Source organism: Dipodomys ordii, unplaced genomic scaffold, assembly GCF_000151885.1.
Source record: "Dipodomys ordii isolate 6190 unplaced genomic scaffold, Dord_2.0 Scaffold33, whole genome shotgun sequence".
NCBI lineage: Eukaryota > Metazoa > Chordata > Mammalia > Rodentia > Heteromyidae > Dipodomys > Dipodomys ordii.
In genome coordinates this window covers 1,054,824-1,126,912 of record NW_012267249.1, presented here as the reverse complement: position 1 = coordinate 1,126,912, position 72,089 = coordinate 1,054,824, and positions in this window count along the sequence as shown.

The following is a 72,089-nucleotide window of genomic DNA, read 5'->3' as shown; positions in this document are numbered from 1 at the left end:
GCCATGGGGGTCTTTTCACAGGCCACAGATTGGACTGTTCATTCCTTTCTCTTACCCAACCCTTCTTACCACAGTCAGTATTTGTCACTGATGCTATGTGTGCCACGGGGTCTCTGTTCTACCTGGAAACCTCAAGAATTCTCTTTCTTCTTTCTCTTCTTCCTGTCACTATTGGCATGGCCACTGTAGGCTTCTTATTTTCTAAGCATTCTCTTCCATCTTTTCCCTTTCTGAGACAATCCAGTGAATAAAGACAGGTATATGTTTGTCCTTCAGCACTGGAGCCCCTGAAGTATGGGAACACAAGGCCTCCATCTCCTGTGTTTCCTTTAGATAACAAGGATACTCTTAGAATTCTTTTGTTGGAGAATGAACCAAGGAACAAGAAGATATCACTGTTAAATTTTCATTGGTCCAGCCATCTGTCCATCCATTTTTACTAGCTATCTTCTCATCCATCTTCCCATCTATTTCTCATCCATCCATCCATCCATCCATCCATCCATCCATCCATCCATCCATCCATCCTCCCATCCATCTTCCCATCCACTCAGTCATCCACTCATCTCTTCATCCATTCATTCATCCATCCTCCACCCACACCTTATACTCATCTGCTCTGAGCAGGAGTAAACAGTTTTTAAGGATGACATTTCTTTTACAAGTGCTCCCTTTGAGAATGGGCTCATTAAATGGATGTAATACTGTTTCCCTTCCCTAGGACTAAAAGCAAATTATAACAATGAAGTGATTTTTTTTTCGGTTGTGGGGCTTGAACTCTGGGCCTGTGCATGTTCCCTGAGCTATTCAGCTCAAGGCTAGCGCTCTACCACTTGAGCACAGTGCCACTTCCCATTTTCTGGTGATTAATCAGAGAATAGAGTCTCACGGACTTTCCTGGCTGGCTGGCTTTGAACCTCGATCCTCAGATCTCAGTCTCCTGAATAGCTAGGTTTATAGGCATGAGCCACCAGCACCCAGCTGATGCCTTTTTATTAACCTGTTAAAACAGGACAAAAAGATAATGCCACAACAGACAATGTGCACTGAACCAGATCCTCTCCTTTGCTGGTGGCACAAATGCTGATTCAATAAACTGATCATCCTTCTAACTCAGATATTGTGTTGACATTGAAAGGAAAGAATCCTAAATGCTGGGAAGAAAAGATCAAGTACCAAGATGTTCATTGTGGTGTTTACACTTAGAGTGGTGAAATGCTCATCAATAGCGTATGTGGCTAAGTAAATAACAGCATACCTCCATCGAGTAATAGACTGTTTTCAACATGACAGTTATTTAGATTGTGTATGAAGACAGTGTTTAGGATGAGGTGTTAGGCTGAAAAAGGAACAATTGTGGGTTCCAATGAGGTAAAAACCAGGACTTAGTGAAACACAATACTAATAGTGCTTGTGTTGGGATGAATGAATCATGGCTTATTTTTTAATTTCTATTTTCCATTTTTTCCCATAGCACAGTTAAATTATTTTTATGGTGAAAATGATGTCTTTTATTTTTTTTAAAAAGTTAATGAATAATTCTATAATGTAGCCTTCTTACCAGCCAAAGGTGACCATATCAGAAGATGATGATGTTTTCCAGGCTTTAGGTCATTGTAGGTAGTGCAGGGCTTGGACAGCACCTGCCCTGGGGTCAGAGGGTGGTGGACACTTGTTGGTGTTGAGTTGTCTGATTACATGACCCCAGATGTGTCACACTAGGAGGTGACCAGGAGGAGGCCCTTGGACCTCCTTTTCTGTTTTTATAGAAATATATACATTGCTGTGTCTCCCACCAGCTGAGCAGCTAGTTCAGAAGTCAGTGGGAAAAAGAAAATGGAATAAAGAGACTTCTTGTAGTGAAACCCTCCATTTAAAATTTTTTATGTTTCTGGCAGTGGGGCTCAAACCCAAGGCCTGGCTCATGCTATGCAAGCTTCCTACTGCTGAGCTAAGCATTTTAAAGGAAAACAAAACCCAAAGCAAGAGCTGGGGAGATACAGGAAGCCTGTGATTGGTGGGTTGGAACATTTCTGTTGTCTGCCCAGTTCATGGAGAATTCCTCTGGGGCTTCTTGCTACCTTCAAAGCCACCTAGAGCTGTGTGTTTCTGGCTTTCCTCAGTTCTCAGTTTGCTTGTCCTCAGCTTGAAGAGCTCTTTGGAAAGTTAGGAACAGGTGCAGGCAATGAGTTTCAGAAGGCTGCCTCAGGTTTTAGCCTGGTTTGAGACTGCTATCACTTTCCTCAGGGAGCTAAGGCCCATGGGCCCCTCTGGTTCAGATCCTATTTTATCTACTTACAAGTTGTGACTAACGTATGTGGGTGAATTCCTTCATCTTTCAGAGCCTTCTCTGTAAAATAGAAGAGGACAGTGTCAAAGACATCCTTGATGTTGTCATTATTGCCATTTGCTGACCATCACTTTTCCCACTGATTTACACAGGCTTTTCTTTCTTACCGAGGTGAGCTTTTTTATTAACTATATTGCAAAAGCAGAAAGAAATGATGGCAGCAGGCACATTTCTGAGCCTCAGCCTCTGTAGGACTTCTTTTTCCTGAATCTCAACAGTTTATCTAGGACTTTTGTTTTTTGTTGACACCCTGTGAGCTTGTCTGCTTGTGGAGGATATTTTCTTATTTATTTATTCTTTTTAATTTTTTTATCAATCAATCCTGGGGCTTGAACTCAGGGCCTAGGTGCTGTCCCTGAACCATTTTGTGCACAAGGTTTATGCTGTATCACTTGAGCCACAGCACCACTTCTGGTTTTCTCTGAGTTGTTTATTGGAGATAACAGTCTCATGGACTTTCCTACCTGTGCTGGCTTAGAATCATGATCCTCAGTTCTTAGCCTCTTGAGTAGTTAGGATTATAGGTGTGAACCACCTGTAATCCTTTGGGGTTTGTTTCTCATTTATATAATTTGTTGTTGTTGTTGTTGGTTGTGGGGCCTGAGCTCTGGGCCTGGGCACTGTCCCTCAGCTCTTCAGCTCAAGGCTAGTGCTCTATCACTTGAGCCACAGCGCCACTTCTGGCTTTTTCTGCTTATGTGGTGCTGAGGAATTGAACCCAGGACCTCAGGCATGCAAGGCAAGCACTCTACCATTGAGCCACCTTCCTACCCCCATATTTAATGTCTCTCTCTCTCTCTCTTTTTTTGGTCAGTTGTGGGACTTGAACTCTAGGCCTGGGCGCTGTCAGCTCAAGGCAAGCGCACTACCGCTTGAGCCATAGCACCATTTCCAGTTTCCTAGTGGTTTTTATTGGAGATAAGAGTCTCACAGACTTTCCTGCCCTGGCTGGCTTTGAACCGCAATCCTCAGATCTCAGCCTCCTGAGTACCTAGGATTATAGGTGTGAGCCACCGGCGCCTGGCTGTATTTAATGTTTTTAAACCAGGAATGGTTGATTCTCTGGTGTTGCACTTTTCTGTCAGGCATTCAAAACCATTACATACAAGAACACTGTGTTTGTACTAAAATGCTGATAGACCATGTTAAACTTTATAACTTATATCTTTTTTTTGGGGGGGGGGTGTTGGAGGTGGCCCTGGAGTTTGAATTCAGAATCTTGTGCTTGCTGGGTAAGTGCTCTGCCTCTTCTTTGTTTTCTGGATAGGGTCTTGCACTTTTGCCTCGGCTGACTTTGGATCTCAGTCCTCCTACTTCTGTCTTTTGAGCAACTGAGATTTACAGATATATAAAACCACTTGGGTCTGGACGGGCCTTAAACCACAATCCTCCTATCTCTACTTCCCAGGAATCTGTATTACTTTTGAGGTAGTATTATTGTGGCCATCCATTTCATAGTTGAAGAAAGGGAGGCTTAGGGCAAGTTAGTAACTTACCTAATGTCACATTGCCAGTCAGAGGCAGAGGAAGGATGCAACCTAAGCTATGCTTTGGGAGTCCTTCCTGTCCTGCTGTGGTGGTGAGGCTATTCCTAGAGACTGTAAAAAGCACACTGCACCCTCTATGTGCAAGGCAGACACAGAAGTGTGTACATTACAACACACACAGTAGCACAGGCATTATAATCTACCACACCATACATACGAGAAGTACAGGTGTGATAATGTATCTCAATCCACATGACAGGAAGTACAGGTGTAGGCTGGTCAGTGACTCACACCTGTAGTCCTAGCTATTCGGGAGGCTGAGATCTGAGGCTCACAGTTTGAAGCCAACCCAGGCAGGTAAGTCCATATCTCCAAAAGTCTTATCTCCCATTAACAACAACAACAAAAATTCATTCGATTAGTAGCTCAAATGGTAAGAGTGCCAGCCGTGAGTAAAAAGCCAAGTGAGAGCATGAGGTCCTGAGGTCAAGCCCCAGTACTAGCATTAAAAAAGAGCACAAGTGTGATATGTGTCACAGCTCACAAGAGAGTTATACCTATAATATTTATCACAACATACACAGCAGGAAGTACAGGTGTGAGAATGTATCCCAACATGTACCATCGAAGGACAGCTGTGGTTATAAGTTCATGTTCACTTATTAGCTTATTCACTTTACATCCTACAAATAACCTTAGGCAAACCATGGGATGTTTCCAAGACTCATTTATTTACTTTTCTTATAAACCAAGGAAATCAGATGAGATTGTGATGGTAATTAAATCTGGTAATATGCATATAGCCCTAAATACTGCCAGGCACATAGTCAACACTGACTAAACACAAAGACAATGCAAACTCCATGCTATTGAAACCATCTCTCTGTGCAGATCTTTACTAGTGCCTTGTGTCTGGGCTTGGTACCTAGCACACACAGTGCTCTGTTGTCAATGCCAAATGAGTAGAGGCTGGAGGGTCTGGTTGTCAAGGCCACCATGTGTCCAGTGCACCTCCTTCCTGGGACATTAGCTGTCAGGGAACCTTACAAAAAACTAGGCTAGTGAACCATTTGATGGATAGGTCTGGACAGCCCATAGATGCCTGGTCCTGAGTGGCTCAATCTAGAGGCAGTTTGGGACTGTCACATTAGCATCCCAACACAGCTTCTACCTGAGGTTTCATCATTGTCATGTGAGCCAAATCCATCTCCGAAGTTCTGTGCGGCCTAATTGGAGTTGCTTGTCAAAAAATTTATAGGCATGAGTCAAAGGGAAGACCCTTATCAAATTAGGTTTGCATAGGACTGGACAGACCACTGGGGCTGGGGCCTCCCAGTGGCCCTGTCTTGGGCCTCCTACCCCACCTTTCCCTAATAGGAGGCCCCAAGTAGTTAGAATTCAATTAAACTCTGGGGAAGGGAATCTTCTAGGCAGTGCTGGGGCAGGCCCATGTCTGGGCTGAACAGAACAACCGATTTAAGCTAAATCAACGCCTACTTAAGTGAGCCGTAATAAGCATTCTGGGGGCAACGCCAGCCTGGGGGCGTCATTTATCACTGGGTAATAGAAAACCATAATGAATAATAACTTGGGCCCAGCAGCCGGAGCGTGCATACATTACGGGTTCGAGCTGCTGCTGTCCACTGAGCCGGGAGGGTGGGTCTGAGGCCAGGGTGCTGGGGTTTGCATATTGAATTCTGCTGCTGTGCAGGAAGGCCTTTGTTGTACAGGAAAGCCATTAATCTCACACCCGCTTTGCCAGTCTGCACTTGGCGTGGCGAACACACAGTCTATTTGCTTGTATTGCACCAAGATGGAGCAAGATGCCCTGAGGAGGAAGCCTTGCTCTGGAGAGGCTGGCTTCCGCCTCCACCGTGGCCATGTATGAAGACACAGGGTGAGGTGGCTCTCATCTGAGGCCAGTTCCCAGTCCTCATCCTCTCAAGGCATTGTCAAGCAACAAAGCTGGGACATGTGCAATACCCAGAGTTCTATGCTGAGCAATGGTGGGCTTGTGGGTAGCCTGGGTGGGCGTATGAAGTTCCTTCTCTGGCACTCTTGCATTTGCTACCCACTGCTGCATTTGAGATGGAGGCTAAATGTTTGCCCCATCTTATAGACAAGAAAACTGAAAATCAGGGGTTTAAGTAGCTGGTACAGGCAACTTGGAATGGGGGAGAGGAGGAGGAGGTCCTTGCATCTGAATCCAGCTTTTCCTTTTGATTCTTTTCTTCTTCTTTTAAAATAATACTGGGACTTGAACTCAGGGCTTTGCACTTGCTAAGCAGTTGCTCTACCACTTGAGCCACAACCCTAACACCTTTTTCTCTTGTTAGTTTTGAGTCTAGCTTTTTCCCTCTGGTTGGCCTAGACTGTGATCCTCCTGTTTCTACTTTCTTGTGTAGTTAGGATGTTAAGACTGTGCCATTACATCCAGCCTTTTCTGTTGATATAGGATCTTGTTAACTTTTTGCCTGAGCTGGTCTGGAACCATGATCCTCCCAATCTCAGCCTCCCATAAGCTAGGATGACAGGTATGAGCCACCAAGTCCTCAAAGCCAGAATCCTTTTCATCACCTTGCCTTCAGGAAGACAAGGTAATGTCTGTTCTCTCTACCACATCCCTTCTAGACTCTGGGTCCTGGAGAGTTACTAATTATTCCTTCCCAGTATGTCTTGGCTGATTACTCTGTCCTTCAGGATGTCTCCTGTGCCTTCCATAACACATCTCCTGCCAGCTCATTCCATCTCTGTGGGGAAAATCACTACTTTTCAGTGCTGTGGCTGGGACAATGTGTCAACCTTGGCTCAACTAAGATTCTTCTGATTGGCTTGGGGTATGAGAAGGCCACCTGGATAATGAATAACAAACCCAACCAAAACAAACCAGTGTCTTCCTGACTCAGACCCCACTATGAACCCATTCCCCATCTTCCTCTTGTGTTTCTGGAACACTTCATTTTGCTTCTACCTTCTGTGGCTCCTGAGGAGCCTCTGGATTTCTCCAGACCCATATTCTGACCTTGGAATGGGGTCAGGAGTGGATCCCAGTTCAGTACCGACCTCTTCCCCAGCACTGGCTTCTTGGTGCTGGTTCTTTGAAGTCTGTCCTTAGTCCCTCTTGGCTGGGGTGGCTTCTGTTTTGTTCCTCCAGAGTAGCTCTAAAGTGAGAAAAAGCTGCCATCTGGCATACTCACTAATTCACAACCATGTTTGTGTGCACCTGGAGAATCCATGGAACATGCCGTGAATATCAGATAGACGCTTTCCTTGTGGCATCCTCTCCTTGCTCACATGCACATTTCAGCTGCAGAATGCCTAGGTCTTGTGTTCTCTGCTTCCTGAATAATCCACAGCTCCACCACCCCATCCTGTTCTTGGCTGGTTCTTGACCATCAACTTGGCTCCTCAGGATCCATAATGAGTCCATGGTAGTCTGGTGCAAAGCATGAGAGCTACGAGCTCTCTTGGATCTGATTTGTCTCCCTTCTGTCCTTAGACCAAGATGGCCTGCACATGCCATGACCAAGGCTGAATTGATGTAGACTGGCATGGTAAGATTGATCAATGTCAGGAAAATACCCCAACAGTGTTCCTCATAAACCACAGTGAATGATCTTAAAGGTCAACTCACTTTAACCAGCCAAAATGGATAAGCCCAAACAGTGCCATAAGAAATGCAAACCAAGAGATGTAGCCTAACCCTCATTTTAGTTCTCAACGCTTTGCTTTCACCTACTGTCCCCTCATTCATTTCCAACCATTCCAGACTTCTTATGAAAGTTCCTTTCACTCCTTAATCCCTGGTCACTCCATGTACTAGATCCTGTGGGCACAACACTTCTTCAGAATGAAATCATCTGTGAGGTGGTAGTGATGGGGACTCCCCCCCTCAATGATCCTGTAATGGGCTGTAAGGAGTAGAGTTGGCTGGTGACTGATATTGAAAGGGGTTCTCATTCACCTGGGCTGTGCTTGACCAGCCATTGAACACTGCAGGGTGCTGGACCATTGTTATTTCACCAGGAATCTAATGAGAAGTCTGTGCCCTCGTTCCTCTATCAGCCTGGCCAAGGCCATTCTCAGAGCTGCACTGTGACCCAAGGTTCTTCCTGGCCTGTCTGGCCTCAATTTCCTTCTTTTCACAGATTGCAATGACAGATTGAAGGATTCCCTGTCTACTGCTCCTTCCTCTCCCATGTCTGTCACTTCCCCACAGTAAATACCTTGCACTTTCAATTCTCACTCAGCCTCTGCATCCAGGGGAGGCCTGAGTTGACCCCTATATGCAGAGACAAACAAGCCTCCATGTGTTCATGCATCTTGTACACATTTATGGGGGGTAAAGTGTTCAGAGTGGGAGGTTTGGTGGAAGGTCATCTTGGCAGTGTCTTGCTGACCCCTGTGCTGTCTAGCATTGGGATTTTCCAGCTAAGTGAGGGAGGGGCAGTGGGACTGCTTCTGCCTGTGAGCACAGCAGTGGCCTATTTTGACAAGGGCAGAACTGACTGGCTAAGAGGTCTTGCTTTGGCCTGCCTTGACCAGCTTCCCTCTCTACATGGCCCCCACCAAGGCCACCATCCATTGCTGATCTTAGGGATGTTGCCTGCATGCTGTTTGGTGAGCACTGGACCTTAGACGGGGCCCTTAGCCACAGCCTGCTGTCTCAGTGAATGTGTGTTCTTCTGTTGTTCGGTGTGTCCTGTAAGTGTGAGATTTTTATAATCTGTGTATTAAAAACACAATCCTTTTAACTTTTTTGATCAGTTTTGTTATATCATGTCTTTTCCCATTCTTTTACTTTTAACCCATGTGTCCTTATAGATAAAGTGGGTTTCTTGTAGGTAGCATGCAGGTGGGCCAACTTTAAAAAAAAAGGTGGGGGGCTTTCTGAGCTTACGAGTGACTTACACCTGTAATCACAGCTATTTGGGAGGCAGAGATCAAGAGGATTGTGGTCCAAGGCCAGACAAAAAGTTAGCAAGACTCCATCTCAGCCTGTAAACTAGGAGGGTTGAGGTTAGCTCCAGGCAAAAAGTGAAACTCTATCTGAAAAAAAAAAATAACCTGTAAGCAAAAAGGGCTCAAGCAGTGGAGTGCCCACCTAGCAAGTACAAGACATGAGCACAAACCCCAGTACAAAACAAAACAAAAACCCATACAAAACAAAATGCACATTTGTGGATTTTATCACTTTAGTGGTAATTATCAAAATCCTTTAAAATTTAAATTCTATGCTGAAACAAGGACACAGGATGACCCATTGCAACAAGGATACCCACAGGACAGTGTATTGGAAATGAACTTTACAACTTTGGGGGAGGGGGGATAAGGGGGAGTGAGGAGTGTGGGAGATGAGGGAGGGAAAGGATAATGGGACAACAACAAGGAAGGGAAGGGGTAACAATGATCTACAAGTAATGTACTCATTGCCTTACTCATGTAACTGTAACCCCTCTGTACAGCATCTTTACAATAAAATAAAAATATTATAAAAATAATAGATAAATTCTATTATCTTTCTGTTTATTTTCTATTTGTTCTATCTTCCCTTTTTCCTTGTCTTTGGTTTTTAGTGAGGACAGTTTCCTTACTTTCCCCATTGTAGGCCATTGCCCTCAAATACATGCAGACGTCTGTAACACACGCAGACATCTATAACATGCACACACATACACAACACACACACACACACACACACACCACCTCCCCAAATAGCAGCTGTCCTGCCAGGTAGGCCTCACTTCTGATAGAAAAATAGGGGGGCACAGTGGGTACTGCTGAGGGGCTTGCATCACCAGGCTGAGGCATTATGCCTGGTAGAACCAAGATGGCTGTGCAAAGCCTTCAGGTCCTCCTGGTCTTCTTCAAGAGGCTCCTGTGACACCAGCAGGGCTCACACCCAGCAGGGGAGCAACAGGAGCAGTCACGGGTGCTCCCTGGTGCTCACTGTGCACCAAGCACTGTGCCAGGACCTCTGTGGACTGTGTTGCTTTAATCTTCATAGCAGTCCATTTTGTGGATGAAGAAACTGAGGCTGAGCAAAGTTAAAGCCGTTTTCTGCAGTCACACAACAAGGAAGTATCAGAGGTTAGGATTCAAACCTGGGTCCTTGTGTGCCATACTTCCTGGAGGCCGTGGCAGGTGTGTGCTTCCCTTGTCTTTCCAGTTGGAGCTGCTCCTCCATTCATCGGCCCCAGTGGCCTCCTCTCTGAGCCTCTCCTCTACATTCCAGGTTTCCTGGCCTTATTCGGTCTCCTAATGATTTTCTTCTGGGGACTGGCCTGCTCCAGGACCGCTGTCCCAAACAGTGCCTACTCTTGCCATTACTCTGTTTGGGGGCAGGCCTAATAGGCTCAATAGAGAAACAAATCTACTCCCTACTTCCTGTTCTGCAAGAGGCCCTTTATAGGTCCCATTTCTCATTCCCCCACCTCTGCTCCCCCATACATAGGCATGCCATCTCCCCATTGAACAGACATGTCCTATAAGGTGTATGGCTCAAATAGTGAACATGTCCATCCCACAGGCCCACCCCAGGTGCAGGTAAACCACTCTTTTTCACACACATGTGGCATACACTCCATCTTCATGTGAATAAGCACATTGTACACACAGGGGCACCATTCGTCATACATGGGAGCCGTCTGGACCCATGCACACAAAACTGCATGCATATACTATGCATTTAGCAGAGGTTGTCTGCAGGGCCGCAGGAGGAAAGTTTGTGCAGCTCATGAGGAATTGGCACCACCATTGACTAGTCATGCCTGCCAGTTGGCAGCCTCGGAGAGTCGATAGTGTACATTCCAGTTCCAGTTCAAGGGCAAGAGAAGACAATGCCCTGGCTTAAAGACAAAACAAGGGCACGGTTGGTGGCAGTGTGAGTATCAGATATTTGCAGGTCTGTATCTCTTTCAAGACAGATCCTCTTTGCTTTTATACAATTTGTCACTGGGTACCAACAGTGGGAGACTCTTCCACAAATACCCGGTTTTCTAGGATTTTCTGGAGGAAAGCCAGCAGGGGGATTATAATAAAGATTCATCTCTCTCCCTCTCTCTCTCTCTCTCTCTGTCTCTCTCTCTCTCTCTGTCTCTCTCTCTCATCTTTCTAAAATGGAGATATAATCACTGTGTCTCAGGGTACTTAAGAATGTATACATAAAAAACCACCATCATCTATGAAGCACCAAAGAACTCATTTCGTTTGTAGATTGCATTGTTGGCCCCAAATTTTACCTCTCTATTTCTCCCTTTCTCCATAGAACGTAGAGGTTCTTCTCACTAAGGCAAAGTCTCTTTCTCTGCCCTCAGTGTTCAACTTGATTACACGACCCACTTTGGCCAGTGGAAGGGACAGAAACCACAGAGATGCAGCTTGAGCTAGGTCTCAAGAGGTATGTCATACTTCCATTTGTCCTCTTGTGCCTCTGCCATTGCCTTGAGGAGAATGTGTCCCAGTGAGCCCACTGGGCTTCTCTTTCTCAAAGCAAATGAAAAAATGTGGAGTGGATTTGGACCCAGAAACATGAGCCCAATGAGTCAACTTATGACTAAAGTAAATGAGGTTGCTTGTTACACAGCAGTAGCTGACTGAGGCACTTACGAAGGTCTTTTCTGGTTGCGATGGTTTGGATAAGTGACCTCCATCATTTCCTGTATTAAAGCCTTGATCCCCAGGATGGCACTGGTAGGAGGTGGTAGGACCTCTGGGAGATGGGACCCAGTGGGAGGCCCTTAAGTCATTGGTGGCTTACCTGAAGGAGGTAATGGGACTCTGGCCTGTCCTCTTGTTCTCTGCCTTCTGGCTGATGTTGTTGTATTTCTCTGCCACACAGCCCTTGCCATGATATGCTACTCTTGCAAGATGGCCAGAGCCTCAGGCTATCTGATATTTGACTAGAACCTCCAGAACCATGAGCCAAAATAAACTTGTTCTCACTTTCTCTTTTTTTTCCTCCTTCTCTTTCCCTCTCTGTATCCCTTCAGTCTTTCCCTCTCTTCCTGTCTCTCCCCTTCTCTCCCCCTCTCCGGTGGTACTGGGATTTGAACTGAGGGCCTCACATTCGTTCTGCGACTTGAGCCACATCCTCAGCCCACCCCCCATCCCCCTTTTCTTTGCTTTAGTTATTTAGGATTTCATGCTTTTTTCTCTGGAGCTGTCCTCACATGATGATCCTCCTACCTATACCTCCCACCTAGCGGGGGTTACAGGCATGTACCATTATGCAAGTTATTCTCTCTATAAGTTAATTGCCTCAGGTATTTTGTTAGAGTGGCAGAAAGCCAATGGATGGACTGGCAAACGCAGCAAGATGTTTTTCTCTCTTGCTCTGGGATGGATTGTTTCATTGTGGAGTGGGTAAGGTACAGTATGCCACGGGGGAAGAAGCGTAACAGATTTCCCTGCTCCATCTCAGGAAGGAGAGCCGGGGTTCCTGGACACGTCCGACATTGTAGACCCCAAAGAATGGGTGTGAAATGCTCATGCATGTTTGGCTCTGTGGAAGCCCACAGACTCACCACAGAGGAAACCTCAGCTGCTTTGGCACTGTTTTGTCTCTCCATGCTGTGTCATCCTGGACCTGCAATCCCTTTCTGGGGCCCCTGTTGCTTAGTTCCACTGTACAGCCCTTCTGTGCACCCCACTTTGGTCTTTTATTCTCTCCAGGAAGAGCAGAGGATGTCTGGGAGGGCAGTTGTCCAATTAGCTGTTGAGAGAATGGGCTTTGCCTCAGCCTTGGAGCAGGACAGGTCTGTGGCAGACAACTCAAGGGCAAAGAGGACCCGAAAGAGTCCAGGAGAATATGCAAAACTGTGCATTAAATAGGCAGAGGCTCTGCTTTCTGAGGCCTTTGCAGTCCTTTGCTCTGAAGTTCAAGCAGAAAATGTGAGAATTGATATGCTAAATGGATGCAAAGAAAGAAATCCTTTCAGCTGGTCCCGTGGTCTGAGACTCTTCTTCCAGATGAAGGAAAGGAAGGCAATGTATGCTCTAAAATGACTGTGTCTGGTATTTCTCAGCAGCAGAAGCTGTTTGACCTTGACATTGGTGGTTAACAGGAAGAATCTAGGGCCTGAGTGGGGTGGAACATGTGGCAGATGGCAGTTACTTGTGGGCAGAGCAGGACTGGGAGTGGATGTACTCCTTGGTCTCCTCTTTTGCTTAGATTTTCAGGACCAACCTGGCTCAAGACTGATGCAGGGATCCCCACCCTAATGATTCAGTTTTCTGTGCACTAGCATGTGTCCTCAGTGGTAGAGCGATAGCCTTGAACAAAAGAGCCAAGCAAGAGTGTAAGGTTCTAGTGGAGGGCTGAGGGGGGAAGAATGTAAGGTCCTGAGTTCAAGCCCCCATACCAATTCACACACACACACACAAACCACACACACACACACACACACACACACAAACATACACACACACCCCCACCCCCCCCCACACACACTTTCTGTGCTTTTAGTAGTTGTCACCTATCTTCTTGCTGGCAACGACCAAACTCCAAGTATATAATGTTTTTCTCATGCAATGACATTGCTCTCCTTGCATTTCAAAGGTCACATACATTTCGAAGTTCAAAGGACAGGACAGGGCAGTCTATCTTGGGTGTGGCTCAGTCGCCACAGTCCTGTCACTGCTGATAAGATGTGGAGGCTGGCTGAGTTGCTCTCTCCAGACCACCAGGCATGGGTGGACAGACCACTCTTCTCCAGGCCTTCCATGCAGCAAATCCCCTCCTCTCATGAATCTGCACATCCTACATCCATCCAGAGGCCTGCCTCCCTTCTCCCACCTGGATTAATAATAGTATAGGATGATTGACAGCCAGGATTCATTCCCTTCCACACAAAATCCACTGCTTTACTTGAGGAGGTGGTATTCTTCCAGTATGTCTTTTCTCTTTCTTTTTCTTTTTTGTTAGTCATGGGGCTTGAACTTAGCACCTGGGCGCTGTCTCTGAGCTTTTTTTTTTTGCTCAAGGCCAGTGCTCTACCACTTCAAGTCGCAGTGCCACTTCCAGTTTTCTAGTGGCTAATTGGAGATAAGAGTCTCATGGACTTTCCTGCCCCAGCTGGCTTTGAACTGTGATCCTCAGATCTCAGCCTCTTGAGTAGCTAGGATTACAGAGTAACCCACTGGTGCCCAGCTTTCAGTGGTATTATTAAGGGTTGGGTTTCTCAGTGAGTTTTACAGGTATTAAATATAAAGCCCAGAGACTGCAAGCAGCCAACCTAATGTCACGCAGCTGGCTATTGTTGTTGGGATCATGAGATGAATATTTGTGTCCCTCTAAAATTCATATTCTAAGCACCAATGGGATGATAAGAGGAGGTAGGGCCTTTGGGGAATTCTAAGTTTAGACAAGATCATGAGAATTGGGACCCACATGATAGAATTAGTGCTCTTCTCAGAGGAACCAACTGGAAATCTCTCTCATTCTTTTTCTTCCTCTCTTCTCTTTCCCTTCCTCTCTCTTTCTTTTTCTCTCTCCCTCTCCTTCTCTTCTTCCCCTTCCTTTCCTCTTTTCCTCCTCTTTCTCTCCCTCTCTTTCTCTCTCTTCCTCTCTTTGTCTCTCTCCCTTTTTCTCCCTTTCTCTCCTCCCCCCAACTCCCCCATCTTTAAACCAGGAACTGAGTCTTTACCAGGCAAAATGAATCTCTGCTAGCATCTTGATCTTGCACTTCCTTCCCTCCAGAGTTACAAGAAACAAGTGCCTGTGGTTTTCAATTCCCAGTTGATGGCAGCCTGATCTAAGGCAGAAGCCAGGCCTCCTGACTCCCAGTCCCCCAGCCTCTCCTGCACCACAGAGCAGAGCAGAGCGAGCTTGTCATGATGAGCTTCAGGCATGGTTTCACTCACTCCTGTGGGATGCTCTCAGGGCAGAGAGCAATCATTGATGGCTAAGTCTTTGTTTAACCAAATACTTTTGGGAATGCCAGGCACAGGGGAATGAATGCCACTCTGTCCTGCTTTGCTGGGGTGGGGGGGGAAGTTGGGGAAAGGGTGGGATGGAGTGGGCTTGGCTGAAACTCAACCACCTTAGTGACACACACTGGAGGAATGTTTTCCTCTAAGAACACGAGTGGCCAGAGAGCAGGAGCAGCTCTCTTGCTATCCAACAACCAAAGTAATTAATATTCCATTAACAAGGCCATTACAACTCCTGAATAGAAATATACCTCATCTTAAGGTGCGAAGCCTACTTCTAAGTGAGGTGTAACAGCTGAATAAGCATACCTGCTGATTTATGTCCATAAAACTTAATTTATTACCAATGTCTTAATTGTGATGGTGCATACAGTCCCTGAGCCATTAGCAAAATCCTCTAAAAGCCGCTGACGAGAATAATCTGCCCAATAAATGGGATAAGCAGCACTTTTCCTGCTTCTGACTTGCTAATAAGTCTGGGCTGGTCTTTTAATGGAGTGGCTGAGTGAGCTGGATGGTGCAGCAGAGCCGGGAAAGCTGGCCTTCTCTGCTCTGGGACCAGCACTCCTGGCCCCCAGCTACATCTGTGGTGGCATTTGGAAATGAGACAAGCAAGGGAATGTGTGGGGGGCTCATCAAAGCATTGGCAGGATGGCACAGAGGAGGACTGGGAGCTGGACATGGAAGAGCAGTCAGTTGTTGGGCCAAAGAATAAGACTCTGACTTCCTGTATGGTCCTCTCTTCTCTTTGCCTTCCTCTGCCCCTCCTTTCCTTCCTCTTACCCTTTCTTCTTTCATCTTTCCTCCTAGCCCTGTCAAGAGCTGGGTTCTGTGTTCATCACACATAATTCGTTAATGTTTGGATGTCTTTCTGAACGTTAAGAGGTGGACCCTCCTTTTCTTCTCTCAGAGATCCAGGCATGCTGCTCCAACCCCTGGAACACCCAAACTCAGAAGAACAAAAGCCTAGGAGAGCCAACAACCAGGAGCTTTGAAGGGAATATTACACTGCAATATCTGGATAAATTGAAGTGGCCAAACGGAATCTTCTCTTTTTCTTGTAACTCTAATAGTCAAAAGAATTGCATCCCCCTTTCTTCCTGTAAATGCCACATGGGGAAGAAAGGTCTGAGAGGGTCCTCAGAATTAGGAAAAGCAATCCCCTTGGCCAGTGCCAAAGATGGACACCGAAAGGCTCCTCCCCTTTCCTCCATGGGAAGGACAAATGGAGAGGATGGTTTGAGTAGACACACTCCCCACACACCCCAGTGGCAAGTTCTTCTGTTCTGCATCACCCCTCCTTTCCTGCCTCTGTCCAGGAGGGGTCCTCCAGTGTGCCAAGCCTTTGGGTCACTGTCTACTCAAGACACTTGCTCCAGGTAGTCAAGTGTTTTCTCTTAAGCTAGTTGGAATTGGAATTCTATCTTTTGGTACAAGTCTTACTCTGTAGCCCTGGGTGGTCTGAAACTTACTCTAGCCCTGGGTGGCCTCCAGTGTGCAATTCCTTCCTGTGTCAGCCTCCTGAGTTGCTGGGATTACGGAGTTGTGCCACCATGCCTGGCTTCTTGAATCTTGGTTAATGTAATCTTGTCATGTATGGTTAATAGTTTCCTTAACAATGTGGGGAACAGAAAGCAAGAAAAGAAAGCAGCAACAGAAGGGACTGATAGTGGCTTTGAGGTACTTTCAAAATCCTGTTCTAATGGTTCTCAAATCAACGTCTTCAAGCTGCGTGGGTTTACATACAACAAGAGTGGGTTTATATGCAGTAAGACTCACCTGTTTTGAGAATGCAGGTTGAAACTGGCATGTTGAACTAACACTCCTATGTACAATTACTTAAAGGTAATTTTAAAAAAAAGTATATAAAAGAATTCAGGTTGATGTCTTCCGATAAATGTATAGACCTTATACAGTGGCCGCCTCAAGAAACTGAACATTTCCATCTTCCCACAGTGTCCGGAGTCTCCACACCAAATGGTGCTGATTTCTTCCACTGTGGGTTAGTTGGTTTGTTCTCGAATACCATATAAATGGAATTGTACAGGATGTATCCTTTTTTAGCTGGCTTCTTTTACTCTGCATAATTATTTTGAGATCTCTTCATGTTTCTGAGTGTATTAATAGTTCATTTTTTATGGCACTATATTACAGTCGCTCCTCTGTATCCGTGTTCTCAGTCTGTGGATTCAACCAATGTGTGCAGTAGAAAGTACTTGGGAAAAAAAAATCCTGTCTGTATTGAGCTTGTGCAGATTCCATTCATGTCACTAGTCTCTGAACAGTACAGTGTAGCCAAGCATCAGTGACTCATGCCTACAATCCTAGCTACTCAGGAGGCTGAGATCTGAGAATTGCACTTGGAAGCCAGCCTGGGCAGAAAAGTCTGCGAGACTTTTACCTTTAAGTAATCACCTCAAAAACCAGAAGTGGAGCTATGGTTCAGTGGTAGAGCACGAGTCTTGAGCAGGAAAGTCTAAGTGCCTAGGCCTTGAGTTCAGACTCTAGTACCAGGACACGCACACACATACACGCACGCATGCACGCACGCACGCACACACACACACACAGTATAACAGCATTTACCTTGTATGAGGTATTGTAAGTAATCTAGAGATGATTTGAAGTGTAAGAGGAATGAACCCATAGATTTGGGTATGCACACAGAGTCCTGGGCCCAATCCATCCCCTCTATCTACTCAATGCCAAGAGATGATGGTATTCTATCATCTGGATCCAAGCCTGATTTGCTAAGTTATTCACCTGTTGATGGACATTTGGGTTGTTTCCAATCTGGGGTGATTATGAATACAAATGTGAGGGGCATTTGTAACAAGTCTCTCTGTGTGTGTCTCTGAAGTGAATTATGGGAAGGAAGAAAAAGTTTAATCTTGAAGCCCTTAAAATATATTCCCATAAAGCCCCAATCAGTCACTCTTAAGGAAGCTGAACTCACATATCACTGTTCCCTGAGCCAGAGGAGGGAGTGAAATCTCCCCGTCAAGTATGGAAGCCAGGAAGACAAGAAAGGTCCATGGGGCAGAGTATAGGGAAATGAGGAGTTTTATTCAGTTTGTGTCTAATGCAGGGAAGTGCTTTCTCCCTCCACACACAGGACGCATGCACAGGCGAGCACAGTTTAGTCTTCTCAGCCAGGCCACACCAGGCCTTCCTGGACACAGAGGGGAGAGGGGGGAGGGGTAAAAGTCTCTAGCCATGGGGACAGCCCCTATTTTCTTGGATAACCACCTGTATATGAAACTATCAAGTGGCTTTCCAAAGTTGCTGTACCATTTTATATTCTCCTCAGTGGTGTACCAGAGTTCTATTTCTCTCATAACCTCAACATCTGACCATGGGATTGTCTAATTTTCATTGGCTGTCTGGTGGCATCTCCTTGTGGCTGATGATTAAAAATATTTTTCGTGTATGTATGTGTTTATTGACCTTATGTATATCTTCTTCTATGAAGTGTCTGTTCAAATTTTGTCCACTTAAAAATGAGTATTTTTTCTTTTTTTAAAAGAGTTTAGTACTTTCTAGCTTTTATTATTTTTTAATATATATTTTCATTGTAAAGATACTGTCCAGTGGGGTTACAGTTACGTGAGTAAGGTAATAAATACATTATCTATTGAGTATTGCTACCCCCTCCTTTGTTTTTCCCCTACCATCCCTGCCCTCCCCACCTCCCCAGCTCCTCCTCCCACCCCCCTCCTGCAAAGTTGTGAAGTTCTTTTTCAGCATAGTATCTTGTACATCTCATTGTTACAATGAGTCAACCTGTATCCTTATTTCAGCTTTTTGTTATTTCCCTTCCCCTCCCCAAATTAGAAAAATGTATATACAAGATGCAGGGCACCAGAATAAAATACAGTGAAAACAGGGGTTATACCATGGGTGAAGAACATACAAGAGAAACAACAACAAAGAAAATCAAAGATAAAATCTCTTGTGTCCCTATCTTGGTGTTCATTTTTTCTGTTTTTGGTGGTACTGGGATTTGAACTCAAGGTTTTGTACTTGCTAGGCAGATGCTCTACCACTGAGCCTTTCTAATTATTGAGTTGTAAGAGTTCTTTATGCATTCTGGCTATTAGTTCCTTAATATATATGAAATGAATATTTTCTCTACATTTGCCTTTTTGCTTTCTTTCTTTTTCATTTCTTTCTTTCTTTTTTTTTTTTGTCAGTTGTGGGGCTTGAACTCTGGGCCTGGGTGCTATCCCTCAGCTCTTCAGCTCAAGGCTAGCACTCAACCATTTTGAGTCACAGTACCACTTCCCATTTTCTGGTGGTTTATTCCAGATAAGAGTCTCATGGACTTTTCTGTCCAGGTTGGCCTTGAACCTCGATCCTCAGATCTCAGCCTCCTGAGTAGCTGGGATTATAAGCATGAGCCACTGGCTCCTGGTATGCTTTCTTGATGGAATATTAGAAGTGTTTTATCTTGATGATGTCTGATTTATCATCAATTATTTTCTTTTATAACAAGAGTTTTTTTTTCTGACAAAGATTTTTTTCTGTTGTTTCTTCTAGAAATTTCATGGGTTTATGTTTATATCTATGATAGGGATTGAGTTTCTTCTTCCTTCATATAAACATCCAGTCATTTTCTTTCACTATTCTTTCCCCTGTCGAATTATATTGGTGCCTATCCTGTTAAAAATTAATTGGATGCGCACGTGCACGTATGCGCGCGCGCGCACGCGCGCGCACACACACACACACACACACACGCACACACGCACACACGCACCTCCACAGGCACATTGACCACTTTCTGGACTTTCTAGTCTGTTCAGTTGTTTATGTGTTTTTTTCTTACACATTCTGTCTTGGTAACTTACTTTCTGTCATAAATCTTGAAATAAGATTATATAAAATCAATATCTTAAAAAAAATCAGATATCTTATAGCTATTTTAGATCCTTTGCATTTCCATTTAGTTTTAGGCTTAGTTTATCCATTTATACAGAAATATCTCTTTAGGATTTTGGTTGGAACTATATTGTTCCTACATCAATTTAGGGAGAATGGACAGCCTTACAATACAGAGTCTTCTATGAAGATGGTATGCCCTCCATTTATTTAAATCATATTATATTTCTTCCAGTAATATTTATAGTTTGCAGCAGAGAGGTCTTATCTCTTCTTAAATGAATTTTAAGTATTTGGTTTTAAAATTCAATACTATTGTAAGTTATATCATTTAAAATTTCTTGTTATTCGGTTTCTAAGCATTTAGAATGACAACTGATTTTTTGTCTATGGGTTTTTTTATTCTGTGATTTACTGACTTAAAGATTTTGCTCAAGCCGGGCACCGGTGGCTCACACCTATAATCCTAGCTACTGAAACTGAGGATCATGGTTCAAAGCCAGCCCCGGCAGGAAAGTCTGTGAGACTCTTATCTCCAATAAACCACTAAAGAAACCCGGAAGTGGTGTTGTGGCTCAAGCAGTAGAGCACTTGCCTTGAGCTGACAGCGCTCAGGCCCAGAGTTCAAGCCCCACGACTGACAAAAAAAAAAAAAAGATTTTGCTCAATTGAATGTTTTGTTTTGTTGTTTTGGTAGCTTCCTTAGAATTTTCTGCAATTACGTTATCTAAGAAAGAGACAATTTACTTCCTTTTAGCTTTTATACCTTCTGTTTCCAATCCACAGTTCCCCTTATTGTTCTGGCTAGGACATATATTCTGTTGTATAGAAATGGTATTAAGGCTGGTTGACTGGTTTCTGGTCTTAGAAGATCACTAAGGATGATTGCTTGTGATTATTTTCTGTTTACTCGATTTTTTTTTTTTTTGGGTCCGGTCGTGGGGCCTGAACTCTGGGCCTGGGTGCTGTCCTTCAGCATTTCAGCTCAAGGCTAGCGCTCTACCACTTGAGCCACAGCGCCACTTCCGGCTTTTTTTCTTTTTGCTTATATAGTGCTGAGGAATCGAACCCAGGGCCTCAGGCATGCAAGGCAAGCGCTCTACCACTGAGCCACCTTCCCAGCCCCATACTCGTTTGTCTTTATTTGTACTCTTTATTAGGTTGAGGAATTTCTTTAGTTTGGTAGTAATTTCTAAATAAATTTTAGTAGCTAAAATTCCATCATATTTTATATTGGTTTAGCTGTTTTTTGTTTGTTTGTTTTTAAATGTGAAAATGAATTATTAGTATACCAAGAAGTTTTGATGACAAAGGTTTAACATGTAAAAATTAAAACTGAAGAATTATTGGAAGAAAACATGGATTAAGATTTCATATCTTTTATAATTTAATTCTAAAAAGTAGAAACCACAAAGAAAAAGTTATTAGACAATATAAAATTTGTAGCCCAATATAGTGGCTCAAGTCTATAATCTTAGCTACTTGGGAAGCTGAGATCAGGAGGATTTCCAGCCTGGGCAAATATTTTCAAAGATCTCATCTCAACTAATATAAAACCTGGTTATGTGGCTGTCATCCTAGCTAGGTGGGAAGGGTAAATGGAGGATCACAGTGTAAGTAGGCCCTGGGATAAATGTGAGATCTATTAAAAAAATTACTAATGCAAAAAGAGTTAAGGGCATGGTTCAAGTGGTAGAGGGCCGAACAAGCACAAGGCTCTAAACTCACAAGGCTGTAGTACCACCAAAAGAAAAAAAAATATATATATGTATTGATATGTATTGACCCATTGCAACAATGAGATGTACAAGACACTGTCGAAAAACGAATTTTACAATTTAGGTGGGGGTGGGGGTAGGGGGTAGGTGAAGGGGTGGGAGGGGGGTATAGCTGAGGAGATGGGAGGGAAGGGATGGTAGGGGAAAAACAAAGGAGGAGGCAAAAATGCTGGATAAGAAATGTACTCATGGGCTGGGAAGGTGGCTAAGTGGTAGAGCTCTTGCCTTGCATGCATGAGGCCCTGGGTTCGATTCCTCAGCACCACATAAGCAAAAAGAAAAAAGCTGGAAGTGACGCTGTGGCTCAAGTGGTAGAGGGCTAGCCTTGAGCTGAAGAGCTGAGGGACAGTGCCCAGGCCCAGAGTTCAGGCCCCATGACCGGAACCAAAAAAAGAAATGTAGTCATTACCTTGCTCATGTAACTGTAACCCCTTTGTACAGTATTTTCACAATAAAAACTTAATTAAAATATATAATATAATGTAATGCAGTCTCAAGATGTCAGGAACAAATATTAAAAGCTAATCACCACTTATTTAAAGATACATGCAACAACATAGATGGTAAGTAAAAGACCCTCTCTCTCTCTCTCTCTCTCTCTCTCTCTCCCTCGTACCTGGGGCTTGAACTCAGGGCCTGGGCTCTGTCCCTGAGACTCTCTGTGCTCAAAGCTAGCACTCTGCCACTTGAACCACAGCACCACTTCTGGCTTTTTCTGTTTATGTGGTACTGAGGAATCGAAACCAGGGCTTCATGCATGCTAGGCAAGCACTCTACCACTAAGCCATGTTTCCAGCCCAAAGACTATCATTTCTAATATAAAAAGGTGAAAACGTTGAAGGGATGACACAGATCAAGATGCATTATGTACATCAACATCTTTGTTAAATGGCAAAAAAAACTGTCTGTGCATCAGTTGGGAAAAATAAGAGGTCTCTCCTAGAAAACAGATTAGGGATCTTTATAAAAGAAATATATCAATAAAAGTATGTAAAGAATCTCAACTTCAATAGTAATAATATAAATATAAAGTAAGCAATAACAAATGCTATTGAGTAGATTGGCAAAGCTTTACAAAGTTGACAGTATACATTATCAGAAGGATGCAGTTTTCATATTAGTGGGAGAACAATCCTATAAAGTAACATCATAATAGTATCATTAGTATATAACTATTGCCAATGGTTATCAAAAGCTTAAAAAATGTGTACATTCTTCACCCCATACTTTGATTTCTAGAAATTTATTCTAAACCAACAATTAAACAAGCCAGAAAAGACATTTATAAGATGTTTATTGCAAGTCATTACTAATATCAATTTTTTTTGTCAGTCATGAGACTACTCAGGTTCTGGATGCTGCCCCTGAGCTCTTTTCTTCAAGGCTAGCATTCTACTACTTAGAGTTACAGCACCACTTCTGGTTTTCTGGTGGTTAATTGGAGATAAAAGTCTTACAGCCTTTCTTGTCTGGGCTGACTTTGAACCTTGATCCTCAGATCTCAGCCTCCTGAGTAGCTAGGATTACAGGCGTGAGCAAGTCACCAGCATCCAGATCTAACATCAAAATTTTGATACAACCTATATATCCATCATTAGGGACCTAGTTAAGTAAATTGTACTATAGGCCTTTAATGAGCTACTGTGGTAGGATTAGTGCAATAATAGGCACACAGTAGGCACTCTGTTAACTTTGGACTCACTGAATTTTCAAAAAGGTTAGCTGTATTTAGATCAAAATGTTAATGATCCTTAATTAGATATAAGTCAGGTGATATTTACTCTCTTCATATCTGTAGCTTTTTTTTTGTTGTTGTTGTTGGTTTTGGGGCTTGAACTCTGGGCCTGGGCGCTGTCCCTCAGCAATTCAACTCAAGGCTAATGCTCTACTACTTGAGCCACAGTTCTACTTCTGGTTTTCTGAGTGGTTTATTGGAGATATGAGTCTCATGGATTTTCCTGCCTGGGCTGGCTTTGAACCGCAATTCTCAGATCTCAGCCTCCTGAGTAGCTACGATTACAGGTGTGAGTCACTGGCACCTGGCCACATCTGTAGTTTTAAAAAGCTTTAATAAGTGTATGTTACTTTTATCCTAGAAAGTAATAATAGATTTATTTATTTTTTAAGAAAATAAAAAGAATCAAAACATTTGAAATCGGACACTGGTGGTTTACACCTGTAATCCTTGCCACTCAGGAGTCTGAGATCCAAAGCCAGCCTGGACAGGAAAGGCTATAAGATTCATACCTCAATTAACTAGCAAAAAGCTGTAAGTGGCAATATGGTTTAAGTGATTGAGTACCAGCTTTGAGCAAAAAAGCTAAGGGACACTGTCCAGGCCCTGTTTAAATTCCAGTATTGATGCATGTGTGTGCGTGTACGTACACACACACACACACACACACACACAGAATCAATAGGATTTAATAATGGATTATAAGTGGAGCATGAGGGAAATCAAGGTGACCTGTATTCTAGCTTGGGCTCTGACTCCATTAGAGATAGAGAAAGGAAGAGGAAGAGGAGGAGAAGGAGAAGGAGGGGGATGGGGAAGGGAGAGGGGAAAAGGAAGGGAGAGGGAGAGGGAAAGGAAGACTAGGGAGTATACGTACCCTTGTGTTGATTCTTAAAATTTCTTTTTGTTGTGTTTGATGTGCCATTTGAGCATTCAGTTAGACAAAAGACAGCTCCACAGAAGGGGCCCGATTACAGTCCAATTATCATTAGTAAATTGAAAGTCAAAACATGGTAGTTTGAACTCAGGGCCTCATGCTCATTTGGTTTGCTTGACTGGTGCTCTACTACTCGAGCCATGCCTCTGATCAAGATTTTTGCTAGTTAAGGGAAGATGGACTTTTCTGCCCAGGATAGCTTTGAACCTCAATTCTCAATACTCAGCTTCATGAATTGTTAGGATTAGAGGCATGAGCCACTCGCACCTGGCATGTATCCAATTCTTACAAGACTTGTATGAGATGGTAAAAAAAAATAGGTGTCGTGGGGGAAAGATGAGAGGTGAAGGAACATACACTTTTACTAGGATCATCTTCATAGATGGAGACAATGGAGATAAAGGGAGGCTGTCAGGGACTCTAGGGAGGGGGAGAATGGCACGACTGTGGGGTCATAACAGGTGGGAAGCGTTGAGAAGCATGGTACCACAAAGTATTAGTTCTAGACAGATGTGCTGGCCTATGGAGGAGAGATGAACATAGCAGCTGTGGGAGTTGTAGCAGGGGGTCAGCCATTAGAGATGCCCCATGCTTGGTTTCCAAGCTTAATCATATATTATCATCCCACTGCCAGCAAGGCCTGAGTTTTAAGGTTCTCCAACTTGAAGTTGGCTTGATGCAAAGCAATCATGAAAGTTGCCAATGGACAATGTGGCGGAAATCAGCCCTGGTGTCAAGTTCACTCAACTCCTGTGTGCAAATAGATAATTACAAAGCATTGTTAGTAGCCGAATGGATGTGCTGATTCTTCAGCATCAGCTTCCACATGTTTAAGATGTGCAGAATACAGATTTCCGAAATAATGATTCTAATAAACACTGGTTATCTTAACTTTATTTTCAAGCCATAAAACACATCCTTTGATAAATTATTTCACCATCTATGCCCAAGTGCACCTCTCCACCCAAGCCTCTCCCTCCCTCTCTCTCCCCTCCCTCCTTTTCCCCTCCCCCCACCTGGCCAGCAGCAGCCCGAAACAGCCAGATCCATATATTATTCATTCCAATCAAATAAGACACAGTGGTGTCTCAGTAAACTTGCTTTTCATATCAGAATTGCTCTTATTGAGTAATACACACTGCAGACCCCAGCTTCCAGCACCAGGCCTGAAATGAGTAATTCTCTCATTGTAATAATGCGCCTCTGTCATCTTCTTATTATCAGCATGATAAAAGATGAAATATTCACAGATGCTGCCCTCCTAACCCGATCACAGCTTGATATTTGAGCTTTGGAAATGAGTTTTATAAGCTTTAATATACTCCTTGGCGGAGTGACCCCTGAAATTAAACATTATTACAGAGCGGATATTTAAAAAGCTGGGGCCGCAAATTACATCAAAATGAAAATATTAAGGAGTATTACGAATATACCAAGTGGGAACTCACGGCTCTGGAAGCTGTGAAGGCCCGAGAACTCCACACGCGGGTGTCAAAAACATCAGGAAAAAATAATAACAGCACAGACACCTTGACTTCGGTTATTTTATACTTGGGACTAAACGAAATTATTTGAATGGATTTTTTTTTCCCTTCCTGTAGGCTAGCTTTCCAAGAGGAGGGGGGGAAAAGTCCATTATTTTCAACTTTAGGTTCCTAACATGTTTCATGCTTGATTTAAAGAGGTACCTTCCTTTCTTCTCTCTTTTTTTCCCCCCTTTTTCCCCCTTCTTCCTGGTGCATGGATAAATAAAAGAAATACCTGAATATAATGAAACCAAGTGAGCAAACATGACCAGAAAGAACTCCTGGATTCAATTTCCCCTGTGATTGGCACCTTGATGGACAGGTTCCCAGCAACACCTGGGCTGCTGGAGACCCAGGAGTGGGAAGAGAGGGGTCCCAGACCTGACTTAGCAGGGTGGCAGTGTCCACACAGGGGCCTAGGATGCTCTGGACCCAGCAGTGTCTGCTCTGGAATCTCCCACAATTTCTGTTTGTCTCATAGAGGCTGGGTGTGGTGAGGGCTGGGCAGAAGAGCCACAGTACTCACTGTCTTGCTGGGTGGAAAGCTTCCTAAGGGAGGGACTGTGGCTGGCTTGTGCCCAACACTAACTGCAGGAGCAGGACAGGGACAGGTGGCCCTGAATATATATTTTTTCATGTATATATGTATGAATATGCATATTTACATATATGTATATATACATGTATATATAGATATGTATGTATGTGAATATATACACACACTCTGTGTGTGTGTGTGTGTGTGTGTGTGTGTGTGTGTGTGTGTGTGCTAGTACTGGAGTTTGAATTCAGGGCCTGAGTACTCTCCCTTAGATTTTTCACTCAAGGCTAGTACTCTCCCACTTGAGCAACAGCTCTACTTCTGGCTTTTTGGTGGTTAATTGGAAATACGAGTCTCAGGGGGATTTTTCTGCCCAAGATGACTTTGAATCATAATCCTCAGATCTCAACCTCCTGAATAGCTAGGATTAAAGGCATGAGCCATAAGTGTCCAGCTTCCTCTGTACTCTGATGGTACATATATAATATACTAATCAATTAAAAATACTTTCTCAGCTGGGCACTGGTGGCTTACGCCTGTACTCATAGCCACTCAGGAGACTGAGATCTGAGAATCACGGTTCAAAGCCAGCCCGGGGCAGGAAAGTCCGTGAGACTCTTATCTCTAATAAGCCACTAGAAAACCGGAAGTGGCACTGTGGCTCAAGCAGTAGAGTGCTCGCCTTGAGCTGAAGAGCATAAGGACAGTGTCCAAGCTCAGAGTTCAAGACCCATGGCCCACAAAAACAAAACAAAACAAACAAAAACTTTCTCTAGGCTGGGAATGTGGCTTAGTGGTAGAGTGCTTTCCTAGCATGAATGAAGCCCTGGGTTTGATTCCTCAGTACCACATAAACAGAAAAAGCCACAAGTGGTATTGTGGCTCAAGTGGTAGGGTGCCAGCCTTGAGCAAAAGAAGCTCAGGGACAGTGCCCAGGCCCTGAGTTCAAGCCCCAGGACTGGCTATATATATATCTCTTAGTGGCAGATCAATGTTTTTATGTACCTCATTGTTGTTGTCTTGAGACAAGAGTCTTGCTATGTAGTATAAGCTGGTCCCTAAATCCTGCTCAGCCTTCTAAGTGCTGAGATTGAAGGTATGCACCATCATGCCTGGCTATGCTCCATTAAAAAGAAAAATTTAAAAACCTCAAATGCATTTGGTGGAGGAGGGAGAAGAAGTCTGTACCATAAGTGGTTAAAAACGTGGCTTTGGGCCTAGGAATGTGGCTTGGTGGTAGAGTGCTAGCCTTGAGCAAAAGCAGCTCAAGGACAGCGCCCCGGCCCTGAGTTCAAGCCCTAGGACTGGCAAAAAACAAAAACAAAAACAAAAAAAAAATAAAAACATGGCGTTGGGGGTGGTTAGACAGCGTTTATATACTTATTTTATCTATTTCCAATTGTGAGGCTTTGGGCAAGTTACTTAATCTCTCTAAAGTCCAGTGTCCTTGTTAATAAAATGAGAGCAATGGTTTTGCCAGCTTCATATCAAGATGTACATTTTAAAATATTAAATATGATGTATAAGGATTAGCAGAGAAGAAAATGGTTGTTTTTTTGAAAATTATTGATTATGGAGAAATCTCAAAAAACTATAGATAAATTATTAGAATAAAAATGAGATGTTAGCAGGGCTGCTGGATACAAAATCAATCTACAAAAGTCAATTCAATGTTTTATACACCAATAAGAATCAGTTGGGAAATTTGCTTTAAAATAAACTATTCACATCAGTAACAGTATAACATGAGCTATAATATTTTTTCTTTTGTTGAATATAAAATTTTTTATTGAAATACATTATATAAAACCCAATTACATGTATCACATCCTTAACAAGTACCCTACATTGTAATAATTTATAGATATCAATTCTCCATACTAGCCTTTTAATTCAACACAATTCCAAATAGATTTAGAACTTGACCAGGTAAGTCTAACAATTATTATATGGTATAACAAAGGACCAAGGTCCCTGTACAAGAAGGAGAATAAGTCTGTGTGTGTGTCTGTGTGTGGGGGGGAACTTTTGTCTACCAGCTAGCAAGATTTGAGTCTGTAGTAATTAAGGCAATGATAGATGGCTAGGACATGGAACCAAAGAAAGCACCCAGAAACAAATCAAGTGTATGTGGGAGCTTAACTCTTGTTAGAATGGGCATTATAGATTAGTGGGGACATAGACAATGGATTAGTCATTTTGTGGTGCTAGGAACATTGATGATCCATACTGAAAAATATGAGAAAGAATTTGGTTCTTACCTCATAATCTACACTAATCCAAATTCCATGGGAACTAAATAATTAAAAGTGGAAGTGAGAAACTAGAACTTTTAAAACATAACATATCAGAATTGGCTGCATAATCTTGAGGCTGATAGATGCATTCTATAAAGAGAAAGATCAAAGCCAGGTGACGGTGGCTTACACTTGTAATCCAAGCTACTCTGGAGGGTGACACTTAGAAGATCATGGTTCAAAACCAGCCCAAGGAAAGAAAGTCTGAGAGACTCCATGTCTAACTGACCAACAGCAAAGGTCAGAGCTGGAGGTATAGCTCAAGTGTTCGAGCATCAGCCATGTGCAAAAAAAGTGAATGAGAGCATGGGATCCTGGGTCAAGCCCCAGTGCTGCAGCACAAAAAAAGAAAGAGAAAAACAGAGAAAAAAGGAAGGAAGGAATAAATTTGAGTGTACTGAAATGGAGACTATATTCCACTGGGTATGGTGACTCAAGCCTGTAATCCTAACTACTTGGGAGGCAGAGACTGTGGGCTCAAGGTTCAAGGCCAGCTTGGGCAAAAAAAAAAGAAAAAAAATAAAAGAATTTGCAAGAGTCCTTCTTCAACCAATGGGTGAGTATGGAGGTGCGTGCCTGGCATCCTGGTGTTGAGGGTAAGCACAAATAGGTGTACTTCAGTCCAAGCTGATCTGGGCATGAAGCAAGACACCATCTCTAAAAATAAGCAACCCCCCAAGGGCTGGCGGAGTGGCTCAAATAGTAGAGTACCTGTATAACAAATGCACACTTGGCCTCTCTACCGTGGCAGTATCTTAGTACCGGGATTTGTTCTGGGGAGGTTAACTCAGAACAGGCACACCTAGTGACCTGGCAGAAGCTCCCTGACCTTTCATGATCCTGTTTGGGAGTCTAGTAACCACTCCCTATTGGTCAAAGCACTCACAAGCCCTCTGAAAGATGAAGAATTTGTGGCCACTTATTAAAAAACCACCACGCCCTTGGGATGGGAAACTTGGTGAGGACAGTGTTGGTGCACATCTTCTCCATCGCTGTGTCTGTAGCACCTCATGGGGTATCTGGCAGTTAGTAGGTGGTGTTGTTGATTGACAAGAAATCATAATAACTAGAATTTATCTGTCATCTACCAAAAGCTCATGTGCAGAGCCTGTGGTCCCCAGCTGGTGGCCCTGTTGGGAGGTGATAGAACTGTGGATAAAGGGCCTACCTGGACAAAGTAGGTCACTGGAGACGTCTCTCTCTCTCTCTCTCTCTTTCTCTCTCTTTCTCTCTCTTTGCCAGTCCTGGGGCTTGAACTCAGGGCCTGGGTGCTGTCCTTAAAGCTCAAGGATGGCACTCTACTACTTGAGCCACTTTTCTGCTTTGGGCTTTTAGCTGTTTTTGAGATGAGTCTTACAGATTTTCCGGCCTAGGTTGACTTCAAACTTCCATTTTCAGAGCTCAGCCTTCTGAGTAGGTAGAATGAAAGGGGTAAGCTACTAGTGCAGGGCTGAATCTTTTCTTCCCTCCCTTCCTCTCTCCCTCTCTCCCTCCCTCCCTCCCTCCCTCTCTTCCTCCCTCTCTCTTTCTTTTTTGTCAGTCATGAGGCTTGAACTCACGACCTAGGTGCCGTCTCTGAGCTCTTGTACTCAAGGTTAACGCTCTACCACTTTGAGCCATGGCTCTACTTTTGGTTTTCTGGTGGTTAATTGGTGATAAGAGTCTCATGGCTTTTTCTTCCCAGGCTGGCTTTGAACTGCGAGCCTAATATCTCAGCCTCCTGAGTATCTAGGATTATAGGCATGAGCCACCAGCACCAGGCTAAATCTTTTCTTTATGTTGATTTTTCTCAGATATTATGTCAAAAATGACAGAAAGCTCATCCTCAGCCTTTTGGGGGGTAGGAGTAGGGGAGGGGACAGAGGTTTGCTGTGTAGTCCAGGCTACAAAGCCTCAGCCTCAGGCTTCCTGCGTCAGCCTCCCGCCTGTTGGGATGACAGAAGGCATCATGCCTGGCTCTCCCCAGATATTAGAAACTACCTATAGGGTACTTTCTCATGTCCTGTGGAACGTAGTCAAATGGAAATTTTAACTCCTGTGCTGGAGGTATTAGTTGAGCACAGATATAGGAGGGAGGCTGAGAAATTGGGTTCCAGGCATCCAGTTCAACTAAGGCTGTTCCACGCCTTCAGGTTTTATGTGCCGTGTCTTCGATCAGATTTCCTGGTGAAAATCCTCTATGATTGTGGTGACATTTGGAACCCCTGTGGCCCTGACCCTCAGCCACTGCTATCCCACTTTGCACTATGACTGGATGTACCATAGACTGATCCACTTAGATGGAGTTTTCACCTCCCTGTGACCCGGTTCAATGACATCATTCTGGTGATGCCAACTCATTCCCAGCCATTTAATTGGTGGTTGGATATGTCCTGGAGTGATCATCCTCTGGCTAACCCAACACACCAGCCTGTGCCTTCCTGTGCCTTCTCTTTGGGTGGTATTCAGAGGATAGTCCACACCCCCTCGACCCCGGGACCTACACATATACCAGTAACTCCAACAGGACAGGGTTCCACCCATGCCCCCTTGCCTTCCCATGCACACAGGTGGCAGTAAGAGCGACGAGGCTAACGTTTATTGAGTCCTTATGGTATGTCAAGCAGTTGTCTGTGCTTTTGTGTCTTTCCATCAGTTTCTAAGAGGGCTATTAAACTTTTGCATTGTCTCCTTGGATCTGTGTTCAAACCTAGCCAGTGTGGCTCCAGAGTCTCAACCATCCTCATGTATTCAACTATTTATTATATGCTGCTAAGGGCTGAAGGTTTGTGTCCCTCTCATATCTGTATTAGTACCTAATCTTCAATGTAATAGTTTTCAAATGCAGAGGCTGTGGGGTGGGCTCTACCCTTATTAATGAGCGTGGTGCTCTGGCGAATGAGTCCCAAGGAAACCCATCTCCCTTGTTTTGTTTTCCCTCCTGCCACAGGAAGATACATAGAAGTTGCTATCAATGAGGGACAGGCCCTTGATAGACAGCTTGGCTTTTGGACTTCCTGGGCTCCATAGTGATGGGGAATTTGTTAATTATTTCAGTTGCAGTTAGATTGTTATAGCGACTCAAATGGTCTAAGACATCACCTTACTATATTCAATTGTGAGGCATCAGCAATGAGCAAAAGGATGTTTGCCATGACTTAGCTCACAATGCAACAATCAAACTGAATGTACAGCCATGGTGAGGTGAGCTGGAGAGGAAAGGCATGGAGTGCTTGGAGAACCTACGATGGGGACCAGTGTAGGCTGGGAGAGGCTTTCTAGGAAGATGCTGAAGGTAAAGGAATGGGCATTGCTTAGCATGGAGGACCAAAGACAGGAAGAGACCTGGACAGTGCAGGGGCAGTACCTGCCTCCAGGGCAGGATTAGAGAGAAATGGTGACAGGACTGTTTCCACAACAGACTTCACATGGTGGCTACCCTAACCCACTCAAATGAGCTGATGGATGAACAGTGTCATATACACACCATTTTGAGACAAAAACCTACTTATTTAGTGTGCGGTTTTAAAAAAATAGACAAAACAGTAGCTGTGTGCTGATGGTTCACACCTGTAATCCTAGCTACTTAGGAGGCTGAGATCTGAGGACTGAAGTTCGAAGCCAGCCCAGAAAGGAAAGTACATGAGACTCTTATCTCCAATTAACCACCAAAAAAGTTGCTAGCTCCAGTGGCTGAGCATTAGCTTTGAGCAAAAAAAAAAAAAAAATGCTCACAGACAGCTCCTGGGCCCTGAGTTCAAGCTTCAAGATTGGAACAAAAAACTAACAACAAAAAAGACAAGGTAGCTATCTTACCTTTTGGATTTCCCTTTCTGAGCTCAGGAGAGCTATTTTCGGGACCTGGCTTTCTTCCTCTAAGATGGAGGAGGCTGTTTTTGGACCCTGGCTAAATTACTTTGTGGCACCTGACTTCCAGTTATCAATTCAGGAAGCCAAGAAAGTCAGCCAGGTCTCAAAGCATTATCCAGACAAGTAAGTTATACATTGGCCAGTCTCCAATTGTGACTGTAACTCTGTCTTTGGTCTTTCCTTCCTTTTGTGTTCCACTAGAAGTGATGTCTGTTTATCGTTGGTATATCTGTCCCAATATTTTCCATTTTTCGTTTTCTTTGTTAATGAAGACTCTTTTTCACACGCGTTATTTTTTTTTTGCTAGCTCATAAATTGGTGCTAGCAAAAAAAAATTAAAAAAGAGAGATTATCATAAGGAACTTGGAAATTTCAGAAGTCCAAAGATAGAAATGTGGTGGGGCCTTAGGAACAAACATCCAGAAGGTGGAACAGGAGGCAGGACCCCCTCACTACTGCAACTGACAGACAGGATGCACTCTGTTTCATTCCTTCAGTCATGGACAGAATAGACAGAGTGTAGGGAAGAGCAGGTCCTGCTTGGGAAGTAGGAAATAGGAAATAGATCATTATGCAAGAAGAAAGGGATGTCCTTCACCACAGAAATTTCCCCCACTAATCAAACATGGTTCAGTGAATGTCTGAACCAATAAGACCCCCCTCCCCCTGTCTCACCCATCAAGAGATGTAGGTGTCAGATTGGAGAGAGGTGGTGAAAGATTGCTTAAAGGAGCTCCTGAGACACAGGGAGATGGTTTTTCCTTCATCTTGACCAATTGAATTTGGGCTCAGCACAGCTTAATCAGGAGTAGGACACTCATACAGCTGTGTCCTGACCAATGACCAGGTCTTAATCAGAATTTTTGTCCTTTTGATACCAAATAGGAATACTGCCTTGGTCATGGGTCCATTTCCCACCCCACACCCCATGGCTACATTGGAAGCCTTTTTCTATTGGCTCACACATCCCAATGTTGCTACAGCAGACTGAGAAAATTCTGCTCATTGGTCCAACTGCATCTATCTTAGTACGTCAAAATATACCAGTGCCCTAAATGAACACCTGTTTGTCTGAGCACATGCCGATAGAGATAGACTTTTGTTTTCTTATCACAACTCTGAACAACTTGGATATACCTAATATAATTATTCCTTAGTGTCCACAGGTGATCTGATTTGGGACCCCATGAATATTGAAATCCTTGGATACTCTAGTTTCTTATATAAAATTGTGCAATGTTGCATTTAACCTATACACATCCTCCTGTATGTTTAAATCATCACTAGATTATAATACCTAATGCAATGTAAATGCTATGTAAATAGATGTTATACTGCATTGTTTAGGGAATAATGACAAGAAAAACGTTGGCACCTGTTCAGCACAGACATATTTTTTTTCAAATATTTTCATTGGTTGACACTGTAAATTCAGAACCTATAGTTACCAAGGATTGGTCATTTTGCCCTTCTTGTGTTTATTCTCCAGGTAGTTATGAACAGAATTTAAAGAAATCCTTGCTGGGCAGTTTGAGGTTCTTAAGTCCACATGGTAGTGCAGATATGGAAAATGCAACATTCTTTTAGCCTTGCTCAACAGGACTCAGATAATAGCCTGGAAGTTTCCTTGGATGGATTATTCCTATATTTCCTATATTTTTCAAGATTTCTCTTCAGGTATACTTTGTTATTGCAATTCCCTGTGATAGTTACAAATTTGTATATTAAACCATCCCTACTGTAATGACTATGTGTGTTTTTGTCCTGACTGGGACTAAATTCATCCATCCAGGCTGAAGAGATGTGGTTACATCACAAAAACACAAGATTTCAAAATAGGCTTTATCATTCCCATTTCCCAGATGAGGAATCGAGGTGGATGCAGCCGATGCAGTAGATGCCCTGCCCAGGTCTCCTGGCCCATAACACTTCAACCTTCCTGCACCGACTTCCACCTGCCAGCACCTGCATGTCTGTGACTGAGGCTTTTCCCAGCTGCCAATGCTTCTATCACTGGCAGAAGGACCAGATGAGTGGACATGCTTCCAGAGCAGCCCCAGCCCATGACTGCTGGAAGTGGCACTTGGAAACTCCAGTCTCTGCTCCTGGGGGATGGGATAATGCTGGGTGCACATCTACTCTGACCACCAGAATGTTCTTATTAGCACGAGGCCACTTTGCCCACTGCCATGGCTGATGCAATAGTGCACCCTTTCCTCTTGGCCTTCTCTGCTCTTCCTCCTCGCTTCCCTGTGTTTTCTTACCTCCCAGACAGACCATCTGCACTCCCATCATCTTCTCTGGGTTTATTTCTGGATCGGTGCCAAGCAAGGCACTGATTCCTAGGTCACACTGGGAAGCAATTGGAGGGCCTGGAAACCCAGCTCTCCTGCCCTGAAGACTAGATTCTCTGCATTACCCAGCTTGGCTGCTATGTTCTTAGTGAGTCCTGGGTCAAAGAAGAATTTGCATGTGACTTCATGATGATGTCTTAGCGAATTCTCAAACTATGACTCATCTCCCTTGGTTGAAGCTGTGTGAATGCCGCTGGTCATGACATGTTACAGTTGCTCATTCTTCCATGGTAGACTCAGCTCCTGGCTCACTAGGAGAGGGCCCAGGGCCCTGTTTAGAATGGCATGGAGCCTGTCATTGAAACTTCTTTATATCCTTGACATGGTAAGCACTTAGTAGCACTGGCTCGTCCACACCACAGTCCTATGCAACAGGATTCGGTTGTGTAATTCCTCCACTCTAGGGCACATGACTTGTTTATTAATATTTTGGGTGGTAAAAGACATCATTACACTGAATGCATGTAGCTGTTGTATGACATACCCTGATTTCAGAATGCTAATATGTGAAAAGATGCAGGATTATCTTCATTTTAACAAGGCCTCGGAGACCTGGAGAGGTTGGATAATATGTCTGAACTCACACGAAGAATGATGGAGCTGGGAGTCAGAAGCCCAGATGGGGTTGATCCGAAAAAAAATCACATGAGCCAGGCCTTTCTCTCCTCTAGCTCCTTGTCCCAGATGGGCACAGCTGTTCGCAGCATTCTCTTCTTCCCAACAGTTAAGTGTTGGTGCCCAGGGCACTAGCCTGGGGCTGCTGAACTGGGAAATCTGGCAGTTCTTGAGCCATGGCAAGGCAGAGCCTTGTATGGGCTGCTATGTTGGGGAGCAGACCCTATGACTGGAATAAGCCAGGCTGGTGAGGAGGTAGAAGATACCAGCTCCTGAATTGTCCTTATTTACCTTCTTTCAGGAGAGTTCTAGAACATTCTCCCTAATAAAAATCCAAAAATGAGCTGGGCGCTGGTGGCTCACGCCTGTAATCCTAGCTACTCAGGAGGTTGAGATCTGAGGATCGGGGTTCAAAGCCAGCCCGGGCAAGAGAGACCGTGAGACTCCTATCTCCAATAAAGCCAGAAAACCGGAAGTGGCGCTGTAGCTCAAGTGGTAGAGCGCTCGCCTTGAGTTGAAGAGCTGAGGGACAGCGCCCAGGCCCAGAGTTCAAGCCCCAGGACCGACCAAAAAAAAATCCAAAAATGTATATGTATACATATATACACATGTACATATATATACACATGTACATGTATATATTCACTGGTGACCTTTGGTCGTTCTTATGCTACTGCATTTTAGACAGAAGGCCCAACTCACCTCTGTCTTCCATCTGCCAAGTATCAAACCCAACTTAGAATCCTAGGATCTCTCTATCTCTATCTCAATCTCTATCTCTATTTCTATCTCTTGTTATCTCTATCCAGGATTTCTATATCTGCTCATTTGCCTGTAACTCTAGGTTGGAATAATCTGAACTAATAACAAATAAACAATAAAACCCAAACCACCTTGTTCTTCCCTGGTATGCCTGAGTCTCAGATCCTTAGCCCTTCACAATCCTGACAAGAACAGAAGTTTCACAGAGGCTTTTGTTTTCCCTTCTGGGTGTATCCTGTTTGACTATGATATTGACGACAACATCTGCTTTGTATTTTCACAGAATCTTCAGCAACAGCATGCATTTGAAGCATGAGTAAGTATTTGGTTTGGGGGCTGGGAAGATTTTTTTTTTTTACTTCTCTGCTATTGTCAGTCTCTTAGATACATGGTGACCCTGAATTGTCTAGATTGTTTGACTCTTTTGAGCAATCCTTGGGCAAGGTGAGAGTCTCACCTCTCCCTATTTCCCTTGCTTGATGGATGAATCCTTTTGAACAGGAGTTGACATTTCCATGCCATGTGTTTACTAGTACATGAACTTAGTATTCCTGAGTGCTGATGTATGTGTGTGTGTGTGTGTGTGTGTGTGTGTGTACATGTATGCCATGTATGAACTCAGGGCCTAGGTGCTATCCTTTAGCTTTTTTACTTGAGGATACTGTACTACTTGAGTCACACCTCTACTTCCAGCTTTTTGCTGGTTAATCGGAGATAAGCATCCCAGGGACTTTCCTGTCTGGGCTTGCTTTGAACCTCAGTCCTCAAATCTCAGCCTCTGGAGTAGCCAAAATTATAGGTATGAGCTACCAGTGCCTTGTCTGAACATTCCTATTCCCTGGACATTGTGCTAGGGACCAGGGAGCTCAAACAACTGATCCTTGGCGTCAGAAGGTAACAGGGAGAGGCGTGGAGAGGACAGTGGGGAGGAGATTCCCAAGTGTTCTACCACAGAGGCAAGTACAGAGGTGATAAGAGTCTCAATGAGTTGTGCCTGTCAGTCTGAGGGTTCCAGCAAGGCTTCCCCGTGATCTGACTGCAGCGTGGGACAGGTGGCTGTCAGGCTGGTGGAGACATTTCTTGTGGTGGCAGTGTGATGGGTGGGCTAGAGTGTCACCCTCTGAGCCCCTCTCCTCCTGGGAAGCATTTCCTCTTGTGTAGGAGTGCAATGGGGAGAAAGAACAGCTAAAAAGACATTTGGCAGGTAGAACTGGCTAACTAGGCAGAGCACCGTTGAAGAGAAAGAGGTCTCATCCTGGGATGAGTGACTCCAGTGATATGTTGCCATGGTTTATGGAGATGGTGGCAGGCAATGGGGCAGGCATGGAGGCTGGGGAGGGGATGAGGCTAGGGTGGGGATGAGGCTGGGGCTGTGTGGAAAGGGGATGAATTCAGATTTGAATATGCTGAAATAGATATATGCAGGGGCTCCTTGGGGGGCACATTGGATTTGGGCATACTCATACCTCTAGAGAGAGGATCAGAACCAGAGATGCTTGCATCTTACAATTGCCTTAGGAGTAGAATATGGTGGTTGGTGCAAGAAGAGCTCTTTCACTTGTTGTGGGCATCTTGGATCTCTTGTAGCAAGATTTTTTTTAATGGTGTGTGTGTGTGTGTGTGTGTGTGTGTGTGTGTGAATTCACCAATCTGTTCCCAGGGCAGAGAATCAACTCACAGTGTTAGGGCACCCAATATCAATCGCTTCCCTGGAGTGGTCCATCTTCTGCCCCATTTGGATGTGGCACGTGAGAGCTGGTGTTGAGGATTTTTGCTTCTTTGCAGTTCATTGATACATTCCTTGCATAGTCCTCTGGCCATCACCAAGCCAACAGGATTCTAATATTCCTCTCCCTGATCCAACCAAAGCTCTTTGTAAATTGGACTCAGCAGGAGTAAGTCCAGTGACCTCATAAATAGTGGAAATGATTGCAAATCAGAATTCATATATGTTCCCAACTCAGTGGGCATCCGGCTCCCCCACAAAGGAAGCAATCATTGCTTTCAAATTTCTGTTTGCCCTTTCACTCGGCTACGTTGGAAGAAAATGTAGGGAGAGAGTTTGCTCTCTAAGCTTGGAAGGTCTACTTCTGCCAGCCTGAAATGATACAGGCCCAATGTGTGGCTTTGTGTATATAGGTGGTCCCACTGAGGGGAGCATCAGAGGTGTGAGGCCCAGGCTGGGCTCACAGAAATGGTCTTCTGTGAAATGGGCACCTGGGAAAATATTTCACTTAACATTTTATAGCAGAGACTGCTAACGCTCCATCAATATCATTCTCCCTCTTTCCCTGGCATGTGGAGGTAGAACCCAGTGACCTATTTTGGCTAGTATACATGGCACACCTCTCTTCTAGGCTTGGCTGGCCCCCTCATGGGCTCTTCTGAGTTTTCTTTTCCTTCCTGTTACCTGGCTTTTGCAGTGATGCAGTGGGGGACTTTGAGTCCCTAAAAGATGACAGAGTAACTTGATGAACAGTGCTTGAGTCCTCAGGTGACTGTGTGGAGCAAATCCCCACCCAGGGACCTGCACTGAACTCTTATCATGAAGCAGATATAACCCTCCCTTCTGCGATGTCAGAGTTGTCTCATGTGAGACCTAGGTTGCCTTGTCTAATACTTTTTTTTTAAAACAACTCTGAATACTGTTTTGAGAACCCTCCTTTACTTCATCTTCTTTCTATATATCTTTTAAACATAGGACTCCAGTACTGAGATGGATTAAGGTCAGTGGAGTGGTTGAGAGAGAGCCTAGATGGTCTTGTCGGTTCTCATGCTGTCTGTAGCCTCTCAGGGAAAGTGAGGGCTGTTAGTCAGTACTGCCCAACCTCAGTTTCCTCACCTGTGCAATGGGCATATGTGATAGTCCATTTTCTATTGCCAACAGCGCGCCACCACAATCTGGGCATGCTTTAAAGGAAAGGGAATATTTTGATTGGTTGGGGTCCAAGGTCAAGGGGCTGCTTCTGGTCATTGCCTTCTTATTGGCAGAGTTCTGAGGATATCAGAGCTTAGGATATCATTCAGGAAAAGACAGAGGGAAAGGGTGCACTTGAGCATTTGTGTAGATATGTGTGACTTCTATCTCCTCCTCTTCCTCCCCTTTTTCTCCCCTTCTTTTTGATGTGTGTGTGTGTGTGTAGGAATTTGGTGAAGATAGGGTCTCATTATGTAGTCCAGGCTGACCTCGAACTCTCAGTCCTTCTACCTTAGTCACTAGAGTGCTGGGATTACAGGTGTGTGATATGACACCACACATGACTCTAAAAAAAGAAAGAAAGAAATATTCATTGGAGAAAGCTTAGGAAATACAAATATGGAAATAAAATAAAAGTTATTCATGACGTATCAACCCAGAACAGCTGCTGATAAAACACTGGCCCATTACTTTTGAGTCTTTTTACTGAACACGCACACATGCACACTTAAAAAGTAACAGGGAGATCATATTGTGAATGTTGTTTTGCAATCTGCATTTTCCCCTGAAAGTAATTGTGGCAAATGTTTTCCATATGAATATTCATCGCCCACATCATTTCAATGGCTGCAGCTCCTTCAATAATGGAGAATACTATGACTTATTTAATCCAACCCAATCCTTACCATTAATACTACATCTACCTTTAATTATGTCTTTGGCCTAATTCTTCCAGCAGACAAGTGCAACTTTCGACTCCTTTGAGATCTTTTTTTTTCTTTTTCTCCCTCCTGTGGTATTAGAACTCCAACCCAGGGCCTTGGGGATCATAGGTGAGCATTCTACCACAGAACCATACCACCAGCTTTAAAGTTCTTTTGAAAGGACAGCAGAAGGAACTTTCTCCATCTTGGATTTGTTATTGTCAAATACTTTGTATTTTGTTTTGTTAGCTGAAGATTCTTATACTCATTTTCTAAAGGTGGGGGCCCCAGAGTTGGTACTTAACCACAATTCTACGATCTCTGCCTCCTGCGGAGCCAAGATTACAAGCATGAGCCACCACGTCCAGACCTCGATGTCTTCTTAAAAAGACAATGATGGAGGCACTACCCTGAGGATCTTACCGCATCCTAACCATCTCTCTACCACTAAATACCACAGTCAGATTCATTTCTTGCTCTCCTAATGCCTCACACTGGGGGTTGAATTACAATCCATGGAAATCTAGAAGACATGTCAAATTGTATCCAAACCATAGCAGCATGTATCAATAGAAAGGGCCACTGTGAGGATTGTACAGCAGCATGGATGGAGACACTTGATAAACTATAAAGCTCCCTTTACCTATGGGTGATTCGCAGGAGGTAGGAGGATGTCAAAAACCTTCCCAAGTCAAGTTTTCACTCCTACTTGTCTTGCTTTCCTCCTCAAGTTCTGGCCACCCATATTCTTATAGTGGAGCATACAGCATGACTGCTGTACCCCAGATTCTATCATGGTGGATGGATGGAAATATTCTTCGGGTAGCAATTTTAGAAAGCCAGGTTTATTTTACTCATTACAAATGCTGCCCCTCCACCTCTTCTTTTAGTTGTGGCAGGATTTATGGAAAGGGAATTCACAGCAGTTAATAAGTCAATTAAATTTAGATTATTTTTTTTAAAAAAACACCTCCATTCTAAAACCTTCCAAGACAAAACCAAATTGAATCACTTCTTTCTGAATAAACAGTTTCTTTTCCTGTTTTATGGTTATTGTGTCCTAAAAGGACAGAGAGATTCACCCCATCTTGGAATTTCCATAATTTAAGAGCAATCGTTTGCCTTTTCTAATTTGTCCTAATGAGCTCACATTTTTTTTTCTTTATCAGTCCCATTTTCACTGGCAAAAGGTCATCATGGGAAATTGTCCATGTCTGCCGGGTATAAATTGTTTTCATAACAATTTCCATTTGCCTTGGAAAGCGTGCCAGTCTAGTAACATGGCCACGCTGTATCTGTGACACTTGCTTTGCTGGATTACCCTCCCAAAGAATAAACTGTGGAATTCGTAATGTAGGCTGCAAAACTCAGAAGATGTCTTCCTTCATTTAAAAAGTTCCTGCCTTCCAGAAACACATGGCTGTCTTGCCTTCTTGCTGTGGCTCACCCATGGCTCCAGAGCACATGATCCCATGGACACAAGAAGAGAAACTTCTGCCCTAGTGAGGAACTATAGTTGGGAGAGGGGTGTTTTCAGAGACCTGAGAGAGAAAGGGAGAAGTCAGCTGCTAAGTGAGAGACCAACAAGGCTCAAACTCCATGTACCAGCCTAAGTGTATAGATTCCCTTATCTTTTTCCTTCCCATTAGAAACATGGCCAGCAAATATCAGGAGAAGGGTGATGAGAATAAAAGAAAAGATCTTGCTGATCCCCTGGCTTCTTGCACACAGTAGCCTGGAGTAGGCAGAGTGGAAAAGCCTCAGTGTTAAATCAGGTTTAGTGGTTTGATTATCTAAGAAGCCCATTGTCTCAATGGCTGGCTTACAACCACTTGGGGACTTAAGGGGATCATAAGATTCTGGAACTTCTCCCTTGCTTAATGTCACAGTCTCCTTAATGACTCTCCTGCCTCTGGGTTTCCATTGTTTCTCTGCCACTGTTCCTCTGCTGTTCCTACTAGCTTTGGGCTTAGTCCTCTTGAATGTCAAGTCTGACAGGCCACATGCACACCTGTAGGCTTTCCATGGGCCAGAAGATGCACCTTCTGTTCAGTTGCAAGGTGTCATAGTGGTGGCTTTGGTGAGGGATTGATGATATGGTAGGTCAAGGTATGGTAGAGAGTTATGCACACTCAGGTGCTCCTGTGATATACAGTTTAGTTTGCCTTCAATAAGAGAAGCCGTTCACATTCTTACATGAAAGCCTCAAACTGGCAATGCTGAGGTATCATTAGATTTTCACTGAAGAAGTACAACTCAGCCATCAGTCAGTCAGTCATCCAATGTGTTTGATGGGAAATATGACTCTAGATTGGGTGATGCGTGAGTTGGAGAAATACTTACTGAACCAAGCTCCATTCTAGGGAGCTAGGAGTACAGTATACTGCCCTCCTGGAGTTTGGAATGTATTAAGTGAGAGAGAAACAAGAAATGATAGTGACATGCAAGTGTTCTCAGGCTAGAGGGAGTCTCAAATACTTTGGAAACTCACCACAGAGGCAAGGCTTAAAGCTGCACAATTTGGCTTTCTAGTATTCTGGGATTAATTCTAGAACCATAGACCAACATGGGAAGGAAACTAGTCCCAGAAGGCTCCAGAAGCCAAGAGAAATAGGAATGCACATCATTATTTGGTAAAGCACTTTTTAAAAAAAAATTAGGGCTTGAACTCAGGGTCTGGGCTCTGTCCCTTAGCTTTTTCACTCAAAGCTAGCATTCTACCAATTGAGCCACTGCCTTACTTCCAGCTTTTTAGTGGTTAATTGGAGATAAGAGTCTCATAGACTTTTCTGCTCCAGCTGGCTTTGAACTGTGATCCTTAGTTATCAGCCTCCTAAATAGCTAGGATTATAGGTATGAGCCACTGGCACCTGGCCCATCCCCCAGGTTTTGGTGGGCTTCATTGAACTGTTATATATACTATAATATATAATAATGTAACATATTATATGTTATAATATTATATACACATATATATGATGCACTGTAATAATACCTACCCTCTTTTGCCCTCTCCTTTCCCTACCTTCTTATTCACAGATTCCCTTCACCAAACAGTTCTCTTATAATCATGATATATTACATATTATTATTTTATAACTCTAGATTTCAAATTTGATTGAAACCATGCAACATTTGTCTTTCTGAGTTTAACTTGTCTCCTAACATGATGATCTCGAGTTCAATCCATTCTCCTGCAAATGATATAAGTTCATTTTTTATGGTCAAATAATACTCCATTATGTGCATGTATGTAAATAATACTCCATTGTATGTATGTATGTATGTATGTGTACACAGACCCACATATATTTATGGCTCTCTAGCTATATTTATGTATGTGTATGTTATATATATGTCTACCACATTTTCATTATCAGTTGATGGACACCTAGGCTAACTCTATTTCTTGGTTATCATAAATGGTGCTGCTATAATACATGGATGTGCATGTATCCCTCTTGTACATTGACTTACATTCCTTCTAATACATGCCCAAGAATGGAATGATGAGGCCATAACATAGTTCTATTTTTAGTTTCTTGAGGAACCTCCACAACAATTTCCATAGTGGCAGCACTGATTTACATTTTTTTTTTTGGGTCCGGTCGTGGGGCCTGAACTCTGGGCCTGGGCGCTGTCCCTCAGCTCTTCAGCTCAAGGCTAGCACACTACCACTTGAGCCATAGCACTACTTCCAGCATTTTTTTTTCTGCTTATGTGGTGCTGAGGAATCGAACCCAGGGCCTCAAGCATGCAAGGCAAGCACTCTACCACTGAGCCACCTTCCCAGCCCCTGATTTACATTCTTACCAACAGTGTGTGTCCCACATCCTCTCCAGTATTTGTTGTTGTCAGTTTTCTTGCTGATAATCATTCTGACTGGGATGAGGTGAAATTTCAGTGCTGGATGTGTATTTCCTTTATGATGTAGGATGTTAAACACATCTTCATGTGTTTCTTAGACATTTGTATTTATTCTTGTGAGAACTGTCTGCTAAGTTCATTTGCCCCTTTATAAATTGGATTCTTTGGGGGAGGGGTTGGTGGTTTTTTAATTAATTGGATTATTTGTTGTTTTGGTAGGTATTTTTGAGTTCTTTATATATTCTGGACATTAATCCTTTGGTGAATAGCTTGCAAAGATTTGCTCTGATTCTGTGGATGTCTCACAATTCCAGAAATTGTTTCCTTTGATGTGCAGGAACTCTTTTATTTGATGCAATCCCATTTGCCAGTTCTTGTTCTTATGTCCTTAGCAGTTGGAGTCCTATGAGAAAGTAATTGCCTATGTCTATATTTTCAATGTTTTGACTATGTTTTCTGAGAGTAATTTCAAAGTTTCAGATCTTACATTTAGGTCTCTAATCTACTTTGAATTGATTTTTTTCTTCCTATTGTATCACAAGCACTTTATTACATTGTTCAAAATGCTAAAATCACTTTAATGGCTACATAATATTTCACTCCATAAATTAGGCAAAAGCTAAGGAAATCTGGGGAAAAACATAGATGTAAGTTTATTGGTTGCTGATTGAGACAAATGTACTCTAGTCATGAAGCACTAAGGGAACTGAGTGCAGGGAATTCTGGACCTCTGCACTTCGTCTTTTACATAAATCTAAAGCAATGATAACTTTAAAGATTAATCCAAAGTTATTTAACCATTGAATTGATTTTTGGACAGGATGAGAGATAGATCTGGTTTCAATCTTCTACATGTGGATATTTAGTTTTCTCAGCATCATTTGTACAAGAGATTGCCTTTGCTCCAACATCTTTTGAAGGAACATTTTGTACTCTTTTTCTCAGTAATTCCTTATATACGAATCTGGTAAGGGAAAAAATCTGCTGTGCAAATAAAGATTTAGCACAAAGACTCTAATATGATATCACCAAAATAAAAAAAAAGAGTGAGAGAAGGGATTGGGAAATGTGTAGTTTTTGTTGTTGTTGTTGTTAGTCCTGGAGCTTGAACGTAGGGCCTAGGCACTGTCTCTGAGCTTTTTTTTTTTCCTCAAGGCTAGCACTCTACCATTTGAGCCATAGCTCCACTTCTGGTTTTTTGGTGGTTAATTGACCATAAAAGTTTCATGGACTTTCTTACCAGGGCTGGCTATGAACCAATCCTCAGATCTCAGCTTCCTGAGTAGCTGGGATTACAGGCATGAGTCATCAGTGCCCAGCTCTATAGTATGTTTATAGGGTAGAATATCATTTTTCATTAATTTTCTTCTTTGCATAGGAAATGCTTTAATGACTCAGGAAACACTTATGCTGCAAAACTGTACGTATATTAAGCCTTCTATTATGTACAAGATATATGCACAGAAAAATATTGGAAGGAAATGTGTGAAAAAATGTAGATAGTAATTGTGAGAGGAAGTACAGAGTTTACTAGGGATAATATTTTTGGAGATGTTTTCCTCCCATAATATGTAATTTTCCCACAGGGAAAATAATTTATTTGCTACTTTAAACATTTATTTATTTATTTTAATTAATTACTTTTGTTTATTTGGGGGGGGGCAGTGTTCCACTCTGTTGCTCAGGCTGGTCTCAAACTGGTGATTTTCCTGCATGAGCCTAGTTCTGGGATTACAGGAATACACTACCACATCCCTTCCTTTGAATTGCTTTAGTAATTATAGAACAACATCCTCCTTTAAAACCATTAATGGGGCATCAGAGGCTGCTTAACCTTGTTGTTTTTCCTACTCAACATCTGGCTTGATGTGCTAAATGAAGACAGCACATCAAGAAGAAGGCCTGAGAAGGATTAGATCAAGTTCTAGATTGATTTATGGTATGAACTTTGGTTATTTTCTCCCCCTTTCACCCCTTTCCTTATACAAAGAAGAAACTGCACAGAACAATATTTTCTGGTTCAAAAATGCTTGATAGAAATGTGCTGAATCACAGGCTAGCTTATCATCCCTTTTCATTTCTGGAGGTAAAAGCAACCTCAACAGCGACTTTGCAATTGGCCCTCATTTTAATTCTCAAGTTTCTTAGCATGAGAGCAACATTCAATATGGTTCTGAAATATCTCATGCAAAAAAAAAAGTGCCACAGTCATAGACTGAAATATTTATTTGAATATAAATGAACTCAGATTTGCCAAAATACGTTACCCATGTTGTCATGGACACAAACGCCTGCCTTTCTGATTTGCATTTCTTTTCTAATGGGTACAATATGTTTTAGCTCCTCATTGGTGCTGGAGCTCCCTTTGAGAAACTCGCCATTCTGTGAGCTTCTCCAAAATGTCAGCCAGCCGGGGGAACTTTGATGTCTTTTGATACTGTGTCACATGGCCAGCTGGAAGGCAGTCTGAACCCCTGAACTCAGGGCAGACACTCTGCTGGTTCCCAGCTCTCCTTGCCAGCCTTCTTTGGAGGTACATGCACTGGGTTTTGAAGATGCCAGAGCACCACCACCTTCTGCCTGTTCTGATCTTCTGTCCAGCCTAAGTTTCCCTCAACTTCCTGGAAATTCTCTTTGCTGTGCAGGGGTTGCTGTGGCACAGGCAGATCTGTCCCTACGAGCATCAGCTCCTTCTCCTACCTGGCCCCTTTTGACCCCAGGTTGTCATTGGTCCCTTCCTCCAAGCTCAAATCCTTGGGATCATATTCCACTAACTTCTCACTCCAAAAAAGACAATCCCCGAATCCTGCTGATTCTGCCTCCTGATGACCTCCAATCCTTTCACCCTGACCTCTTCCAACACATTTCCTACCTCACAGAGCAGTATCCCAACTTCCCGGGGCTGGTGGGACTCAATCCCATGATCGGCAGGAGTCACCAACACTCGGTCAATCAGGCTAGGAATCTTCATTAGCCGTGAAACGACTGTTGTCCACTATCGGGATGATGAAGAACAGCAGCCAACTCAAATAGCTCAGGGTATTAAAGGCAAGATGCACAGGGGCCACTCAGAGGTGGTCAGTGATAGTTTTGTAATCAGTAAAGAAGCAAGTTACAGAAGCAGAGCTAGCAGTTAGTAATTACAGATAGCAATTACAATTCCGGTAACCAAGGCAATAAATCATTAAGGCAAAGTTCACATCCCAGATTTTCCTTTGTTCAGTTCCTGGTTTGGGGGTTTAACTGATATTAACCAAACACATTCCAAATTTCTTACTTATCACACTCAAAATCAAACCACTTTCCAGGTTACCTGGCTCTTTCTGAATTTCACTGTTATTTACCGAATTCCAGTAACCTGGTGTTTAATCCTCTAATTTACCCAGGCCTTTATCTCTGGACTTTTTCCTTCTAATGACTAGCTTGGAGTTTTTCTCTACAAAGAAGTTCTGCCTTAAATGTTTTGCCCTATTTCTGCTAGCTACATTGAATTTTCCCTTTTCTTATTTTTCTTGGTTCTAACAACAGGGAGAAAGCTCTTGCTCAAATTCTAAAGGGAGTCTTGTCACTATTTTGCTTTAAACCCTTTTGTGGACTGACCCAGACATGAAGGCAGTCTACAATCGTGACTACAGTTTTTGAGGACTTGCTCTGTCTTGCCCCTGTCCCCTTTCTAGAAAGGCTCATTTCCAGCCGTCCACTTCTGTGCCTGTGTAGTCAATGCACTCGGCCACCTTGGTGTTTTCTACTGTGCTGAACATCTTCCTATTGTCAGGTCTTAGCATGTGCTGTTCCTTATCTGAGAAACCCTTTTCTCTGGTCCCAGGTCCTTGCATGTGCCGTTCCTGTTGTATGGTGAGAAAACAGAGAAGTCACATTTTGAAAGGTTGAATTTGGAGCCTTTATTGGAGTGCCAATGGTCTGCTGATGGACTCTTGTCACAAAGGTCTGCAGCCCAGTGAATACACCTAACACTGTCAGAAAAATAAGCCACGAGAGCTGGAGAGGAAAGAAAGAGTAGAAATACAATACCAACAAATCGGATCAGCGCCAATAGGGAGCTGAAGTGGTATTTCACATTGACCAGCAGTAGTGCCAGGAGACAGAGAGACATGAACACGGACGCAGGAGGCATGGTGACCCATGCCTGAGCTGTGTGTGGGCCTAAATAGGGTCAGGTCGGGGGTGGGGTGGGGGTAAGGTCACAGGGAGCCTGAGAGTTCACAACCCAAGACTGGCAGGTCCAGTAACCTGTTGTCTAAATCGCCAACCCTGCCTCTAGGAATTCAGGCCCGCCCATCACCTGAGAGATGAGACTTCCTTGCCTCTACCATGAAGACAAGATTGTTCCAGTAAAACCCAATACTCTATCATCCACCATGTGGCCAAAACAGCACTGGTTAGATGCAGCATCCCTACTTAATTCCTTGCCTGAGAAAACCTTTTCTCTGGCCCCAAGTGGGTCCTTCTGGCCAGTTCTCAGGTCTCCTGTGCAATGCTGCTAGTTCTGGGCAGCCTCCTATAACCTCCCCACTGGAGATCTATGCCCCAGGCAGATCGTACCCATCACCCCCTGAGCTTGCTCTTATTTGCCTATTGCAATTGGAATGAAATGCTGTTCCCTGTCAATCAGCAAGCTCAATGGTGGCCAAGAAAACATCTGTTCAGTCCACCACTGTGTCTCCAGCTCCTTCTGGAGGGATGGGGACAATCATTTATTTGGATGACAATGAATTCTTCAGATTTGATTATCAAAATACATTTCTAAGTGATAATTTTTAAAAGTCTGACCACATAAACCCCAGCTGCCAACTTTCCAGGTTTTCAGATTTTTAAAGTTATGACTTTTAAAATGCAGGGGCTTTGTGGATCTGGGTTCTCGGTTAGGACAGTAAGTGCCCTGCTTGAAAGACAAAGGAAGAGGATAGACTCACAGAGTGCTAGCAGCACAGGGTGGCAGAGATCAGCAGGGAGCCATTTATATTTCCCAGGGCCAGTTTCCAGGACAAGGACCACTTGGTATTGTAATCGCTCTCAAGTGGAAAGTGTTCATCAAGTACTCACCACGACAAAACTTAAGACTTGTTTCAAAATACCAATCTCTGGAAATCCTCTCTTGCAGAGACAAATGAACTCATTTGAGGAACTGGCCCAGCCAACATTCAACACAAGGAGGATGAGAGAATTAATTAAAGAGGAGGGGCAAGGCTGATCTCTGTGCCAGAAGCCTGGGAGCCTGGTTTGATAAGTCCCTGACAGCCTCCGAAGCTTGCTTGTGTGGAGCTGGGTTTCAGAAAGTGATTTCTCTGCATCAGACAATGGGGAGAGTGGGACAGACACACATCATGGCTGCATTCATGAATGCATGCAAAGCTAGCCTATGGGGCACCAGGTCAGAGCAGAAGGAAGCAGTCCTGAGTGGCCCAGCATGGCTAGCAGAGCGAGGCTGATTTTTTTCTTACCCCTTGCTCCATCTGTGCCCTGTTTTGCAGGGATGCTGTGATTGAGCTTTGGGTCCATGAGTTGACAGTTGAGCTGCCTGGAAACTAGGTAGACTTGGGTTTGAGTTTTGGTTCTGTCAGTTGTTGGCTTTATTTCTAACTGTGTGTGCGCACACACACGTGTGTGTGTGTGTGCGAGCGTGCATGCGCACATGCATGTGTGTATGTCTGTGTGCCAGTACTGAGCTTTAAACTCAAGGCCTCATGCTCCTGCTTTTTTTTTTTTTGCAAGTCTGGTGCTCTACCACTTGAGCCACAACTCTAGTTCAGCTTTTTTTTTAAACTGTTTCATCAGAGATAAGAGTCTCACAGACTTTTCTGCCCAGGGTGGCTCAGATCTCAGCCTCTTTGAGTAGCTAGGATTATTGGTGTGAGCCACCAGTGCCCAGCTATTCCTGATCTTTAATTGAGTAATTAGAGCCCACCTCCCCTGGCAGCCGTGGGAGTCTATGAGGCACATCATACTATGTGTTACTCAAGGGGTCTTAGCCCAAGGCAGTATTAGGAGGGTCCCTGTCTTGGAGGAACTCACAGCCAAGCTGTTTAACAACGTAGGTGTTAGTGTTAGTCAGGAGTGGTGAGGCCAACAAATTAGGAGAGGATTGCATTGAGAGTTTGTTATTCACAGTCTGCAGGAGTAGTGCAGATGCCTGGCGCCACCTGTGGCCTTTGGGGAAGCGTCAGTGTCTGCTGGGAGGCAGAAGCCAGGGGGAGGGGCAAGAGCCTTTGATGTGATTTCCTTGGGAAGAAGCAAGCAAGACCAGAGGTAGGCACAGGATTGGCTAACTGATTGTGTGTGAGTGTGTGTGTGTGTGTGTGTGTGTGTGTGTGTGTGTGCCTGCGCGCTGGTACTGGGGCTTGAATTCAGGACCTCACATTCTTTCTTACTTTGCTTTCTTATAACAGGTGTTCTACCACTTAAGCCACACTTTAAAAAAAAATTTTCTTTTGATCACTGGAGATGGAATCTCATGGACCTTTCTGCCCAGGCTGGTTTCAAATGTGCTCTTCTAGGTCTTAGCCTCCTGAGTAGCTAGGACTGGATATGATCCACCAGTTCCTAGTTACTGACTTTAAGTAACATACTTACTTTTATTCCCTGTTCTTATTCTGCTCAGAAGTGTAAAATGGATGTTTTTGTCTAAAATCAAGGTGTTGGTAGAGCCAGAGTCTTACTACAAGTTCTTCTGGGTTGAACATGATCTATAATTCCAGCTACTTGGAAGATGAAGCAAGAATATTGAGGTTTGAGGCTAGTTTGGGCCAAAAAGTCAGTGAGACCTTGTCTTGAAAACAAGCCAGTCATGGTGGCACATGCCTGTGATCTTAGCTACTCAGGAGATAAAGATAGAAGGATGAGCTGGATGCCATTGGCTCATGCATGTAATCCTAGCTATGCAGGAGTCTAAGATCTGAGGATTGTAGTTCAAAGCCAGTTGAGACAGAAAAGTCTATGAGACTCTTACCTCTAATTAACCACAAAAAGCAGGAACTAAAGCTGTAGTTCAAGTTAGAGAGAAGGCTAGCCTTGAGCACAAAAGCTCAGAGACAGTGCCCAGGCCCAAAGTTCAAGCTCTAGAACCCAGGAAAAGAAAGGGGGTAGAATGATCATAGTCTGTGGCCAACCTGAGCAAAAAGTGTGAAACTCTATCTAAAAAAGCATTAAGAGCCGGGCGCTGGTGGCTCATGTCCATAATCCTAACTAATCAGGAGGCTGAGATCTGAGGTTCAAGGTTCAAAGCCAGCTCAGTCAGGAAAGTCTTAAGACTCTTATCTCCAATAAACTACTCAGAAAAAGCCAGAAGAGGTTCGGTGCCTCAAGTGGTAGAGGGCTAGCCTTGAACAACAAAGCTGAGGGGCAGTGCCCAGGCTCTGAGTTCAAGCCTCAGGACCAGAAACAACAAAACAAAACAAAACAAAAACACTAAGAAAAGAGGCTGGACATGTGGTTTAAGGGGTGCAAGGTCCTAAATTCAATCCCCAGTACAGTACTAAAAAACAACAAAATGGTAGTCTGTTCTGAAAACACCCTAAAAGACACATCCACAAATAATATTTTACCAGTTTTCTTCCATCCCTTAGTCCAGACTGGTTGACACATAAAATTAACCACCACACTGCTGAAAAACCTAGTAGCTTAAAACAATAACTGCTTATAGTCTCACACTACTCTGTGGGCTCATTGGAGGGATCTGTTGATCTGGGAAAGACTGGACCGGGCCTGGGTCTGCTCACGTGTCATGGCCACTTTGTGAGTCAGCTGCTTTAGGACAGTGTGTGCAGAGATGAGACACTTTCTTCCCCATGTTCCTTATTATATTAAGCCTGGCTTGCTCTGGCAGCAGGATCAGGGAACTGAGGGACAAAGTGGACAGAGCAAATGCACAAGCCTTGGACTAGCCACATGGCTTTGCCTGCATCCTCAGCCACGCTGAGCCTGACACTGGGTTCAAGGAGCCAATAGGTGTCTTTACTTCCTATTTCAGAAGCCTGGGATCTAAGGAGGGGTGGAAAACTGGGCCAATTTTAGTACCTACCCTGCCTCATGGCTGGTTAAATGCCCTAATTCCTACAGTTTGGATTCTTCAGCTGAATATGAAAAAATAATAGAAATAAATAATCCCTTCTTGTAAGAGTTAAAGGAGTTGAAGTATGTGAAACAATACCAGCTGTGGTGTTTAATAGTGTGACAGCGGTTGCCATGTTCAGGAGGACAGCAAGTTACTGTTGTTGCAATTGTTATTCTAGTGAGGATACTTCTTTTTTTAATAGAAGGACTGACAGAAGACCTTTGTATCAATCTGTTTTCCATTGCTGTAACAACATGCCTGAGTCTGAGCAATGTAGAAAGAGGTAAAGAGCCTTTTTTAGTACATAGCTTTGGAGGCTGAAAGTCTAAGTCCAGGCAGCCCTTTAGGGTTCTGATGGGGGCTACTGCAGCTATATCCTATCGTGGTGAAAGGCATCATGGTTGGAGTATATGTGGAAGGGAGAGATAACAGGAAACAAGACAGGAGTTTGGGGTAGCTTTGCTCTTTTATGTATTTATTGCTGTTGGTTGTGGGACTTAAACTTGGGGCCTGGGTGCTGTCCCTGAGCTCTTCAGTCAAGGCTGAGCTTAAGCTTTGAGCAACAGCTCCACTCCTGGTGTTTCTGGTGATTAATTGGAGATAAGAGTCTCATGGACTTTCCTGCCTGGGCTGGCTTTGAACCGTGATTATCAGATCTTAGCCTCCTGAATAGCTAGGATTACAGATGTGAACTACAAGTAGTGCCCAGCTAGCTTTGCTCATCTATAGAAAGTCTCTTTTTCTTTCCCTCAAGAAGAACTCATTTAGACCATATCAATCTCCTCCAAAGATGGTGTCCCCTAATTACTTTGACACAGTTCCTAACACCACCACACTGGGGACCAAGCTTCCAACCCACGAGCCTCCAACTTACTCCAAGCCAAAGCAGCCATGGTTTGAGGAAGGGTTGCTGCCAGGGTCACCTTGCCTTAGTTGGGGAGGGGAAGAGGCCTGGGTAGCCCAGTTTTTCACATTAGAGAACACTCACTGCCCTTTAGTAAGTACATGATTATTGTTCCTGTGCTTAAATAGAAAAACTTCATTTAGGGGGAGCACAGGATTGGAATCCAGAGAACTTGGATATCTAAGCATTAGCTTGGACCAGTTCTTTTAGCTCTCCACCTCAATTCCTTTATCTGTGAATGGAGATAATCATATCTGTTTCACAAGTCTGTCCTTGCAGTTGAATCTGTTGATACCAGTTAAAGAAAAAAAATTTTTTTAAAGCATCTGTGGAAAGAGCTAGGCGAAAGAGGAGAATTTGTTAAAAATTACCCAATGGAATATAGTGCAACTTCCACAATATCTGGGAAGACTGTACCCCCAGGGCCCAGCCGATGAGGAACTGGGAGGAAGGGGCAACCTGCACACTAGGAGGATAAAATACTTGTCCTGCTTGCTCTGGGATGTGCCTGTCCCCCAAGCACCTGATCTTGAAAGACTACCATAGACCATTGAAGACTCACTAAAAGGAAGGGGGGGCGAGAAGGGAAAGGGTAGCCAAATATTAGTTGTAAGCAGAGCTTTCATTTTTGTCACTTGTACCTGTGAGCTGCAAAGCCAGTCTCGGGATGAAGGAGCTTCAGAAGGACGATGGGCGTCTTTTTGCTCTCCAGTTATCTGTGAGCAGGAAGCTTAACCTGTGCAATTTGTCAGCAGTTATCCAAGCTGAAAAGTTTCATAAAAAGGGACAAGTTCCAAATGTTCAACCTTCTAAGATTTTTTTTTTTTTTAGAAAGAATGACTCACAGGTCATTGGCATCCTTGGAACATAGTGGCTTCTGGTTTATTGCTATTAAGTAGGATTTAGCTCTATTTTATTAAGGCAGTTTTTACAATCATGTGAGAGGTTAATGCATTTCGCACATAATCCACACCTCACTCACTAAATGCTGAACCCATTAAAGACAAGCCAGAGAGGGCAGGATTTCAAGACAGAGTGACTTATTACTAGAGGTGTGCAATGAGTTACTGAAAGTATCTGAGGTTTTTTTTTTAAATCCCCCACCCCTCTTCAAAATTTTAAACTTATTCTTAAGTAAGGGAACATCAGAGCTGTCCTGAAAAAAATACTTCTTTTTAATTTTTTATTTCATTATTGATTGTCTTTTAGTAGTTGTACAAAGAGGTTTCAGTTCAACATGCCAGTTTGTGAGTACAGTGCATCTTGAGCAGTATCATCCAGAATACTTCCTTAGGGATATTTTGTTGCTAGGAGTGGCTCTGCTGGGGATCTGTACACAGATACCTAGGCTATTAAAACAGGGACACTTAAATTCTTTAAGAATCTCTCACCCCCTGACCATGGAGGATTACTTGTATTACAGCTCTACTTCTTCCAATCTGAACAATAGCTCTGCCAAGAACACTGCATTATTAGGCAGTAATAGATTTCTTTCCCACCATACTTTCCTCAAAGACATAGATTGGAGTTTTGAGCAATATACACACTCCCATTCTTTGTAGTAATAGAACTTTTAGCTGATGGAAAGGCCACCCAGAAGAAAGATTACATTTTCTAGCTGTCTTTGAAACAAGATCCGATCCCTATGATTGCACTCTGGTTAAGTAGAATGGGGAGGCCATCCCAGGAAGTGGTCCTTAAAAGGGAGAGCTTGTGATCTTTCTCCACTTTTTTTTTTTGTCGGTCATGGGGCTTGAACTCTGGGCCTGGAGGCTGTCCCTCAGCTCTTCAGCTCAAGGCTAGTGCTCTACCAATAGAGCCACAGTACTACTTCCGGCTTTTTCTGCTCATGTGGTGCTGAGAAATCGAACCCAGGGCCTCATGTACGTGAGGCAAGCACTCTACCACTGAGCCAGCTTCCCAGCCCTCTTTCTCCACTTTCTGATGTCTGGTTGGAATATGGACTTGCTGGCTGGAGCTGAAGTACCCATGTCTATTCTGGTCTATAAAACAGGGACTCCAGGCCAAGGAAGGTGGAGCAATAAGATGGACTGATCCAGATCCCAGGAACTTGTGCATCGTATTTTAGTCCTATCAACAACTCTGGATTACTTCTGCTTGGAAGAGAAATAATCTTCTATCTTGTTTAAAGATTTGTTATTTTAGATTTACTGTCACATGCAGTTGAATCTACTTCTAATCTCTTAAATTTTGTTGACTGTTTTTCAGTTATGTCAAGGGAAGTCCCAGTGATGTACCAGTCACTGGTAAATTATCCAAAGTAAACCAATTCAAAGTGTCATCAGAATGAATGGAGGAAAAGCTGGTCACTGGTGGCTCACGCCTGTAATATTGGCTACTTAGGAGGCTGAGAGCTGAGGATCATGGTTCAAAGTCATTCTAGGCAAGGAAGTCCACAGGACTCTTATCTCCAATGAACCATCAAAAAGCCGAAAGTAGAGCTGTGGCTCAAGTGGTATAGCAACAGACTGAGCACAAACGCTAAGGGACAGCAGCGAGGCCCTGAGTTCAAGCTCCAGAACTGGCATACATAAAAAAGAAACAAAAACAAAACAGTTAACCAACCAAACAAAAAACAACCTACAAAAACCAGAACAGTAAAGAGTTGCTGGTGTGAAAAGACTTAGCAATGGAGGGGGGAGGGTAATGAACATTCAGCACAAATTACATAGAGCAAAGGAAATAGTTTCAGAAAGTAGGGGAGAATATTAAAAAGTCCTCTATGTTGTATTTTTAGTGAGAGTTGAGATGCTGTTACGTTGATTAAAAAAGATCAATCTGAAAACAGTAAAGAGTTCTTCAAACGAAAAGGCATGATTTCCAAATTAAAGCCCCTTAGAGGTTGTGCATAGCAGATAGGCACTTCAGAAAACCAATCTGATTAAGTAGAAAACTAGCTGAGAAGTTCTTCCCAAAAACTCAAGGAAAATTATGAGAATGAACAGGCTTTCTGAGGGAAAAGGGAAAGAACTTTCAAAATGGGGAAATAAAGCAATAATAAGGAGAGAGGGTCAAATGCTTCTTAATTTAATGGAAATCTTAGAAAGAGGAGATTCTATAGAGATGAAATTACAATCAGAGAAATAGTAGAAGAAAATGTCCTTGAGAAAAATAAATACGCTTTCAACTAAAAATATCCACCAGTACTTGCTAAGAGGCATTGAAGTTCGAATTTTAAGAGATTACCCTTCCGTTAACAGACAGAAAAATCAGTAAGAAAAGAAAATCAGACTATTGTATAACTAATGTTCAAATCATACTCAGAGTAGAAAATATTTACAAAATTCAGAGGAAAAAATAATTGCAACTATCATTTTCTTTTCAGCCATGCCTTTCTTTTTCCTCTATCATTTTCCCTATAAACTAAATTATTAAAATAGCAACAGCTTTTGTTGCCTACTATTTACAAGTGTCTGGTCAAAGTGCATTTATTAGTTAGGTTATTTCAATACAACAATCCTAGAAAGTAGAAACTATTATCCTCTCTACAGGAGGAAATTGGGGTGCAGAGAGATTAACTCTCCTGAGCCACACAATATATGTAGATAGTGTAGAGATAGAGGTGTAGCGCAAGTGGTAAAGCACTTGCTTAGCATGCCCAAGGGTCTGGGTTCAATCCCCAGGACCAGAACAGATAGAAAATGAACTTCATATCATGTTACACTGCCTCCAAAAATATGGGGAAAGACATTAACAGTCTCCTGGTAGGGGAAGCAGGTGTCAATCACCACCCTGCCCCCACCACCCATGTACATGTAAAACTGCAACTGTCAGTGGTGCCATGATGGCTGCTGTAGAATGTATAGGCCTGGGATCCAGCCTGCCACTCACTGAACAGTTGATGGAGTGAGGGACATAGGTAATAAATTTGCACTGACCCATTGTAACAAGGAGACGGATAAAACACTATGTTGAAAATGAACTTTACAACTTGGGGGAGGGGGGGGAGAAGTTGGGAAAGGATAGTAAGGGAAAAACAAAACAAAGGAGGGGGTAACAATGCTGGATAGGAAATGTACTCATTACCTTACTTGTGTAATTGTAACCCCTCTATACAGTATCTTTACAATAAAAAATTTTAAAAAAGAATAATCAGAGAGAGTCAGATTTAGCAAAGCGCTGGTGGCTCCTGTATGTAATTCTAACTACTCAGGAGGCTGAGATCTGAGGACTAAGGTTCAAAACCAGCCTGGGCAAGGAAGCCTGTGAGACTCTTATCTTTAGTTAGCCAGCATAAACCAGAAGTGGAGCTGTGGCTCAAGTGGTAGAGCACTACTCTTGAGCAGAAAAGCTCAGGGACAGTGCCCAATCCCTGAGTTCAAGCCCCACTACTGGCAAAAATAAAGAAAAGAAATTCAGATTTGGAAGGATCCATGCCTACCACACAGTGAGTCGCCTTCAGCATACAAGTGTTCACTTCTCAAGTCCACCATGGGGCCTTACTACCTCCTTCAGAACCCCGTAATGTCTTCACTGGATACCTTAGTCCCAAAGTCGCAGACTCAAACTTGGAGAGGTTATCCTTGAAGGGGAGACAGGAAATGATTCTGAAGTCTTGTCCGGCTTACATTAAGGTGGAAGGAACCATGTTCTTGTGTCCCCTTCTTAGGGACAGATGTCCCTGTGAAGGGTAGCTCATGCTTATGATGGAATTGCCAAGACCAAGTGAAGCTTTGCCAGGGCTGGTTCTGCAGCCCTGGGCAACTGCACTATCCTCTAGTACTCTGTGGGTCTTTCTCAGTCCTCAGTTCCTTTGTTCATTCATTCATTCCTTCATTAATTTTCTGATCTGGCCACACAACTCATTCATTCATTCTTCATTCATTTGTTTACTCATATTTTTATTCCTTCACATTTTCATTGATTCGGTAGGCATTTTCTCTGGGAGATGCAGACATGCTTATACTCAGACTCAAGAGGCTGAAATTTTGCAGATTTTCAAGGTCTGTGGGGTCTATTAAGAGGCTGCTCCTGGCATTTGGGAAAAATAATAGGATTATGAACTCACAGGCAAGGTAGATGCCAGTTCTCCTTTGGCTCTGCATCCTAGAATGGATAGGCAGTTTGCTGGAAATTGTGTAAGTGAAAAAGTGAGAGCAGGTGGCTCATGTCTGTAATTCTAGGTATTCAGAAGGCAGAGATATTAGGATCTCAGTTCAAAGGTAGCCCAAGCTGGGAAGTCTGTGAGACTTTTATCTCTAATTAACCACCAAGAAGCTGGAAGTAGAGCTGTAGCTCAAGTGGTAGAGCACTAGCCTCCAGCACAAAAGCTCAGAGACCGCACCCAGGTGCTGAGTTCAAGCCCAAGGATTGGCACACACACAATCCCATTTGATTTTTTTCCCCACCCAGTTCTACCATTTCAATGGAATCCAGGTTCAGGCCACACTTCCTGTGCTCCTGTCTAAAAATATGCCATGAGTACGTTGTTTTAGTACATCTACACAGCATAGGGAACAAGGACTTAGAAATCACTTGATGAAAATTTGTACTGTTGTCAGATTCACAGTTTTTATACCCTAAGCCAGGCATAACAGGAGGGTTTGTTCAATGGGCCAGGCCAGAGCCCAGGGTAGCAAACTGGACAGTGGAGAGCAAGATGCCCAGAGTCAACGGAGATCAAACTTGGGGAAATGCTGTGACTCTACACCTGGGTCACCTCTTGGTGACCCAGGCACATCCTTGGCTGCCAGTGCCCTGATTGCCACCTGGTGTCTTCCATGGCAGGATTTCCTGTGCCTTCAAGGAGCTCAGAGAACTTGCTACAGAGGGTCGGCTGGGGTGGAGTCTGAGAGCATCCTCTCTTCTCCTTTCTCCACCTCTGAAATCTCCCCCTCTCTTCTTTCTCTCCCTCCCTCTGCTGTCTCTTCTCCCTCTTCTCTGTCCTTTTCCTCCTTTCGCTCCCTCATTTGCCCTTTCCTTATACCTTCTTTGAGTTCTCATCATTGCAGTACTAACACTGCCTTCCATGTTGCCAGGTGTGGGGGAGGAGGGGGCACAGGAATGAAAGGGTCGTGGTCCCCCACTGTGGAGCAGCTGGGAGGGAGACAGGTAAGCCTGTGGGAAGTTAGGAGCAAGCTCAAGGGCACGGGAGGACAGGAGGGAGTGCTGATTAGATCAGTGCGAAGCAGAGGGAGGGGTGTGGAGGGAGGTCAGGGAGAGGTACTCAGGAGTTGACACTTCTTTGACCAATGCCTGTGAGTTCCCAGGTGGACAAGGCAGAAAGAAAGGCCTTCCAGGAAGAGAAACAGCATGTGCCAAAAGCCCGGAGCAACAGGAAAGGCCTTCCTGGGTGTGAAGGGGTGTGTTTGATGGGAAGAAACTGGCTATGGGGGCTGCCACCAAAGCCCAGGGCTTGGTTGGGAGGGAAGTGAGAACACCTTGTATCTTCACTGCTTCATTGGAGGGCTCCGGTGAACTGTGAATAGACAGAGAGGACCGCCCCCCCCCAGTACTGGATCCCGGGAGACTCACTGCTGGGCCCTGTCCTGCCTTGAGACACAGGCAGCTGCAAAGACAGACAACACCCTGCTAATGGCATAACTCCTTTGAACAACTAACTAGCAGGAAACTAGAACTTGAGGAGTCGGGGGGTCGATGAGGTCAAGGGGAGAAGGGTAGACAAATGAAGACAGGAAGGGTGGGAGAATGTAGCCATACTATTCAAGGTTTATGGGTAAAAATGGAGAATTGAGGGGAATGGTTGGGGTTAGGAGAGATGGGGGTGGGGAGGGAGAATGATGAAAGGGGTGGCATAGATCAAGATGCATTGTACTAAACTGCCATGCTGAGTGGAAACATGTTTCCATTCAACTACTTAACACTAAAGGTAACAGACAAACTCCTTCATAGCTTAACTACAGCCACCCAAAGCATCATTGAGCCTCTCTGCTTATCCCTTGCCTCTAAGGGTGAGCCCTCTAAGGGCTGGGAGAGGGAACCCCTTTTCTAAAAGGGGGAGCACTAGCTCTGTGGGCCCCATGCCTCATAGGCAGCTGAGTGGCTTGCAATCCTGGGTCATTCCTCCAGAGGCCACTGTGGGCAGTGGTAGTTTTCTGGCAAGGTAAACAGCGGCAGAATGCAGCCTGGGTTGGGGCCTGAACAGCTGCACCAAGCCTTGAGGCTTCTTCTCTGGGCCAGAGCCCTTAACAAGCCCCAGCAGGGCTTCCATTGGGCCCAGATCCTCCAACCTGGATTCCCATCCAGACAGAGAATCCTGTGATCCATTTACAAGATGATGCTGGCCCTTCTTCACCACGTGTGCAGGAAGAGCTCTGTCCTGGGGGGCGGACAGGAGGGCCTCCCCACTAGTCCATAGCCAGTCCATACTGCTCTTGCCTTGCCTTGTCCTAGGACCAGCTGTAAAGAGCCCTGCTCAGCCCCACAGCCCAGGAACCTCTGAGGGCTGGAGCTCTCCTGGAACTTGGCACTGTCACTGATATTCTTCTAAGTCATAATTACCCCCACTTAGCCTGGGTTGGTGATCTGGAGCAGAGAGCAGGCCAGCGCTGCCTCCCGCTGCCAGCAGACCAGCCATGGGCCGAGCTGTATTGTGGTTCATAATAATAACAATGATGATAATAGCGATCATTTATTGGACACTTGCTGTGGGCCTTCCTGTGCTAAGTGTTTTATGTGTAGAGCAAGGCTTGCTCCTGTTCCCTCCAGATCTTCCTACCTCCCACCTTCTCCTTCCCACTGGGGGAGTGGGTCCTAACCACTGATTTGCAGGGCAGCTTTTGATTAGGATTGGGAAAGGATGTTCTGGGGAGGTGGTTGAAGCAGATAACATGCACCATTGCTCATCTGGTCCCTACATGGACTGGGCTGAACTAGGGGCAGGATGAGGGGAGAACAAGGCCAGGAAAGGGTATGAGAGTTGTTAAGATTCTGAATGTAAGGAAGTGGCGCTGTAGCTCAAGTGGTAGAGCGCTTGCCTTGAGCTGAAGAGCTGAGGGACAGCGCCCAGGCCCAGAGTTCAAGCCCCACGACTGACAAAAAGCAAACAAACAAAAAAAAAACAAAAAAGATTCTGAATGTAAGTTCTGGACAGATCTGAACTGAAATCTGGGGAATCTCTGAGGCTCGGGGCAGAGCAAAGCTGCTTTGGAGGAAGGCTCTGAACCCACCGCAGCCAGAGCCTCAAGTTAGAGACTTTGGAAGCACCCAGGGGTACCTCTGTGGACAGAGACAAAAGCCACCTGATGCCGGCTGCTTTCTTCAGAGCAGGTGTTGTGAGTTCAGGACAAAGGTGACAGTAGAGATGGATAGCTTCAGCCGACAGAGAGCCTCTGTGGGCTTGGGCCAAGCAGGAACCTGGATTACAGGGCAAGCCTGACCAAACCGTAGCCAACCTCAAGGCCAGCTCTGATGTGACTTTGTGTCTCAGAGATGCACACATCCCGCAGAAAGGGTTGCATCTTCCTCCCCCCTCTCCCCTCAGTGCTGCAAGGGAGGCTGCTCCAGAAAGGGGCCAGGAGTGGAGTTTCTGGAGGCTGGGGTGTTTGCTAGCCTCCCATTTCTTGATACTACATGATGAAATTATCCACCTAGGTTCATGAGAATGAGTGAGGTTCCTATTGGGAACTTCCAGCAGAAGTCGGGGAGCCTTTGAGGACATTTATTTCCATCAGTCAGGCCAGTAAAGTTGGAGACACCATAATTTGGTCATGAGGTATCAGTGTGATTTTGTCTAGCTAAAGACAAGTAATTCTACCTGATATTCCTGCTCTGTAGAGGACACCGGGTTTGAGAACCACCACGTGTCACTAAGAACCACTTAGACACATGCCCCCCCTGTTCTGATGCCCCTTTGCACAGAGTTGCAGAGCTCACGCAGTGCCTCTGATGGAGCCTCTTTGGAACCCACTTTCTAAAGAGTAGAGAGCAGGGCAGTAATTAGTTTGTGAGGGTTACCATAACTAGGTCCCATGAACTGGGTAGCTTAACAAAAGTATATCATCTCAAAGTTTGGGAGTCCAGAAGGCCAAAGTCAAGATGCCATCACAGCTATGATGCCTCGAGGTTCTCAGAGAGAATCTATGCTCGGACTTCGTGTTGGCTTCCAGGGCTGCCCACAGTCCTTGGCTTGCAGCTGCATCCTTCCAATCTTTGTGTCATCCCATACACTCCTCCTTGTGTGTCTTCATCTTGTCTGTGGACACTGTTCTACTCCAGTATAACTATCTCTTAACTGATTATATTTACAACCACCCTACTTTGCAAGTTGTTGAATTCTAGGACTTCAACAACTTGTGTGTGTGTGGGGGGAGGCAGGGCATCATTCAATCCAGAATAAAGTCCTATAAGACCCTAGGTCCTAGATGTACACTTCCAAACCATCCAATTCTTCTGCTTCCTTTGACTCAATTAATCAGGAAGGCAAGGATGAACTTGCCTTCCTTAGTGGTAATGTAGAAGGCTTGCTGGACCCATCCTTGCTGGGCAAGATGATTTGCTTTCGAACCAAAGGAATTTGTGGTATCATAAGCCATCCCAACGGGATCTCACGAGAGAAGCAACAGAACCATGAGCCCCCAGACAGCAATGCCTGAGGTGCACATAGCTGAGTACCCGCTATGGTGTTTGGCTCAAGTCTGAGTTAGCAAGTCAGAAGTGACACTTGAACAGCTATGTAGTCCAGCACAGTGGTCTGCTAAGGTCCTAAAGGTGACCATCAGAATTGGCAGGATGGTGGCCACGGGTGACTTGGGGAGAGGAGATCTGTGGAGTGGAAAGGAGCAATCAGAGTCTATATTGGTGTGGCTTCAAGAATCGCTTGTTGGAAAAAGCAAAGGCAGTGAGTTCAGATAAGTCTTTGGGCAAGCCTTTGTGTGGCTGAGCAGATTTAGCCAATAGCTGTACTTTAGGAAAAGGGTTGTGGAGTGAGGTATTCTTCAATGGGGAGATGAGTGGATCAGGGTGTCGATGGCTGGGCCTGAGAGGGGCTAAAGTTTCAGTAAGAGAAAGGAGGAGGCTAAATGGAGGCTGTGGACTTCTCCATCCGAGCTTCTGTGATCTACACAGAGAAGGTTCTGTAGTCTACCCTAAAGATTCTCCCCCTTTTCACCTCCCCAGTTCAACTGTGGCTCAATCTCCTTGGCAGGGATGCTAGGAGGGTGGGAAGTGAAGTCCCTGCTTGTGGTGTAGATCTCAGGCTAGGGACTGATTCTGTAAATGGTCCCCTTCCTTGGGCTGAGTGTGATACTCATAGTGAAATTTTTGTGGCTTAGTCCTGAGCCTCCTCTGTGATTCCACCAGGAGCAAGGCCCTCAATCAATGTTTGCTGAGCGGTGAATGAATGGCTAGATCCCAAGGACAGGGTTACTGGAGAGCTCCCAGGCATTTATCTTGAATCTAAGAAATGCAAGAAAAATTGGCCCATCTGTTTCTGTATTGTAGCCTGATAGCAAAAAGCCCCAGAACTTAACTGTAGGCATCTCAATCATGTGTGACAACCCTGCAGCAACACAGGATGTACTTGTGTGAACCGTTTTGTGTGTGTGTGTGTGTGTGTGTGTGTGTGTGTGCATGTGTGTGTATGCATCTAAGTGAGCAGATATTTTCTGGAGTGAGAGAATTATGTGTGTGTGTGTGTGTGTGTGTGTGTGTGTCCTGCAAGAGTTGGAGGCGATTGCATATGTAATCACAAATGTGTAAGGGGTATGTGTTGAGTGTGTTTTCCCTCATGTATACCTGTGTTTGTATAATGCCTGTGTATGCGTATATGTGTGTGTGTGTGCACACACATGTAAGTGAGCAGATATTTTCAGGAATGAGAGAGTATGTGTGTGTGTGTGTGTGTGTGTGTGTGTGTGTGTTGTGTATGAGAGAGAGAGAAAGAAAGAAAGAAAGAGAGAGAGAAAGAGAGAGAGAGAGACCATGTGTATATGCATGGCCATATGGACCCAGTGGAGCAGGTGTGTTGCACATTGCCATCTGCTTGAGTCCATACATCATGAACCCTCTGAAAATCTCTTTTTCTACCAAACTCTTGATGTGTCCCAGTGCATTGAAGAACTTGTTCAACCCCATTCATTCAGACTGATCTGGGCCAAGTTAATATGGCTTGATCAAAACCCCAGGAATATAAAAAAAGATAAGCCACCAGTACTGTAAGAAAGAGCTAGAAATGAAAGCAGGCTTACTTACCTCCCACTGAGTACGAGCATTGCTTCATCTACCAGAACCTTCCCGTAGATCCTTCTGTGGTGACAGAAGTGTTCTATATTTGCATTGTCTGGTGCGGGACACAATGCTGTCCACGTGGTGAACACTTGAGATGTAGCTTATGTGGCAGAGGAACTGAATTTTTAATTCCATTTTAATTAATTAAAGTTTGAATTTACATAGCCACATGCAGCTACTTGGGCAGCACAGATCTAGAGTGAATGTTCCCTGCCTTTCGTTTGCTACCCTGTCCCCCAAAGCCAGCCTGGTGCCTGGCACTGGGAGGCTGCTCAGTAAACAACTGCTCACAGCCAGGGCAGGGCTTTAGGGACTCACACTAATGAATAGAGCTATGGAAGTAGATATAATAAATGGGGGAAAAACATTATTTGTAGAGAAATAATGCTTTTGAAAAGCTGGGTAAATACCTTCCCTGAAGAGTTATAGGATATCTTTATGGAAGTTTATTTATCTTAGAGTTTATTATGATTGCATGCTTGCTCTCGCCTCTCCTCTCCTCTCCTCTCCCTTCTCCCTTCTCCCTCTGCTTCCTTTCCTTCCATCTCCCCTCTGTCCTCTTTCCTCTCCCTTCTCCCCTCTCCTCTCCTCCCTTTCCTCCCTTTCCTTTCTTCTCTGTCTCCCTTAGCATGAACAAATCTCAAACTTAAATTTGCATGGAATTTGAGGATTCTCTTTCGCCCAGTGAAGGTTCAGTTGGTGATTTCAATGAAGCCACTATCTCCAGTCCTCCTGTGTTCATCAAGCCTGGATTGCCAAAAGACCCTCCAAAGCAGAGCATCAGCAGCTCACACCTATGATCCTAGCTACTCAGGAGGCTGAGACCAGAGGATCACAGTTCAAAGCCAGCCCCACCAGGAAAGTCTGGGAGACTCTTATCTCCAATTAACCACTAAAATAGCAGAAAGTAGAGTGATGGCTCAAGTGGTAGAGTACTAGCCTTGAGTGAAAAAGTTAATAGATCTCATCTAGAACCCAAGTTCAAGCCCCAGGACCAGCACAAAACACACGAAGAAATAGACTTTCCAATGATGAGTGTGTATCATGGAAGCAATAGAAACTGAATTAGCAGGGGGCTCTATAGCCATTTGTTTGATTCTTGCCTGTCCACCATCTTCAAGCCCAGCTCACCAGTGGATGACATCTAGGGCAGAGAAGTTTCCAAGTTCCGGTGCTACAATTTCAACAACTCCTTCATTTCTCTCATGATTGTCTATTGTGCCTCCACAGATCCAGCATCCTGCCCTCCTGCAGTTTGTGTTGCTTGACCCTGGGTGACTCTTCTCTGGACAGCCTAAGCCTGTCATGTCACCTGTAAAATGTAGACGACAGTTCTCATAGTATCCAACTGGGGACAATCCAATGAATTAATGTCTCTAAAGTACTTCCAAGAGTCCTCAACATATGGTGAGCTCTAAATAGATGTTCATTATTATTATTAACATTATTTTCATCATAATTTTATCTTGTTAGAATCTGATGATTGGCCAGGCAGTGGAAATGAAATTTTAAAGATGTTATTGATGACTATCTTTTCTTTCTTTCTTTTTTTGTATTTTAAATAAATTGTGAAATCAAGACACATAGTACTTTATACCTACCCTAAGTTACCTTACCCATGAGTAAGTGTATTAACCAACAGTTCCTTATTTTTAAAGCTATAGACTCTTTAAAAGAAGCTCAAAATGTAAAGTATGTATGTATGTATGTATGTATGTATGTATCTAGCTAGCTATCTATCTAGCTAGCTAGCTAGCTATCTAGCTATATCTATATGGAGAGAGAGAGAAAGAGAGAGAGAGAGAGTTCACTACTCTTCCTGCCCAAGCTGCCCTTCCAGGTGTTCCAGAAGCATCCTTTAAAGCCAAGGAAATTATCTCTAAGGGAACAGCATTCATGCCCACAGTCCCTCTTCTCCTGGGCTCAGGTGACATGTGCCATTTCATTCCTTAGCTACATAAAAGGTGCTAACTGAGGATACTTGACTGACCACCTTTTTATTCTTTTCTCCCTTTTAACCTAGAGTCTTCATCCATTGTCTAGGGTGGCTTTGTACCAAAAGTCCCATTTAATCTTTTTCCAATAAGTTGACTCTATTGCTGAAGTACTGAGGTTTCAACTCAGGGCCTCCTGCTTGCTAAGTAGGGACTCTACCACTTGTGACATGCTCCAATACCTCCAGTTCTTCTTGCAGAGGTGTTCTTCTGGACGCACTCTAAATGCTGCTTCTCCAGGGTTCCTTGGTCTGTATCTTCCTTCTTTCTCTTCCCAGTAAAGCCAAAGGGAGACATTGCTGTGTTTTATTTTCCTCTCTGCAGCCCACTACAAGGCTAGGCACATAGTTGGCCATCAATAAATATTTGTGAATTCAGTGATTTTTTTTCTTGAAGAGCAAGAGATCTGGCATCAGCAGATAAGGATTTAAGTTTTGGTTCTGTTGTGTGGTGCTGGCTAGGTCTGCTTAAATTCTCTGAGTCTCAGTTTCCTCATCTGTTGAATAGGAATTTGTGTATCATGACATTGATGTAAGATATGATTGGGGCAAGATGGGAATTCCCTGTGAATTATACAGGGATGCACATGATAGGGATGTTGTTCCAAGCAGAGGGGGTAATTTGGTCCTAGTGAACCTTCTGGGCTCCCTTCTAGGGCTGAACAAGAGGGATGGATTCATTTGCAGAAAATGTTTGCTAATTATTGTCTGGTTTGAATAATTATCGAGAGATCCTGGAAGCAACCCTTCCCACGGATCAAACTGTCACATCTGCAGCCGACCTTTAAGCAATCTGAGTGGGGGTAATTACAAAGGGCTGGTTTTCTCTAAATATAGCTGTTCCTCAGCTAAAGGTCAACTGAAGGGAGTATGGCTTGATAATTTCAAGTGATTTGCTAATGAATTGGGGCAAACATTCCCAGGGGTACAGTCAGAGGTTTTCTGTTACAAGGACTAGGGAGTGGACAACCCATCGGACAAGACCTGGATTTCTGAGCCTTGCTGGAGAACATCAAAGTTCTTCATTTACCGAAGTTCTGGTAGTGAAATAGTAACCCTCATAGAAGGAGCTGTGGCCTGGAGATGATTTGAATGTCTCCCCCCATAAGTTCATGTTCTGGGAGCTTGGTTCTTGGTATGATAGTGTCGAAAAGTGGTAGAACCTGAAAGAAGTGAGACCTACTGGGTAGAAAGTCATCAGGAATATTGATTGCCTTTGGAAAGCATTGATGCTGGTCTCATGGGCTGAACTACTTCTGGTGAGAAGGGGTTGTTACCAAAAAGAGCAAGGTTACCCCATGTGCTTTTCCCTTCCCACTTCCTCACTATTTTGTGATGTAGCAAAGGGTCCTTCATTAGAGATCCAACAGATGGGGTTTCCCAATCTTGGACTTGTAGCCTCTGACCTAGAGAGCTAAATCACTCCCTTTTCTTTATAAAGTGCCCAGTCTCAGGTGTGTGTGTGTGTGTGTGTGTGTGTGTGTGTGTGTGTGTGTGTGTTTCTGATAGCAACAGAAAATAGATTAATAATAAATACAACTATGATAAAAAAATTGTGTGTATGTGTGTACCAATCCTGGGGCTTAAACTCAGGGCCTGGACACTGTTCTTTAGCATTTTTGTTAGAGCTGGTGCTCTACCACTTGAGCCACAGATCCACTTCCAGATTTTTTTAGTAGATTAGCAGTAAGAGTCTCACAGACTTCAACTGCATCCTCAGCATCCTAAGTGGCTAGGATTACAGGCATGAGCTACTGGCACCCCAGTAGTTTAAAACTTTTCAAAGTGATGTGGTTATATCTTCCTTCCCTAAGTTTCCAGAATCCTTCTGGTTCTGAGGTTCTGGTCTGGCCTATTGTTTTGTTTCCTAGCAGTATACCTCATCTCTGCTGTTTGAAGTTTTGCTTCTCTGTGGTCGAGACTACTAAACAAAAATATCAGGAGATACAAGATCAGAGAAGATGATAGTGTGAGTCTTGGTCCTGCCAAGATTCTTTGTGGGGAACTTTGGACAAGTCATTTTCTTCATTGAGCTAAATATCCTTATCTATGAGGAAGCTATGGAGTTTTGAGTTACTGACTTGCCTGCCAGGGCAGGTCATAAATAGATCCAATAAGGAAATATATGGGAAATAATTTTGCAAGCCTGCAAATCTGCTGTAGATGTAATAGGAGATCAAGTCAATTGCATCCCTTCCTATCTCCTTAGCTCAATCTTAGACTTTACTAGGGTAGGCTTTATACTTCTCTTACAACTGTCTTCTCTTTTCATCTTCTCAAAAAAAAATTTTAACTGGTGGAAATGAGTTGAAATAAGAGGATGATGGGAACACTAAAAACTGAAGAAGAATGGCTCTCCTGCAAAATATGAGATTTAGTAGCAAGACTGTGAGTCCAAGGCCTCATCTTATATTTCTTACTCCCACTTTTCTTCTATCTCACCCCCAGGCTCCATATTCAATTTGTATCTTCTGTCCAAAAAGAACCTTTTCTATGTTTGAAGTTTCCAAATCTGGTCCTTGTAATACTTAGAAAAGTACTCCTCCCTTTTGATTAAGCAGTTGACAATGTTTAATAGAGCTGGCCTGCAGTATCCTATTTACCAACAGGTGTCACCATTGAGCATATTATGTACTCATTTATTTAACAGCGGTTACAACTGCTGTATGCTATCCTCTCTACTAGGCATGCGTCCAACAGTGAACAAGACAGACCACATCTCTGCCCCCATGAGGAGGGACAATGATAAACAAATACTAGCTCTCTGGTGTAAAGTCAGTCTGAGTGGAGGTGGAAGGATATCTTAGGAGACCCAAGGGAGGTCTGTCTGTGAGGGTGATTTGCAAATGACTGAAGGCCACAGATGGTATGTCAACACATTCAGATGTGTAAGGCATATTATTCTATAAGTCTCTCCCCCCCCAATTACTCAATTGAATTTTTTCCTTTGATCTCTCATTTCATAGAACTTGAGCAGTAGACATCAGCCTCAGTTTTCCTTAGGGACCTCCACCCACAGGGGAGAGTTGCAATTTGGGGCTTTGGGTCAGAGCCAAACATTGGAGGGGGAAGGATGAGGGAACAGACCTCCTCTTGTTCCTGGTCTTTGGACACCAGAACAGCTCTTCTTGAGCCTCCCATTGCCTGGTAGCTTTCTACTACTATTGAGTCATCTTGGATGGAGGGGCTGTCCCCAATCCCCTCTGCCTGGGAAATCTTCTGAGGGGGCTGATGAAAATGAGTCTGCTCAGCCTTCTACCTCCCGGCCTGTCCTCCCAGTTCCTAGCTGGGATGGGAGTGTGGGTTTCTCTCTGATCTTGTCAATGTCTGAGAAATCCCCTTTCCTAAAGCCTCAGGCTCCTTCAACATGAAGGGGGCAGGGTGCATTCCTGGGTTTTGCTTGGTGATCACAATCCCCTGAAGCCATGAGGGAGCCTAGGGTGGGCTCCTCCTTCCTCTAGGAAGTGATCAGGGAAAATACAGAGGAGAAAAGTCACAGTTTGGATGATCTGCCTGCCCCTCAGAAGATCATCTCAGCCACACCTGTTCCGTAAATTCCAATCTCACATCACCACAGTTCTATTCGACTGTTATATCACAGGTACTTTTAAAACAAGGGTCATCTGACACCTGTGTGTTTGTGCCCAAGCATGTGTTCAAATCCATGCCTGCTCCCTCCAGGGTAAGTGTGATTTCTTCTAGTTAAAGTGTGAGAAAAAATTTTAAGTAGTTTTGCTTTTCTTCCTAAATGAACAGTGATGCTACTAAGCAAAAAGCAAGGGGGAAAAAAGCATTTCATTAGCTTCTGGGTGACTTGGAAAGTCTATTCTAAAAATATGGACAAGCAAGAGTGTGAGGGAATGTGTAGGAGGGTTGTCCCCATATTGCTCCATGGTCGGGACAACCGGGGCCACTGGGAAATGGGCCAAAAATCTCTCTGCTATGAGCCTCTTTTAAAATAAGCTCCTCTCCCAATCTGAGGTTTCCAGCAACCTCTGGTGGATGTGGGCAATTTTCCCCTAGCCCTTGGAATAGAGAACAAAAGGAGCTTGAGTGACAGGGCGTCAGAATATGGAGAGGGGATTGCCAGGCAAGCTGGACCAATTAGCTGCCTTCCGCCCTTCGGCTCTCTGCGGTGGTCTTGGAGAGTTCGGTGGGGAGGTGAGGGGTACTGGTGGGGCCTGGCGTGCCTGACACCCAATTAGAGCTCATTCACCAGATGACCGCCAGCCTGCTCCCTTCCAGCTGCTCGGCAGCCTCTCCGTCGTAGCTCCAAGACCAGCGGGTGCTAATTGGATTCTGAAACCCAGCCTGGCCTTGCACAGGCCCTTGCTTTCTTGGCTGAGCTCTTGTCCCTGGTCTGTCACCAACTTGTCCCCCCTGGGACAATACTGTCCTTCTCAAGTAGAAATGGACAAGCTGGCCCCGCAGCTTCTGCTTGGATTATTGAAGAGCCCAGGTCAGGGCCTTGGCAAGATCAGGGCTGGAAGAGGGGAAAACTGCATTACGTGGGGACAGAAGGCCAAAAAGTTATGGGGTAGCCAGGTTCTCTGGGGTGTTGGAAAAACACTGACATGGGAAACGGAGAGTCCCACCGCTGGCTCTTTATGGTGCCTTTCCTTTTTGGAGCCTTAGTTTCCCCATCTGCACATGAACGGGTCTGTTTGGGTATCTGTGCCTTAGTTTCCCCATCTGCACATGAACGGGTCTGTTTGGGTATCTGTGCCTCAGTTTCCCCATCTGCACATGAACGGGTCTGTTTGGGTATCTGTGCGTGCCCCTTCCCTGCAGTAGAGTCACACATCCAGGTCCTTCCATGCAACTCTGTGGTTCCTACAACTTCAGTTAGTGACTCCTGGTTCTCTGCCCCACTGAGGATGAACCGGGCCATATGACTTGTTTTGGCTGGTAGAATATGGGCAGCAGGGACCCTGTGCCAGTTTGGAGCTGGATGCACTAGGATGCATCTAGGATGCACTGCCCTCTTGTGCCCTGAGTTCTGCTATGGAATGCGCATGTTTCCAGCAGCCACTGTGCTTCCAGCCTGAGTCTGAGAATAAAGCCTGGGCCTGCCTGTCCACATGGACTCAACTTTCGGTCAGCCAAACCAGGGTTGGCTGGGGTTGGACGCATGGTTTAGGTGGTTGGGCACCTGCCAATAAGCAGAAAACGAGTTCCAATTTGAGTTCTATCTCAGACCAAAGGAAAACAAAACAAAACAAAACTGGATTGGCCTCCAGATCCTTGAAATTGAAAATAAATGTGTGTTAGGGTCAGCCACTGAGATTTTGAGGCTATTTGTTAAGAAAATAAAAACTGACAAATCCACTCCCTCGTCCCAAATGAGAAACTTCCAGAAAAGAGATGCCAGTGAGTGCCTTGAGGATGTCCATTGCATTCCCAGCTCACCAGACAGGGTGGCTAATCATTTGGGCCCAAGCTCTGGAGGTGACCACGGAGCCTCTGAATGGGACGAGGCAGAGGCATCTGAATGGGGCTTGCAGGACTTCTCGAAGGTGAGGTCTGAAAGGAAGAGACACTGCTGTTACCTGGACAAGGCTCTAGGTACAAACCTGGCAAGAGGGCAGAAGGGCAGCAACAAAACTCTCCAGACTGCCAAGGGCATCTGGGATGATCCTGGAATCATTGATTTGGCGACCTGGGCTGCAGCAGCTCTGCACACTGCTGCGATGCAGGAAAGACTCTGGAAGGGAGACAGTGATTCTAATCAGTTTAACCGTGCAGCAGATGACTCCTCCCCAGGAGTCTCAGAGAATGGCTGTAATTGCAGGCACTTGGCAGAGAAATCAGGCGCCTGCCTCTAGTCCCTTAGGCCGCCTTCCCTGGGGACCTCGGTTCACAGACCCTCCTGCAGAGACTTGGCTCCCTGAGCTGAACAGAGATGACCCTGGGACGGATGTGGACCACAGCCTGTTTGCATATGGCTGGATTTTTGGTTAGGGGCTTCCTAATTGCAGTCTGATCCGCCATTTAAAATACTATGCACAAGAATTGGAATGCACATGGAATTTTGATTCCAGCTTTGTGCTCACAGAGCTAAGTCTTCTCTAAGCAGCAAGGGCTGTAGAATCATACCAGGCAAGAGGTGAGGGAGAACTCCTGCAGTCCTGTGCTTCTGGGAAATCCTGGAAACTGGGCCTTACTGCCAACAGCCTGGTTCTGATCCTGTTTCTACCTTCAGTGATGGGACTTTGAACAACTGTGGCCTTTGAGTCAAGCATCGGTTTTATTCTCTATGAAATGGGGACCATAAACAGCAGCCTCAGAGGACTGTAAGGACCCAGTGAGGTAATGTGGGTAAGATCCTACATTGTCCACAGCCGCCACTAATGAATGACATTGTTTGTAAACAAGTACAAA